Below are 72,089 nucleotides of genomic sequence, written 5' to 3' on the forward strand. Positions count from 1 at the left end.
AAGCAGTTAAAATCTTTGATCACTTTGATTTCCCATAGAAAATGAATCTGTTGGGTGAGAACATAAAAGTCCATTTATCTTGGAAACTATAAGAGATAGAGCCAAAACAGCTAAAGTCTATGATCACTTTGATTTCCCATAGAGAATCAATCTGTTGGTTGAGAACATAAAAGTCCATTTATCTTGGAAACTATAAGAGATAGAGCCAAAACAGTTAAAATCTGTGATCACTTTGATTTCCCATAGAAAACCGATTTTTTGAGTGAAAACATAAAAGTCCATTTATCTTGGAAAATATAAGCAGTTAAAATCTTTGATCACTTTGATTTCCCATAGAAAATGAATCTGTTGGGTGAGAACATAAAAGTCCATTTGTCTTGGAAACTATAAGAGATAGAGCCAAAACAGTTAAAATCTGTGATCACTTTGATTTCCTATAGAAAACAGTTTTTTTTAGTGAAAACATAAAAGTTCATTTATCTTGGAAACTATAAGAGATAGAGCCAAAACAGCTAAAGTCTATGATCACTTTGATTTTCCTTAGAGAATCAATCTGTTGGGTGAGAACATAAAAGTCCATTTATCTTGGAAACTATAAGAGATAGAGCCAAAACAGTTAAAATCTGTGATCACTTTGATTTCCCATAGAGAATCAATCTGTTGGGTGAGAACATAAAAGTCCATTTATCTTGGAAACTATAAGAGATAGAGCCAAAACAGTTAAAATCTATGATCACTTTGATTTCCCATAGAAAACCGATTTTTTGAGTGAAAACATAAAAGTCCATTTATCTTGGAAACTATAAGAGATAGAGCCAAAACAGTTAAAATCTGTGATCACTTTGATTTCCCATAGAAAACCGATTTTTTGAGTGAAAACATAAAAGTCCATTTATCTTCGAAACTATAAGAGATAGAGCCAAAACAGTTAAAATCTGTGATCACTTTGATTTCCCATAGAAACCCGATTTTTTGAGTGAATACATAAAAGTCCATTTATCTTGGAAACTATTAGAGATAGAGCCAAAACAGTTAAAATCTTTGATCACTTTGATTTCCCATAGAAAACCGATTTTTTGAGTGAAAACATAAAAGTCCATTTATCTTGGAAACTATAAGAGATAGAGCCAAAACAGTTAAAATCTGTGATCACTTTGATTTCCCATAGAAAACCGATTTTTTGAGTGAAAACATAAAAGTCCATTTATCTTGGAAACTATAAGAGATAGAGCCAAAACAGTTAAAATCTGTGATCACTTTGATTTCCCATAGAAAACAGATTTTTTGAGTTTCCAAGATAAATAGTTTCCATTTATCTTGGAAACTATTAGAGATAGAGCCAAAACAGTTAAAATCTGTGATCACTTTGATTTCCCATAGAAAACCGATTCTTTGAGTGAAAACATAAAAGTCCATTTATCTTGGAAACTATAAGAGATAGAGCAAAAACAGTTAAAATCTGTGATCACTTTGATTTCCCATAGAGAATCAATATGTTGGGTGAGAACATAAAAGTCCATTTATCTTGGAAACTATAAGAGATAGAGCCAAAACAGTTAAAATCTGTGATCACTTTGATTTCCCATAGAAAACAGATTTTTTGAGTGAAAACATAAAAGTCCATTTATCTTGGAAACTATTAAAGATAGAGCCAAAACAGTTAAAATCTGTGATCACTTTGATTTCCCATAGAAAACCGATTTTTTGAGTGAAAATATAAAAGTCCATTTATCTTGGAAACTATAAGAGATAGAGCCAAAACAGTTAAAATCTGTGATCACTTTGATTTCCCATAGAAAACAGTTTTTTTGAGTGAAAACATAAAAGTCCATTTATCTTGGAAACTATAAGAGATAGAGCCAAAACAGTTAAAATCTGTGATCACTTTGATTTCCCATAGAACACAGATTTTTTGAGTGAAAACATAAAAGTCCATTTATCTTGGAAACTATTAGAGATAGAGCCAAAACAGTTAAAATCTGTGATCACTTTGATATCCCATAGAAAACCGATTTTTTGAGTGAAAACATAAAAGTCCATTTATCTTGGAAACTATAAGAGATAGAGCCAAAACAGGTAAAATCTGTGATCACTTTGATTTCCCATAGAAAACCGATTTTTTGAGTGAAAACATAAAAGTCCATTTATCTTGGAAACTATAAGAGATAGAGCCAAAACAGTTAAAATCTGTGATCACTTTGATTTCCCACAGAAAACAGATTTTTTGAGTGAAAACATAAAAGTCCATTTATCTTGGAAACTATTAGAGATAGAGCCAAAACAGTTAAAATCTGCGATCACTTTGATTTCCCATAGAAAACCGATTTTTTGAGTGAAAACATAAAAGTCCATTTATCTTGGAAACTATAAGAGATAGAGCCAAAACAGTTAAAATCTGTGATCACTTTGATTTCCCATAGAGAATCAATATGTTGGGTGAGAACATAAAAGTCCATTTATCTTGGAAACTATAAGAAATAGAGCCAAAACAGTTAAAATCTGTGATCACTTTGATTTCCCATAGAAACCCGATTTTTTGAGTGAAAACATAAAAGTCCATTTATCTTGGAAACTATAAGAGATAGAGTCAAAACAGTTAAAATCAGATAAAATCTGTGATCACTTTGATTTCCCATAGAAAACCGATTTTTTGAGTGAAAACATAAAAGTCCATTTATCTTGGAAACTATAAGAGATAGAGCCAAAACAGTTAAAATCTTTGATCACTTTGATTTCCCATAGAAAACAGATTTTTTGAGTGAAAACATAAAAGTCCATTTATCTTGGAAACTATAAGAGATAGAGCAAAAACAGTTAAAATCTGTGATCACTTTGATTTCCCATAGAAAACCGATTTTTAGAGTGAAAACATAAAAGTCCATTTATCTTGGAAACTATAAGAGATAGAACCAAAACAGCTAAAGTCTGTGATCACTTTGATTTCCCATAGAAAACCGATTTTTTGAGTGAAAACACAAAAGTCCATTTATCTTGGAAACTATAAGAGATAGAGCCAAAACAGTTAGGTGCTGTTTCTACATAGCATGCGAGCACTTTGAGTTAAAATTTTATTTGTATTTTGTTATTGTAACAAAAACAAAATACATTTAAAATTTTTACTCAAAGTGCTCACACGTTATCTGGAAACTACACATTAAAAAATGTGATCACTTTGATTTCCCATAGAAAACCGATTTTTTGAGTGAAAACATAAAAGTCCATTTATCTTGGAAACTATAAGAGATAGAGCCAAAACAGTTAAAATCTGTGATCACTTTGATTTCCCATAGAAAACCGATTTTTTGAGTGAAAACACAAAAGTCCATTTATCTTGGAAACTATAAGAGATAGAGCCAAAACAGTTAAAATCTGTGATCACTTTGATTTCCCATAGAAAACCGATTTTTTGAGTGAAAACACAAAAGTCCATTTATCTTGGAAACTATAAGAGATAGAGCCAAAACAGCTAAAGTCTGTGATCACTTTGATTTCCCATAGAAAACCGATTTTTTGAGTGAAAACACAAAAGTCCATTTATCTTGGAAACTATAAGAGAGCCAAAACAGTTAAAATCTGTGATCACTTTGATTTCCCATAGAAAACCAATTTTTGGAGTGAAAACATAAAAGTCCATTTATCTTGGAAACTATAAGAGATAGAGCCAAAACAGTTAAAATCTGTGATCACTTTGATTTCCCATAGAAAACCGATTTTTTGAGTGAAAACATAAAAGTCCATTTATCTTGGAAACTATAAGCAGTTAAAATCTTTGATCACTTTGATTTCCCATAGAAAATCAATCTTTTGAGTGAAAACACAAAAGTCCATTTATCTTAGAAACTATAAGAAAACCGATTTTTTGAGTGAAAACACAAAAGTCCATTTATCTTGGAAACTATAAGAGAGCCAAAACAGTTAAAATCTGTGATCACTTTGATTTCCCATAGAAAACCAATTTTTGGAGTGAAAACATAAAAGTCCATTTATCTTGGAAACTATAAGAGATAGAGCCAAAACAGTTAAAATCTGTGATCACTTTGATTTCCCATAGAAAACCGATTTTTTGAGTGAAAACACAAAAGTCCATTTATCTTGGAAACTATAAGAGATAGAGCCAAAACAGTTAAAATCTGTGATCACTTTGATTTCCCATAGAAAACCGATTTTTTGAGTGAAAACACAAAAGTCCATTTATCTTGGAAACTATAAGAGATAGAGCCAAAACAGCTAAAGTCTGTGATCACTTTGATTTCCCATAGAAAACCGATTTTTTGAGTGAAAACACAAAAGTCCATTTATCTTGGAAACTATAAGAGAGCCAAAACAGTTAAAATCTGTGATCACTTTGATTTCCCATAGAAAACCAATTTTTGGAGTGAAAACATAAAAGTCCATTTATCTTGGAAACTATAAGAGATAGAGCCAAAACAGTTAAAATCTGTGATCACTTTGATTTCCCATAGAAAACCGATTTTTTGAGTGAAAACATAAAAGTCCATTTATCTTGGAAACTATAAGCAGTTAAAATCTTTGATCACTTTGATTTCCAATAGAAAATGAATCTGTTGGGTGAGAACATAAAAGTCCATTTATCTTGGAAACTATAAGAGATAGAGCCAAAACAGTTAAAATCTGTGATCACTTTGATTTCCTATAGAAAACAGATTTTTTTAGTGAAAACATAAAAGTCCATTTATCTTGGAAACTATAAGAGATAGAGCCAAAACAGTTAAAATCTGTGATCACATAGAAAACCGATTTTTTGAGTGAAAACATAAAAGTCCATTTATTTTGGAAACTATAAGCAGTTAAAATCTTTGATCACTTTGATTTCCCATAGAAAATGAATCTGTTGGGTGAGAACATAAAAGTCCATTTATCTTGGAAACTATAAGAGATAGAGCCAAAACAGTTAAAATCTGTGATCACTTTGATTTCCTATAGAAAACAGATTTTTTTAGTGAAAACATAAAAGTCCATTTATATTGGAAACTATAAGAGATAGAGCCAAAACAGCTAAAGTCTATGATATCTTTGATTTCCCATAGAGAATCAATCTGTTGGGTGAGAACATAAAAGTCCATTTATCTTGGAAACTATAAGAGATAGAGCCAAAACAGTTAAAATCTGTGATCACTTTGATTTCCCATAGAAAACCGATTTTTTGAGTGAAAACATAAAAGTCCATTTATCTTGGAAACTATAAGCAGTTAAAATCTTTGATCACTTTGATTTCCCATAGAAAATGAATCTGTTGGGTGAGAACATAAAAGTCCATTTATCTTGGAAACTATAAGAGATAGAGCCAAAACAGTTAAAATCTGTGATCACTTTGATTTCCTATAGAAAACAGATTTTTTTAGTGAAAACATAAAAGTCCATTTATCTTGGAAACTATAAGAGATAGCGCCAAAACAGCTAAAGTCTATGATCACTTTGATTTCCCATCGAGAATCAATCTGTTGGGTGAGAACATACAAGTCCATTTATCTTGGAAACTATAAGAGATAGAGCCAAAACAGTTAAAATCTGTGATCACTTTGATTTCCCATAGAAAACCGATTTTTGAAGTGAAAACATAAAAGTCCATTTATCTTGGAAACTATAAGAGATAGAGCCAAAACAGTTAAAATCTGTGATCACTTTGATTTCCCATAGAAAACCGATTTTTTTAGTGAAAACATAAAAGTTCATTTATCTTGGAAACTATAAGCAGTTAAAATCTGTGATCACTTTGATTTCCCATAGATTTTTTGAGTTAAAACATACAAGTCCATTTATCTTGGAAACTATAAGAGATAGAGCCAAAACAGTTAAAATCTGTGATCACTTTGATTTCCCATAGAAAACCGATTTTTGAAGTGAAAACATAAAAGTCCATTTATCTTGGAAACTATAAGAGATAGAGCCAAAACAGTTAAAATCTGTGATCACTTTGATTTCCCATAGAAAACCGATTTTTTGAGTGAAAACATAAAAGTCCATTTATCTTGGAAACTATAAGCAGTTAAAATCTTTGATCACTTTGATTTCCCATAGAAAATGAGTCTGTTGGGTGAGAACATAAAAGTCCATTTATCTTGGAAACTATAAGAGATAGAGCCAAAACAGTTAAAATCTGTGATCACTTTGATTTCCTATAGAAAACAGATTTTTTTAGTGAAAACATAAAAGTCCATTTATCTTGGAAACTATAAGAGATAGAGCCAAAACAGCTAAAGTCTATGATCACTTTGATTTCCCATCGAGAATCAATCTGTTGGGTGAGAACATACAAGTCCATTTATCTTGGAAACTATAAGAGATAGAGCCAAAACAGTTAAAATCTGTGATCACTTTGATTTCCCATAGAAAACAGATTTTTTAGTGAAAACATAAAAGTCCATTTATCTTGAAAACTATAAGAGATAGAGCCAAAATAGTTAAAATCTGTGATCACTTTGATTTCCCATAGAAAACCGATTTTTTGAGTGAAAACATAAAAGTCCATTTATCTTGGAAACTGTAAGAGATAGAGCCAAAACAGTTAAAATCTGTGATCACTTTGATTTCCCAAAGAAAACCGATTTTTTGAGTTAAAAAATAAAAGTCCATTTATCTTGGAAACTATAAGAGATAGAGCCAAAACAGTTAAAATCTGTGATCACTTTGATTTCACAGTGCAACACGAAAAAAAATAACCATATACGGACACCACTATATGATAAAAGACCAATAATAAGAAGACCCGTGACTTCCAGTTTTGCCTAAAGTCATTTTTGAAAAAAGTGAGCATTTTCTCAGGCTCATATCTTGCAAACCGTTCGGAATTTTGATTTACTCTCTGAGGGAATGTTGTTGCTCTTATCACAAAGAACCAAAATTGTGAACATATAAAGTAAAAAAACGTTATCTTCATGATCAGAATCTTCAAAAATTAAATTTGTTTTACATTATTTTCCTTTTTCAGACCTATAAGTAGCAAACCGTTTAAAATTTAAGAAAACAGTTAACTACAAAAATGTACCTAAGATCTCAATAAACAACTTTCTAGAACATATGAACTTCTTAGGAATGATATTTAAGTCGAAAAAGTGAAAAGTTTCCTGAATTTGATTGAAAATCCTGACCTCAGTTTAATTTTTGAAAATAAAACATTTTCGATTTTTTTGAAATGGGTCTCGAAAAATCCGTAATTTTGAGCTTATTACGGGAAAAATAATTTTAAAAAATTATAGAATATTTCTGGTCCACAAAATGATTTTTAGTAGGTTAGAGAGGCATTTTGTTTTTGCTTTTTATCGAAATGGGTGTCAAAATTGTCGTAATTTTTAGCTCATACAGAAAAATATTCCAAAAATTATTTGGCATTTGCCCCTTATAATGCAATAAATGTCATTTTGTGGACCAGATATACACTAACAACAATTTTATTTATTTTTCCCATGACAAGCTTAAAATTGCGTAATTTTTGACACCCAATTCCAAAAGATTGCAGAAAAAATGTTTGAATATATTGCACTGAGATCAAGATTTTCAATCGCAGGTAGGGAACTGAGGACCTTTTCAAAAAAATTTTTTTTATTTTTCCCGTATTTAGTTCATTGAAACGCATCGTTATAGAGGTATTCCTCCTAAAAAGTGGCCCACGGGACACCCTAATGTTGAAGTAAAAAAAACAAATGAAATTAAAAAATTTTCAGGAAACTTTTATGACTTACCAATTATTCCTAGGAAGTTCATATGTTCTAGAAAGTTGTTAATTGAGATCTTAGGTACATTTTTGTAGTTAACTGTTTTCTTAAATTTTAAACGGTTTGCTACTTATAAGCCTGAACAAGGAAAAAAATGTAAAAAAAAATTAATTTTTGCGATTTTGATCATGAAGATAATTTTTTGACTTTATATATTCACAATTTTGGTTCTTTGTGATAAGAGCAACAACATTCCCTCAGAGAGTAAATCAAAATTCCGAACGGTTTGCAAGATGTGAGCCTGAGAAAATTATCACTTTTTTCAAAAATGACACCGAGGCCCCAAATCTTTGGGGGCCTATAACTAAAAAAGTGCATGACTTTGTTCAAAACTGGAAGACACGGGTCTTCTTATTTTTGGTATTTTATCATATAGGGGTGTCCGTATATGGTTATTCAATAATAACTTAAAAAATTACACACAGTGTTTCCCATAGAAAATCAATCTGTTGGGTGAGAACATAAAAGTCCATTTATCTTGGAAACTATAAGAGATAGAGCCAAAACAGTTAAAATCTGTGATCAATTTGATTTCCCATAGAAAACAGATTTTTTGAGTGAAAACATAAAAGTCCATTTATCTTGGAAACTATAAGAGATAGAGCCAAAACAGTTAAGATCTGTGATCACTTTGATTTCCCAAAGAAGATCAATCTTTCGAGTGAAAACACAAAAGTCCATTTATCTTGAAAACTATAAGAGATAGAGCAAAAAATGTTAAAATCTGTGATCGGTTTGATTTCCCTTAGAAAACCGATTTTTTGAGTAAAAACATAAAAGTCCATTTATCTTGGAAACTATAAGAGATAGTGACCAAAATGTTAAGATCTGTGATCACTTTGATTTCCCATAGAAAATCAATCTTTTGAGTGAAAACACAAAAGTCCATTTATCTTGGAAACTATAAGAGATAGAGCCAAAACAGTTAAAATCTGTGATCAGTTTGATTTCCCATAGAAAATCAATCTGTTGGGTGGGAACATAAAAGTCCATTTATCTTGGAAACTATAAGAGATAGAGCCAACACTGTTAAAATCTGTGATCACTTTGATTTCTCATAGAAAAGTCCATTTATCTTGGAAACTATAAGAGATAGAGCCAAAACAGTTAAAATCTGTGATCACTTTGATTTCCCATAGAAATCCGATTTTTTGAGTGAAAACATAAAAGTCCATTTATCTTGGAAACTATAAAAGATAGAGCCAAAACAGTTAAAATCTGTGATCACTTTGATTTCTCATAGAAAACCGATTTTTTTAGTTAAAACATAAAAGTCCATTTATCTTGGAAACTATAAGAGATAGAGCCAAAACAGTTAAAATCTGTGATCACTTTGATTTTCCAAAGAAAACCGATTTTTTGAGTGAAAACACAAAAGTCCATTTATCTTGGAAACTATAACAGATAGAGCCAAAACAGTTAAAATCTGTGATCAATTTGATTTCCCATAGAAAATCAATCTGTTGGGTGAGAACATAAAAGTCCATTTATCTTGGAAACTATAAGAGATAGAGCCAAAACAGTTAAAATCTGTGATCACTTTGATTTCCAATAGAAAATCAATCTGTTGGGTGAGAACATAAAGTCCTCTTATCTTTTAAACTATAAGAGATAGAGCCAAAACAGTTAAAATCTGTGATCACTTTGATTTTTCATAGAAAACCGATTTTTTTAGTGAAAACATAAAAGTCCATTTATCTTGAAAACTATAACAGATAGAGCCAAAACAGTTAAAATCTGTGATCACTTTTATTTCCCAAAGAAAACCGATTTTTTGAGTGAAAACATAAAAGTCCATTTATCCTGGAAACTATAAGAGATAGAGCCAAAACAGTTAAAATCTGTGATCACTTTGATTTCCCATAGAAAATCAATCTGTTGGGTGAGAACATAAAAGTCCATTTATCTTGGAAGCTATAAGAGATAGAGCCAAAAATGTTAAGATCTGTGATCACTTTGATTTCCCATAGAAAATCAATCTTTTGAGTGAAAACACAAAAGTCCATTTATCTTAGAAACTATAAGAGATAGAGCCAAAAATGTAAAAATCTGTGATAGAAAACCGATTTTTTTGAGTGAAAACATAAAAGTCCATTTATCTTGGAAAGTATAAAAGATAGAGCCAAAACAGTTCAAATCTGTGATCACTTTGATTTCTCATAGAAAACCGATTTTTTTTAGTGAAAACATAAAAGTCCATTTATCTTGGAAACTATAAGATATAGAGCCAAAACAGTTAAGATCTGTGATCACTTCGATTTCCCATAGAAAATCAATCTTTTGAGTGAAAACACAAAAGTCCATTTATCTTGGAAACTATAAGAGATAGAGCCAAAACAGTTAAAATCCGAAAACAGAAAACCGATTTTTTAAGTGAAAACATAAAAGTCCATTTATCTTGGAAACTATAAGAGATAGAGCCAAACAGTTAAAATCTATGATCACTTTGATTTCCAATAGAAAACCGATTTTTTGAGTGAAAACATAAAAGTCCATTTATCTTGGAAACTATAAGAGATAGAGCTAAAGCAGGTAATATCTGTGATCACTTTGATTTCCCATAGAAAACAGATTTTTGAGTTAAAAAATAAAAGTCCATTTATCTTGGAAACTATAAGAGATAGAGCCAAAACAGTTAAAATCTGTGATCACTTTGATTTCCAATAGAAAATCAATCTGTTGGGTGAGAACATAAAAGTCCTCTTATCTTTTAAACTATAAGAGATAGAGCCAAAACAGTTAAAATCTGTGATCAGTTTGATTTCCCATAGAAAACCGATTTCTTTAGTGAAAACATAAAAGTCCATTTATCTTGGAAACCATAAAAGATAGAGCCAAAACAGTTAAAATCTGTGATCACCTTGATTTCCCATAGAAAACCAATCTGTTGGGTGAGAACATAAAAGTCCACTTATCTTGGAAACTATAAGAGATAGAGCCAAAACAGTTAAAATCTGTGATCAGTTTGATTTTTCATAGAAAACCGATTTTTTTTAGTGAAAACATTTATTTCCATTTATCTTGGAAACTATAAGAGATAGAGCCAAAACAGTTAAAATCTGTGATCACTTTGATTTCCCATAGAAAACCGATTTTTTGAGTGAAAACATAAAAGTCCATTTATCTTGGAAACTATAAGAGACAGAGCCAAAAATGTTAAGATCTGTGATCACTTTGATTTCCCATAGAAAATCAATCTTTTGAGTGAAATCACAAAAGTCCATTTATCTTGGAAACTATAAGAGATAGAGACAAACAGTTAAAATCTATGATCACTTTGATTTCCCATAGAGCCAAACTATAAGAGATGAGAACATGAAAGTTCATTTATCTTAGAAACTATAAGAGATAGAGCCAAAAATTTTAAAATCTGTGATAGAAAACCGATTTTTTGAGGAAAAACATTAAAGTCCATTTATCTTGGAAACTATAAGAGATAGAGCCAAAACAGTTAAAATCTGTGATCACTTTGATTTCCCATAGAAAACCGATTTTTTGAGTGAAAACATAAAAGTCCATTTATCTTGGAAACTATAAGAGATAGAGCCAACAGTTAAAATCTGTGATCACTTTGATTTTCCATAGAAAACCGATTTTTTGAGTGAATACATAAAAGTCCATTTATCTTGGAAACTATAAGAGATAGATCACTTTGATTTCCAATAGAAAACCGATTTTTTGAGTGAAAACATTAAAGTCGATTTATCTTGGAAACTATAAGAGATCGAGCCAAACAGTTATAATATATGATCACTTTGATTTCCCATGGAAAACCGATTTTTTGAGTGAAAACATAAGAGTCCATTTATCTTGGAAACTATAAGAGATAGAGCCAAAACAGTTAAAATCTGTGATCACTTTGATTTCCCATAGAAAATCGATTTTTTGAGTGAATACATAAAAGTCCATTTATCTTGGAAACTATAAGAGATAGAGCCAAAACAGTTAAAATCTGTGATCACTTTGATTTCCCATAGAAAATCGATTTTTTGAGTGAATACATAAAAGTCCATTTATCTTGGAAACTATAAGAGATAGAGCCAAAACAGTTAAAATCTGTGATCACTTTGATTTCCATTTATCTTTTAAACTATAAGAGATAGAGCCAAAACAGTTAAAATCTATGATCACTTTGATTTCCCATAGAAAACCGATTTTTTGAGTGAAAACATAAAAGTCCATTTATCTTGGAAACTATAAGAGATAGAGGCAAAACAGTTAAAATCTGTGATCACTTTGATTTCCCATAGAAAATCAATCTGTTGGGTGAAAACATAAAAGTCCATTTATCTTGGAAACTATAAGAGATAGAGCCAAAACAGTTAAAATCTGTGATCACTTTGATTTCCCATAGAAATCCGATTTTTTTAGTGAAAACATAAAAGTCCATTTATCTTGGAAACTATAAGAGATAGAGCCAAAAATGTTAAGATCTGTGATCACTTTGATTTCCCATAGAAAATCAATCTTTTGAGTGAAAACACAAAAGTCCATTTATCTTGGAAACTATAAGAGATAGAGCCAAACAGTTAAAATCTATGATCACTTTGATTTCCCATAGAGCCAAACTATGAGAGATGAGAACATAAAAGTTCATTTATCTTAGAAACTATAAGAGATAGAGCAAAAATGTTAAAATCTGTAATAGAAAACCGATTTTTTGAGGAAAAACATTAAAGTCCATTTATCTTGGAAACTATAAGAGATAGAGCCAAAACAGTTAAAATCTGTGATCAGTTTGATTTCCCATAGAAAACCGATTTTTTGAGTGAAAACATAAAAGTCCATTTATCTTGGAAACTATAAGAGAAAGAGCCAAAAATGTTAAGATCTGTGATCACTTTGATTTCCCATAGAAAATCAATCTTTTGAGTGAAAACATAAAAGTCCATTTATCTTGGAAACTATAAGAGATAGAGCCAAACAATTAAAATCTATGATCACTTTGATTTCCCATAGAAAACCGATTTTTTGAGTGAAAACATAAAAGTCCATTTATCTTGGAAACTATAAGAGATAGAGCCAAAACAGTTAAAATCTGTGATCACTTTGATTTCCCATAGAAAACCGATTTTTTGAGTGAAAACATAAAAGTCCATTTATCTTGGAAACTATAAGAGATAGAGCCAACAGTTAAAATCTGTGATCACTTTGATTTTCCATAGAAAACCGATTTTTTGAGTGAATACATAAAAGTCCATTTATCTTGGAAACTATAAGAGATAGATCACTTTGATTTCCAATAGAAAACCGATTTTTTGAGTGAAAACATAAAAGTCCATTTATCTTGGAAACTATAAGAGATCGAGCCAAACAGTTATAATCTATGATCACTTTGATTTCCCATGGAAAACCGATTTTTTGAGTGAAAACATAAAAGTCCATTTATCTTGGAAACTATAAAAGATAGAGCCAAAACAGTTAAAATCTGTGATCACTTTGATTTCCCATAGAAAATCAATCTTTTGAGTGAATACATAAAAGTCCATTTCTCTTGGAAACTATAAGAGATAGGGCCAAAACAGTTAAAATCTGTGATCACTTTGATTTCCCATAGAAATTCGATTTTTTGAGTGAAAACATAAAAGTCCATTTATCTTGGAAACTATAAGAGATAGAGCCAAAACAGTTAAAATCTGTGATCAGTTTGATTTTCTATAGAAAACCGATTTTTTGAGTGAAAACATAAAAGTCCATTTATCTTGGAAACTACAAGAGATAGAGCCAAAACAGATAAAATCTGTGATCACTTTGATTTCCATTTATCTTTTAAACTATAAGAGATAGAGCCAAAGCAGTTAAAATCTATGATCACTTTGATTTCCCATAGAAAACCGAATTTTTGAGTGAAAACATAAAAGTCCATTTATCTTGGAAACTATAAGAGATAGAGGCAAAACAGTTAAAATCTGTGATCACTTTGATTTCCCATAGAAAATCAATCTTTTGAGTGAAAACACAAAACCCCATTTATCTTGGAAACTATAAGAGATAGAGCCAAAACTGTTAAAATCTGTAATCACTTTGATTTCTCATAGAAAATAGATTTTTTGAGTGAAAACATAAAAGTCCATTTACCTTGGAAACTAATAGAGATAGAGCCAAAACAGTTAAAATCTGTGATCACTTTGATTTCCCATAGAAAATCAATCTTTTGAGTGAAAACACAAAAGTCCATTTATCTTTTAAACTATAAGAGATAGAGCCAAAAATGTTAAAATCTGTGATCAGTTTGATTTCTCATAGAAAATAGATTTTTTGAGTGAAAACATAAAAGTCCATTTACCTTGGAAGCTATAAGAGATAGAGCCAAAACAGTTAAAATCTGTGATCACTTTGATTTCCCATAGAAAATCAATCTTTTGAGTGAAAACACAAAAGTCCATTTATCTTTTAAACTATAAGAGATAGAGCCAAAACAGATAAAATCTGTGATCACTTTGATTTCCATTTATCTTTTAAACTATAAGAGATAGAGCCAAAGCAGTTAAAATCTATGATCACTTTGATTTCCCATAGAAAACCGAATTTTTGAGTGAAAACATAAAAGTCCATTTATCTTGGAAACTATAAGAGATAGAGCCAAAAATGTTAAAATCTGTGATCAGTTTGATTTCCCATAGAAAATAGATTTTTTGAGTGAAAACATAAAAGTCCATTTATCTTGGAAACTATAAGAGATAGAGCCAAAACAGTTAAAATCTGTGATCACCTTGATTTCCCATAGAAAACCGATTTTTTGAGTGAAAACATAAAAGTCCATTTATCTTGGAAACTATAAGAGATAGAGACAAAACAGTTAAAATCTGAGATCACTTTGATTTCCCATAGAAAACTGATTTTTTGAGTGAAAACATAAAAGTCCATTTATCTTGGAAACTATAAGAGATAGAGCCAAAACAGTTAAAATCTGTGATCACTTTGATTTCCCATAGAAAACCGATTTTTTGAGTGAAAACATAAAAGTCCATTTATCTTGGAAACTATAAGAGATAGAGCCAAAACGGTTAAGATCTGTGATCACTTTGATTTCCCATAGAAAACAGATTTTTTGAGTGAAAACATAAAAGTCCATTTATCTTGGAAACTATAAGAGATAGAGCCAAACAGTTAAAATCTATGATCACTTCGATTTCCCATAGAAAACCAATCTGTTGGGTGAGAACATAAAAGTCCATTTATCTTGGAAACTATAAGAGATAGAGCCAAAACTGTTAAAATCTGTAATCACTTTGATTTCTCATAGAAAATAGATTTTTTGAGTGAAAACATAAAAGTCCATTTACCTTGGAAACTAATAGAGATAGAGCCAAAACAGTTAAAATCTGTGATCACTTTGATTTCCCATAGAAAATCAATCTTTTGAGTGAAAACACAAAAGTCCATTTATCTTTTAAACTATAAGAGATAGAGCCAAAAATGTTAAAATCTGTGATCAGTTTGATTTCCCATAGAAAATAGATTTTTTGAGTGAAAACATAAAAGTCGATTTATCTTGGAAACTATAAGAGAAAGTGCCAAAGCAGTTAAAATCTGTGATCACTTTGATTTCCCATAGAAAATCAATCTGTTGGGTGAGAACATAAAAGTCCATTTATCTTGGAAACTATAAGAGATAGAGCCAAAACAGTTAAAATCTGTGATCACTTTGATTTCCCATAGAAAACCGATTTTTTGAGTGAAAACATAAAAGTCCATTTATCTTGGAAACTATAAGAGATAGAGCCAAAACGGTTAAGATCTGTGATCACTTTGATTTCCCATAGAAAACAGATTTTTTGAGTGAAAACATAAAAGTCCATTTATCTTGGAAACTATAAGAGATAGAGCCAAACAGTTAAAATCTATGATCACTTCGATTTCCCATAGAAAACCGATTTTTTGAGTGAAAACATAAAAGTACAGTTATCTTGGAAACTATAAGAGATAGAGCCAAAACAGTTAAAATCTGTGATCACTTTGAGTTCCAATAGAAAACCGATTTTTTGAGTGAAAACATAAAAGTCGATTTATCTTGGAAACTATAAGAGAAAGTGCCAACGCAGTTAAAATCTGTGATCAGTTTGATTTCCCATAGAAAACCAATCTGTTGGGTGAGAACATAAAAGTCCATTTATCTTGGAAACTATAAGAGATAGAGCCAAAACAGTTAAAATCTGTGATCACTTTGATTTCCCATAGAAACCGATTTTTTGAGTGAAAACGTAAAAGTCCATTTATCTTGGAAACTATAAGAGATAGAGCCAAAACAGCTAAAATCTGTGATCACTTTGATTTCCCATAGAAAACCGATTTTTTGAGGAAAAACATTAAAGTCCATTTATCTTGGAAACTATAAGAGATAGAGCCAAAACGGTTAAAATCTGTGATCAGTTTGATTTCCCATAGAAAATCAATCTGTTGGGTGAGAACATAAAGGTCCATTTATCTTGGAAACTATAAGAGAAGTGCCAAAGCAGTTAAAATCTGTGATCACTTTGATTTCCCATAGAAAATCAATCTGTTGGGTGAGAACATAAAAGTCCATTTATCTTGGAAACTATAAGAGATAGAGCCAAAACAGTTAAAATCTGTGATCACTTTGATTTCCCATAGAAAACCGATTTTTTGAGTGAAAACATAAAAGTCCATTTATCTTGGAAACTATAAGAGATAGAGCCAAAACAGTTAAGATCTGTGATCACTTTGATTTCCCATAGAAAACAGATTTTTTGAGTGAAAACATAAAAGTCCATTTATCTTGGAAACTATAAGAGATAGAGCCAAACAGTTAAAATCTATGATCACTTCGATTTCCCATAGAAAACCGATTTTTTGAGTGAAAACATAAAAGTACATTTATCTTGGAAACTATAAGAGATAGAGCCAAAACAGTTAAAATCTGTGATCACTTTGAGTTCCAATAGAAAACCGATTTTTTGAGTGAAAACATAAAAGTCGATTTATCTTGGAAACTATAAGAGAAAGTGCCAACGCAGTTAAAATCTGTGATCAGTTTGATTTCCCATAGAAAACCAATCTGTTGGGTGAGAACATAAAAGTCCATTTATCTTGGAAACTATAAGAGATAGAGCCAAAACAGTTAAAATCTGTGATCACTTTGATTTCCCATAGAAACCGATTTTTTGAGTGAAAACGTAAAAGTCCATTTATCTTGGAAACTATAAGAGATAGAGCCAAAACAGCTAAAATCTGTGATCACTTTGATTTCCCATAGAAAACCGATTTTTTGAGGAAAAACATTAAAGTCCATTTATCTTGGAAACTATAAGAGATAGAGCCAAAACAGTTAAAATCTGTGATCAGTTTGATTTCCCATAGAAAATCAATCTGTTGGGTGAGAACATAAAGGTCCATTTATCTTGGAAACTATAAGAGATAGAGCCAAAACAGTTAAAATCTGTGATCACTTTGATTTCCCATAGTAAATCGATTTTTTGAGTGAATACATAAAAGTCCATTTATCTTGGAAACTATAAGAGATAGAGCCAAAGCAAATAAGATCTGTGATCACTTTGATTTCCCATAGAAAATCAATATTTTGAGTGAAAACACAAAAGACCATTTATCTTGGAAACTATAAGAGATAGAGCCAAAACAGTTAAAATCTATAATCAGTTTGATTTCCCATGTAAAACCGATTTTTTGAGTGAAAACATAAAAGTCCATTTATCTTGGAAACTATAAGAGATAGAGCCTAAACAGTTGAAATCTATGATCACTTTGATTTCCCATAGAAAACCGATTTTTTTAATGAAAACATAAAAGTCCATTTATCTTGGAAACTATAAGAGATAGAGCCAAAACAGGTAAATCTGTGATCACTTTGATTTCCCATAGAAAACCGATTTTTTGAGTGAAAACATAAAAGTCCATTTATCTTGGAAACTATAAGAGATAGAGCCAAAACAGTTAAAATCTGTGATCACTTTGATTTCCCATAGAAAACCGATTTTTTGAGTGAAAACATAAAAGTCCATTTATCTTGGAAACTATAAGAGATAGAGCCAAAACAGTTAAAATCTGTGATCACTTTGATTACCCATAGAAAACCGATTTTTTGAGTGAAAATATAAAAGTCCATTTATTTTGGAAACTATAAGAGATAGAGCCAAAACAGTTAAAATCTGTGATCACTTTGATTTCCCATAGAAAATCAATCTTTTGAGTGAAAACACAAAAGTCCATTTATCTTGGAAACTATAAGAGATAGAGCCAAAACTGTTAAAATCTGTGATCAGTTTGATTTCCCATAGAAAATAGATTTTTTGAGTGAAAACATAAAAGTCCATTTTTATTGGAAACTATAAGAGTTAGAGCCAAAACAGTTAAAATCTGTGATCACTTTGATTTCCTATAGAAAGTCAATCTGTTGGGTGAGAACACAAAAGTCCATTTATCTTGGAAACTATAAGAGATAGAGCCAAAAATGTTAAAATCTGTGATCGGTTTGATTTCCCATAGAAAACCGATTTTTTGAGTGAAAACATAAAAGTCCATTTATCTTGGAAACTATAAGAGATAGAGCCAAACAGTTAAAATCTGTGATCACTTTGATTTCCCATAGAAAACCGATTTTTTGAGTGAAAACATAAAAGTCCATTTATCTTGGAAACTATAAGAGATAGAGCCAAAACAGTTAAAATCTGTGATCACTTTGATTTCCCATAGAAAACTGATTTTTTGAGTGAAAACATAAAAGTCCATTTATCTTGGAAACTATAAGAGATAGAGCCAAAACAGTTAAAATCTGTGATCACTTTGATTTCCCATAGAAAACCGATTTTTTGAGTGAAAACATAAAAGTCCATTTATCTTGGAAACTATAAGAGATAGAGCCAAAACAGTTAAAATCTGTGATCACTTTGATTTCCCATAGAAAACCGATTTTTTGAGTGAAAACATAAAAGTCCATTTATCTTGGAAACTATAAGAGATAGAGCCAAAACAGTTAAAATCTGTGATCACTTTGATTTCCCATAGAAAACCCGATTTTTTGAGTGAAAACATAAAAGTCGATTTATCTTGGAAACTATAAGAGAAAGTGCCAAAGCAGTTAAAATCTGTGATCACTTTGATTTCCCATAGAAAATCAATCTGTTGGGTGAGAACATAAAAGTCCATTTATCTTGGAAACTATAAGAGATAGAGCCAAAACAGTTAAAATCTGTGATCACTTTGATTTCCCATAGAAAACCGATTTTTTGAGTGAAAACATAAAAGTCCATTTATCTTGGAAACTATAAGAGATAGAGCCAAAACAGTTAAGATCTGTGATCACTTTGATTTCCCATAGAAAACTGATTTTTTGAGTGAAAACATAAAAGTCCATTTATCTTGGAAACTATAAGAGATAGAACCAAACAGTTAAAATCTATGATCACTTCGATTTCCCATAGAAAACCGATTTTTTGAGTGAAAACATAAAAGTCCATTTATCTTGGAAACTATAAGAGATAGAGCCAAAACAGTTAAAATCTGTGATCACTTTGAGTTCCAATAGAAAACCGATTTTTTGAGTGAAAACATAAAAGTCGATTTATCTTGGAAACTATAAGAGAAAGTGCCAAAGCAGTTAAAATCTGTGATCAGTTTGATTTCCCATAGAAAACCAATCTGTTGGGTGAGAACATAAAAGTCCATTTATCTTGGAAACTATAAGAGATAGAGCCAAAACAGTTAAAATCTGTGATCACTTTGATTTCCCATAGAAACCGATTTTTTGAGTGAAAACGTAAAAGTCCATTTATCTTGGAAACTATAAGAGATAGAGCCAAAACAGCTAAAATCTGTGATCACTTTGATTTCCCATAGAAATCCGATTTTTTGAGGAAAAACATTAAAGTCCATTTATCTTGGAAACTATAAGAGATAGAGCCAAAACAGTTAAAATCTGTGATCAGTTTGATTTCCCATAGAAAATCAATCTGTTGGGTGAGAACATAAAAGTCCATTTATCTTGGAAACTATAAGAGATAGAGCCAAAACAGTTAAAATCTGTGATCACTTTGATTTCCCATAGAAAATCGATTTTTTGAGTGAATACATAAAAGTCCATTTATCTTGGAAACTATAAGAGATAGAGCCAAAGCAAATAAGATCTGTGATCACTTTGATTTCCCATAGAAAATCAATATTTTGAGTGAAAACAAAAGACCATTTATCTTGGAAACTATAAGAGATAGAGCCAAAACAGTTAAAATCTATAATCAGTTTGATTTCCCATAGTAAAACCGATTTTTTGAGTGAAAACATAAAAGTCCATTTATCTTGGAAACTATAAGAGATAGAGCTAAACAGTTGAAATCTATGATCACTTTGATTTCCCATAGAAAACCGATTTTTTAATGAAAACATAAAAGTCCATTTATCTTGGAAACTATAAGAGATAGAGCCAAAACAGGTAAATCTGTGATCACTTTGATTTCCCATAGAAAACCGATTTTTTGAGTGAAAACATAAAAGTCCATTTATCTTGGAAACTATAAGAGATAGAGCCAAAACAGTTAAAATCTGTGATCACTTTGATTTCCCATAGAAAACCGATTTTTTGAGTGAAAACATAAAAGTCCATTTATCTTGGAAACTATAAGAGATAGAGCCAAAACAGTTAAAATCTGTGATCAGTTTGATTTTCCATAGAAAACCGATTTTTTGAGTGAAAACATAAAAGTCCATTTATCTTGGAAACTATAAGAGATAGAGCCAAAACAGTTAAAATCTGTGATCACTTTGATTTCCCATAGAAAACCGATTTTTTGAGTGAAAACATAAAAGTCCATTTATCTTGGAAACTATAAGAGATAGAGCCAAAACAGTTAAAATCTGTGATCACTTTGATTTCCCATAGAAAATCGATTTTTTGAGTGAATACATAAAAGTCCATTTATCTTGGAAACTATAAGAGATAGAGCCAAAGCAAATAAGATCTGTGATCACTTTGATTTCCCATAGAAAATCAATATTTTGAGTGAAAACACAAAAGACCATTTATCTTGGAAACTATAAGAGATAGAGCCAAAACAGTTAAAATCTATAATCAGTTTGATTTCCCATGTAAAACCGATTTTTTTGAGTGAAAACATAAAAGTCCATTTATCTTGGAAACTATAAGAGATAGAGCTAAACAGTTGAAATCTATGATCACTTTGATTTCCCATAGAAAACCGATTTTTTTAATGAAAACATAAAAGTCCATTTATCTTGGAAACTATAAGAGATAGAGCCAAAACAGGTAAATCTGTGATCACTTTGATTTCCCATAGAAAACCGATTTTTTGAGTGAAAACATAAAAGTCCATTTATCTTGGAAACTATAAGAGATAGAGCCAAAACAGTTAAAATCTGTGATCACTTTGATTTCCCATAGAAAACCGATTTTTTGAGTGAAAACATAAAAGTCCATTTATCTTGGAAACTATAAGAGATAGAGCCAAAACAGTTAAAATCTGTGATCAGTTTGATTTCCATAGAAAACCGATTTTTTGAGTGAAAACATAAAAGTCCATTTATCTTGGAAACTATAAGAGATAGAGCCAAAACAGTTAAAATCTGTGATCACTTTGATTTCCCATAGAAAACCGATTTTTTGAGTGAAAACATAAAAGTCCATTTATCTTGGAAACTATAAGAGATAGAGCCAAAACAGTTAAAATCTGTGATCACTTTGATTTCCCATAGAAAACCGATTTTTTGAATGAAAATATAAAAGTCCATTTATCTTGGAAACTATAAGAGATAGAGCCAAAGCAAATAAGATCTGTGATCACTTTGATTTCCCATAGAAAATCAATATTTTGAGTGAAAACACAAAAGACCATTTATCTTGGAAACTATAAGAGATAGAGCCAAAACAGTTAAAATCTATAATCAGTTTGATTTCCTATGTAAAACCGATTTTTTGAGTGAAAACATAAAAGTCCATTTATCTTGGAAACTATAAGAGATAGAGCTAAACAGTTGAAATCTATGATCACTTTGATTTCCCATAGAAAACCGATTTTTTTAATGAAAACATAAAAGTCCATTTATCTTGGAAACTATAAGAGATAGAGCCAAAACAGGTAAATCTGTGATCACTTTGATTTCCCATAGAAAACCGATTTTTTGAGTGAAAACATAAAAGTCCATTTATCTTGGAAACTATAAGAGATAGAGCCAAAACAGTTAAAATCTGTGATAAGTTTGATTTTCCATAGAAAACCGATTTTTTGAGTGAAAACATAAAAGTCCATTTATCTTGGAAACTATAAGAGATAGAGCCAAAACAGTTAAAATCTGTGATCAGTTTGATTTCCATAGAAAACCGATTTTTTGTGTGAAAACACAAAAGTCCATTTATCTTGGAAACTATAAGAGATAGAGCCAAAACAGTTAAAATCTGTGATCACTTTGATTTCCCATAGAAAACCGATTTTTTGAGTGAAAACATAAAAGTCCATTTATCTTGGAAACTATAAGAGATAGAGCCAAAACAGTTAAAATCTGTGATCACTTTGATTTCCCATAGAAAACCGATTTTTTGAGTGAAAACATAAAAGTCCATTTATCTTGGAAACTATAAGAGATAGAGCCAAAACAGTTAAAATCTGTGATCACTTTGATTTCCCATAGAAAATCGATTTTTTGAGTGAAACATAAAAGTCCATTATCTTGGAAACTATAAGAGATAGAGCCAAAACAGTTTAAAATCTGTGATCACTTTGATTTCCCATAGAAACCGATTTTTTTGAGTGAAAACATAAAGTCATTTATCTTGGAAACTATAAGAGATAGAGGCCAAAGCAGTAAAATCTGTGATCACTTTGATTTCCCATAGAAAATCAGATTTTTGAGTGGAAAACATAAAAGTCATTTATCTTGGAAACTATAAGAGATAGAGCCAAAACAGTTAAAATCTGTGATCACTTTGATTTCCCATAGAAAACCGATTTTTTGAGTGAAAACATAAAAGTCCATTTATCTTGGAAACTATAAGAGATAGAGCCAAAACAGTTAAGATCTGTGATCACCTTGATTTCCCATAGAAAACCGATTTTTTGAGTGAAAACATAAAAGTCCATTTATCTTGGAAACTATAAGAGATAGAGACAAAACAGTTAAAATCTGTGATCACTTTGATTTCCCATAGAAAACTGATTTTTTGAGTGAAAACATAAAAGTCCATTTATCTTGGAAACTATAAGAGATAGAGCCAAAACAGTTAAAATCTGTGATCACTTTGATTTCCAATAGAAACCCGATTTTTTGAGTGAAAACATAAAAGTCGATTATCTTGGAAACTATAAGAGAAAGTGCCAAAGCAGTTAAAATCTGTGATCACTTTGATTTCCCATAGAAAATCAATCTGTTGGGTGAGAACATAAAAGTCCATTTATCTTGGAAACTATAAGAGATAGAGCCAAAACAGTTAAAATCTGTGATCACTTTGATTTCCCATAGAAAACCGATTTTTTGAGTGAAAACATAAAAGTCCATTTATCTTGGAAACTATAAGAGATAGAGCCAAAACAGTTAAGATCTGTGATCACTTTGATTTCCCATAGAAAACTGATTTTTTGAGTGAAAACATAAAAGTCCATTTATCTTGGAAACTATAAGAGATAGAACCAAACAGTTAAAATCTATGATCACTTCGATTTCCCATAGAAAACCGATTTTTTGAGTGAAAACATAAAAGTCCATTTATCTTGGAAACTATAAGAGATAGAGCCAAAACAGTTAAAATCTGTGATCACTTTGAGTTCCAATAGAAAACCGATTTTTTGAGTGAAAACATAAAAGTCGATTTATCTTGGAAACTATAAGAGAAAGTGCCAAAGCAGTTAAAATCTGTGATCAGTTTGATTTCCCATAGAAAACCAATCTGTTGGGTGAGAACATAAAAGTCCATTTATCTTGGAAACTATAAGAGATAGAGCCAAAACAGTTAAAATCTGTGATCACTTTGATTTCCCATAGAAACCGATTTTTTGAGTGAAAACGTAAAAGTCCATTTATCTTGGAAACTATAAGAGATAGAGCCAAAACAGCTAAAATCTGTGATCACTTTGATTTCCCATAGAAAACCGATTTTTTGAGGAAAAACATTAAAGTCCATTTATCTTGGAAACTATAAGAGATAGAGCCAAAACAGTTAAAATCTGTGATCAGTTTGATTTCCCATAGAAAATCAATCTGTTGGGTGAGAACATAAAAGTCCATTTATCTTGGAAACTATAAGAGATAGAGCCAAAACAGTTAAAATCTGTGATCACTTTGATTTCCCATAGAAAATCGATTTTTTGAGTGAATACATAAAAGTCCATTTATCTTGGAAACTATAAGAGATAGAGCCAAAGCAAATAAGATCTGTGATCACTTTGATTTCCCATAGAAAATCAATATTTTGAGTGAAAACACAAAAGACCATTTATCTTGGAAACTATAAGAGATAGAGCCAAAACAGTTAAAATCTATAATCAGTTTGATTTCCCATGTAAAACCGATTTTTTGAGTGAAAACATAAAAGTCCATTTATCTTGGAAACTATAAGAGATAGAGCTAAACAGTTGAAATCTATGATCACTTTGATTTCCCATAGAAAACCGATTTTTTTAATGAAAACATAAAAGTCCATTTATCTTGGAAACTATAAGAGATAGAGCCAAAACAGGTAAATCTGTGATCACTTTGATTTCCCATAGAAAACCGATTTTTTGAGTGAAAACATAAAAGTCCATTTATCTTGGAAACTATAAGAGATAGAGCCAAAACAGTTAAAATCTGTGATCACTTTGATTTCCCATAGAAAACCGATTTTTTGAGTGAAAACATAAAAGTCCATTTATCTTGGAAACTATAAGAGATAGAGCCAAAACAGTTAAAATCTGTGATCAGTTTGATTTTCCATAGAAAACCGATTTTTTGAGTGAAAACATAAAAGTCCATTTATCTTGGAAACTATAAGAGATAGAGCCAAAACAGTTAAAATCTGTGATCACTTTGATTTCCCATAGAAAACCGATTTTTTGAGTGAAAACATAAAAGTCCATTTATCTTGGAAACTATAAGAGATAGAGCCAAAACAGTTAAAATCTGTGATCACTTTGATTTCCCATAGAAAACCGATTTTTTGAATGAAAATATAAAAGTCCATTTATCTTGGAATCTATAAGAGATAGAGCCAAAGCAAATAAGATCTGTGATCACTTTGATTTCCCATAGAAAATCAATATTTTGAGTGAAAACACAAAAGACCATTTATCTTGGAAACTATAAGAGATAGAGCCAAAACAGTTAAAATCTATAATCAGTTTGATTTCCCATGTAAAACCGATTTTTTGAAAGAAAACATAAAAGTCCATTTATCTTGGAAACTATAAGAGATAGAGCTAAACAGTTGAAATCTATGATCACTTTGATTTCCCATAGAAAACCGATTTTTTAGTGAAAACATAAAAGTCCATTTATCATGGAAACTACAAGAAATAGAGCCAAAACAGTTAAAATCTGTGATCACTTTGATTTCCATTTATCTTTTAAACTATAAGAGATAGAGCCAAAACAGTTAAAATCTATGATCACTTTGATTTCCCATAGAAAACCGATTTTTTGAGTGAAAACATAAAAGTACATTTATCTTGGAAACTATAAGAGATAGAGGCAAAACAATTAAAATCTGTGATCACTTTGATTTCCCATAGAAAATCAATCTTTTGAGTGAAAACACAAAACCCCATTTATCTTGGAAACTATAAGAGATAGAGCCAAAACTGTTAAAATCTGTAATCACTTTGATTTCCCATAGAAAATAGATTTTTTGAGTGAAAACATAAAAGTCCATTTACCTTGGAAACTATAAGAGATATAGACAACACAGTTAAAATCTGTGATCACTTTGATTTCCTATAGAAAGTCAATCTGTTGGGTGAGAACACAAAAGTCCATTTATCTTGGAAACTATAAGAGATAGAGCCAAAAATGTTAAAATCTGTGATCGGTTTGATTTCCCATAGAAAATAGATTTTTTGAGTGAAAACATAAAAGTCCATTTATCTTGGAAACTATAAGAGATAGATCCAAAACAGAGAAAATCTGTGATCACTTTGATTTCCTATAGAAAGTCAATCTGTTAGGTGAGAACATAAAAATCCAAGCCAAAAATGTTAAAATCTGTGATCAGTTTGATTTCCCATAGAAAATAGATTTTTTGAGTGAAAACATAAAAGTCCATTTTTCTTGGAAACTATAAGAGTTAGAGCCAAAACAGTTAAAATCTGTGATCACTTTGATTTCCATTTATCTTTTAAACTATAAGAGATAGAGCCAAAACAGTTAAAATCTATGATCACTTTGATTTCCCATAGAAAACCGATTTTTTGAGTGAAAACATAAAAGTACATTTATCTTGGAAACTATAAGAGATAGAGGTAAAACATTTAAAATCTGTGATCACTTTGATTTCCCATAGAAAATCAATCTTTTGAGTGAAAACACAAAACCCCATTTATCTTGGAAACTATAAGAGATAGAGCCAAAACTGTTAAAATCTGTAATCACTTTGATTTCTCATAGAAAATAGATTTTTTGAGTGAAAACATAAAAGTCCTTGGAAACTATAAGAGATATAGACAACACAGTTAAAATCTGTGATCACTTTGATTTCCTCTAGAAAGTCAATCTGTTGGGTGAGAACACAAAAGTCCATTTATCTTGGAAACTATAAGAGATAGAGCCAAAAATGTTAAAATCTGTGATCGGTTTGATTTCCCATAGAAAATAGATTTTTTGAGTGAAAACATAAAAGTCCATTTATCTTGGAAACTATAAGAGATAGATCCAAAACAGAGAAAATCAAAAAGTCAATCTGTTAGGTGAGAACATAAAAATCCAAGCCAAAAATGTTAAAATCTGTGATCAGTTTGATTTCCCATAGAAAATAGATTTTTTGAGTGAAAACATAAAAGTCCATTTTTCTTGGAAACTATAAGAGTTAGAGCCAAAACAGTTAAAATCTGTGATCACTTTGATTTCCCATAGAAAACCGATTTTTTGAGTGAAAACATAAAAGTCCATTTATCTTGGAAACTATAAGAGATATAGACAACACAGTTAAAATCTGTGATCACTTTGATTTCCTATAGAAAGTCAATCTGTTGGGTGAGAACACAAAAGTCCATTTATCTTGGAAACTATAAGGGATAGAGCCAAAAATGTTAAAATCTGTGATCGGTTTGATTTCCCATAGAAAATTGATTTTTTGAGTGAAAACATAAAAGTCCATTTATCTTGGAAACTATAAGAGATAAATCCAAAACAGAGAAAATCTGTGATCACTTTGATTTCCCTTTGATTTGGAAACAGTTAAAATCTGTGATCACTTTGATTTCCCATAGAAAACCGATTTTTTGAGTGAAAACTTAAAAGTCCATTTATCTTGGAAACTATAAGAGATAGAGACAAAACAGTTGAAATCTGTGATCACTTTGATTTCTCATAGAAAACCGATTTTTTGAGTGAAAACATAAAAGTACATTTTTCTTGGAAACTATAAGAGATAGAGCCAAAACAGTTAAAATCTGTGATCGCTTTGTTTTACCATAGAAAACCGATTTTTTGAGTGAAAACATAAAAGTCCATTTATCTTGCAAACTACAATAGATAGAGCCAAAACAGTTAAAATCTGTGATCAGTTTCATTTCCCATAGAAAACCGATTTTTTGAGTGAAAACATAAAAGTCCATTTATCTTGGAAACTATAAGAGATAGAACCAAAACCGATTTTTTGAGTGAAAACATAAAAGTCCATTTATCTTGCAAACTACAATAGATAGAGCCAAAACAGTTAAAATCTGTGATCACTATGATTTCCCATAGAAAACGATTTTTTGAGTGAAAACATAAAAGTCCATTTATCTTGGAAACTATAAGAGATAGAGCCAAAACAGCGAAAATCTGTGATCACTTTGATTTTCCATGGAAAATCAATTTTTTGGGTGAAAACATAAAAGTCCATTTATCTTGGAAACTATAAGGGATAGAGCCAAAACAGATAAAATCTGTGATCACTTTGATTTCCCATAGAAAATGAATCTTTTGAATGAAAACATAAAAGTCCATTTATCTTGGAAACTATAAGAGTTAGAGCCAAAACAGTGAAGATCTGTGATCACTTTGTTTTTCCATAAAAAGTCGATTTTTTACGTGAGAACATAAAAGTCCATTTATCTTGGAAACTATAAGAGATAGAGCCAAAACAGTTAAAATCTGTGATCACTATGATTTCCCATAGAAAATCAATCTTTTGCGTGAAGACATAAAAGTCCATTTATCTTGGAAACTATAAGAGATAGAGCCAAAACGGTAAAATCTGTGATCACTTTGATTTCCCATAGAAAACCGAGTTTTTGAGTGAAAATATAAAAGTCCATCTATCTTGCAAACTATAAGAGCTATCTCCACACGTTAAAATCTGTGATCACTTTTATTTCCCATAGAAAATGGAACTGTTGAGTGAAAACATAAATGTCCATTTATCTTGGAAACTATAAGAGATATCGAACTATTGAGTGAAAACATAAAAGTCCATTTATCTTGGAAACTATAAGAGATAGAACCAAAACAGTTAAAATCTATTATGACTTTTATTACCCATAGAAGATCCAATTTTTGAGTGAAAACATAGAAGTCCATTCCTGGAAACTATAAGGAATAGACCCAAAACAGTTAAAATCTGTGATTACTTTGATTTTCCATAGAAAATCAATCTTTTGAGTGAAGACATAAAGGTCCATTTATCTTGGAAACTATAAGAGATAAAGCCAACACAGTTAAAATCTGTGATCACTATGATTTCCCATAGAAAATCAATCTCTTGAGTAAAAACATAGAGGTCCATTTATCTTGGAAACTATAAGAGATAGAGCCAAAACAGCGAAAATCTGTGATCACTTTGATTTCCCGTAGAAGTCCGATTTTTTAAGTGATAATATAAAAGTCCATCTATCTTGGAAACTATAAGAGATAGAGCCAAAACAGTTAAAATCTGTGATCACATTGATTTCCCATAGAAAATTAATCTCTTGAGTGAAAACATGAAAGTCCATTTATCTTGGAAACTATAAGAGATAGAGCCAAAACAGCGAAAATCTGTGATCACTTTGTTTCCCATAGAAAACCGATTTTTTGAATGAAAATATAAAAGTCCATCTATCTTGGAAACTATAGGAGATAGAGCCAACGTAGCACAGTGGTATAGGGAAAAGAAAAGAGGGAAATAATTCGGTAACTTCTAAACGGTTAATCCGATTTTGATGAAATTTGGTATGCACGAAGAGGAGGTGTTGTCGAGTTTAGGTTTTGAATTTGGACCTTTTAGGCCAACCAGGGGCCCGGCGGGGGTCCTCAAATTAGGACACCTCGGCTATGTTAAATTTTTAAAACGATCCTATTTCTTCATTTGAGTTCCGATTTAAAAAAAATTTCGTATGTAGAATCTCCTAATCGAGCACTATAAAAAATGTAGCAGTAGATTATCTCTTATAGTTTAGGAGATATTCGCATTTGGAAATTAAAATTTTAAAATTTTTACCGTCCTTACTTTAGTTTTTTGAGAATAGTGGGTCCAAATATTCCCGATTTTCGCCATTTTCATGACTGAGTCCAAAGTTATAGGCATTTTAATTTAAAAAATTAAAAAAAGCCGATTTTTTGTCATTTTTTTGGGAAAAAAAGTATATTTTTCTTTTTAAGTTATCTAAAAAGTTTCTAAGAAGATGTATATAGAATTTATACTTTTTGGAAAGCTGACTTTACATAAAATACGATAAATGAAACAACACCTAAAAATTTTTGATACCGAGGGGAGCATTCCATCCAAAAAAACCCTATTTTTTATGGAAAATTCAATTTTGAGCAAAAATTCTCAAATCGCATAGTCGATATCAAATTATAGTGACCTGTTTTATATGACCCAATATGTTCTTAATCATTTTGTAACGGGTTTCGATAACCCCGTTCCTGGTATGGATATAATAGGCAAAAAAACAAAAAATCCCATTTTTGGGATTTTTTAAAACTTTTTTGGGAATTCCGGGATTTCTAATAAGAAAATTCGAAATTTTTATTTAATTTTGGATTTTGAGTAAAAAAATCTACCTAACTGTAAAATTTCATCAAAAAATATTCATAAATCAAATTTTTATTGCAATTTGAAAAATTTGTATCTTCGCAAAAACTGAATAAAAAACATTTTTTAATTTTTTTCAAAAAAAGTATTCCGCGAATTTTTTAATTTTCAAAAATTATATACATAAAAATAGACAAAATTACCTTTCCATTGATATATAACATGCCTACCTAATGTTTTTTAAGTGACAAATTAATTAGGGAAAACTCAACTTCTTTTAGAAAATTTATGTAGCACTATTATTTTCATCCATAAGGTTAACTCTTAAATTTGTTACATATATGGATGAAAATAATAGTGCTAGGTAAACACTGTAAACAACATTTTTTATAGTGCTCGATGAGGAGATTCTATATACGAAATTTTTAAATCGGAACTCAAATGAAGAAATAGGATCGTTTTAAAAATTTAACATAGCCGAGGTGTCCTAATTTGAGGACCCCCGCCGGGCCCCTGGTTGGCCTATAAGGTCCAAATTCAAAACCTAAACTCGACAACACCTCCTCTTCGTGCATACCAAATTTCATCAAAATCGGATTAACCGTTTAGAAGTTACCGAATTATTTCCCTCTTTTTTTTCCTATACCACTGTGCGCAGTTAAAATCTGTGATCACTATGATTTCCCATAGAAACCCGATTTTTTGAGTGAAAACATAAAAGTCCATTTATCTTGGAAACTATAAGAGATATAGCCAAAACAGCTAAAATCTGTGATCACTTTGATTTCCCATAGAAAATCAATCTCTTGAGTAAAAACATACAGGTCCATTTATCTTGGAAACTATAAGAGATAGAGCCAAAACAGTTAAAATCTGTGATCACTTTGATTTCCCACAGAAAACCTATTTTTCAAGTGAAAACATAAAAGTACATTTATATTCGAAACTATAAGAGATAGAGCCAAAACAGAGAAAATCTGTGATCACTTTGATTTCCCATAGAAAACCGACTTTTTGAGTGAAAACATAAAAGTCTATTTATCTTGGAAACTATAAGAGATAGAGCCAAAACAGTTCAAATCTGTGATCACTATGATTTCCCATAGAAAACCGATTTTTTTAGTGACACCATAAAAGTCCATTTATCTTCGAAACTATAAGAGATATGCCAAAACAGTTAAAATCTGTGATCACTTTGATTTCCCATAGAAAATCGGTTTTTTGAGTGAAAACATAAAAGTCCATTTATCTTGGAAACTATAAGAGATAGAGCCAAAACAGTTAAAATCTGTGATCACTTTGATTTCCCATAGAAAATCAATCTCTTGAATGAAAACATAAAAGTCTATTTATCTTGGAAGCTATAAGAGATATAGCCAAAACAGCGAAAATCTTTGATCACTTTGATTTCCCATAGAAAACCGATTTTTTTAGTGAAAACATAAAAGTCCATTTATCTTGAAAACTAAAAGAGATAGAGCCAAAACAGTTAAAATCTGTGATCACTTTGAGTGAAAACATAAAAGTCCATCTATCATGCAAAATATAAGAGCTATCTCCACACGTTAAAATCTGTGATCATTTTATTTCCCACTATAAGAGATATCGAACTATTGAGTGAAAACATAAAAGTCCATTTATATTGGAAACTATAAGAGATAGAACCAAAACAGTTAAAATCTATTATGACTTTTATTACCCATAGAAAATCCCATTTTTGAGTGAAAACATAGAAGTTCATTTATCTTGGAAACTATAAGGAATAGAGCCAAAACAGTTAAAATCTGTGATTACTTTGATTTCCCATAGAAAATCAATCTTTTGAGTGAAGACATAAAGGTCCATTTATCTTGGAAACTATAAGAGATAGAGCCAAAACGGTAAAAATCTGTGATCACTTTGATTTCCCATAGAAAACCGAGTTTTTTAGTGAAAACATAAAAGTCCATTTATCTTGGAAACTATAAGAGTTAGGGCTATAGAAAATCGAACTATTGAGTGAAAACATAAAAGTCCATTTTGAAAACTATAAGAGATATCGAGCTATTGAATGAAAACATAAAAGTCCATTTATATTGGAAACTATAAGAGACAGAACCAAAACAGTTAAAATTTATTATCGCTTTTATTTCCCAAAGAAAGTCTAATTTTTAAGTGAGAACATAGAAGTCCATTTATGTTGAAAGCTATAAGCGAAATCTATAAGAGATAGGGCCAAAAGAGCGAAAATCTGTGATCAATTTGAATTGCCCTGGAAAATCAACCTTTTGATAGAAAACAGAAAAGTCCATTTATCTTGGTAACTATAAGAGTAAAAATGTGTGATCACTTTGGTTTCCCATAGAAAACCGATTTTTTGAGTGAAAAAGCAAAAGTCCATTTATTTTGGAAACTATAAGATATAGAGGCAAAACCGCGAAAATCTGTGATCACTTTGATTTCCCATACAAAATCAATCTTTTGAGTTAAAACAAAGTCCATTTATCTTGGAAACTATAAGAGCGGGTTTTTGAGATGGTAATCAAATGCCAATTAATAATCAGATTAGTTAATCTAAAAATAAAAATATTAAACTTCGCAGTGTTGCCATACAAAACAACAGAAAACTTCACTGTTTGTTATCAAAACAATGCATATTTTATAAAAAGAAGAAGACAATTGTAAATTTAATATGAAAATGAATGAAAACTTAAATTAAAAACAAAAAAATGTATTTTGAAGTGTCCATAATTTATACTAATCAATAAATAGAACATTTTAATGTTTATATTTATAAAAATTTTATTAATTTTTTTGCATCAGCTGTTTACACTTTTGTGTTTCGTGCTTAAGATTAAACCACCTCCATTGGGCGCTTAAACTTGCAAACAAAATTAACTAATTGAGTACCCAAAAACATCTTTCGAGGATTAATTTTAATTTAATCGCTAATCCTTCACCTAAAGATTGGCCCTAAGAGAAGCGCAAAAAAAATTCTAGAGTGAAATCATAAAAACTCATTTATTTTGGAAACTATAAGAGGTTGAACTGAAATAGCAAAAATCTTTTACCGCATTGATATTCGAATTTAAATTTTTAATTTAAAAATTTTATTTTTTTTAAAGTAAATGTGTTAATTTTATATGATTTTTTTCATAAAATAATATTGAAATAAATTATAAAGATGTTCTAAAGTAATAACTTCAATGTGTAGTTTCCAGATAACTTGTGATTACTTTGAGTAAAAATTTTAAATGTATTTTATTGTTGTTACAATAACAAAATACAAATACATTAAATTTTACCTCAAAGTGCTCGCGTGCTATCTAGAAACAGCACTTAAATATGTATGTATGTTAATCACACTTACCTTGTTTATGAAATGTTTAGTATTAATTGTGATTATCCAAGCTAAAAGTCAAACCGGAAAACATTACACTTATTTCAAATTACTTCCGTCAACCGTTAGTTTAAATTTTCAAATTATTTCAACTAGTGTCTCGACTATTCTCAGCACCCTGTTACAACTGTCAACAATTCCTGTTTCCTTCATTAACACCTTTATCATCTGCCTTCTACTTCGTCCTTCATTCGCAACGACCCACAATAAAAGGATTTCTTTACACGCATATTTTTCGCTTTTACACAACATTTCTCAGATAGATTTCATATTATTTTCATGCACAACACTTTATTTAATATTTTCAACCACTTTTTGTTAAATACATTTCATTATTTACCCGATTTTTTGTAAAATTAAAAATAACCAATTGGAACTCTTAACACAATGCTGAAAAAACCGCTAAAACTGAATTTTATACACAGGGTGCCACGAATATATGTTGACATTTCATATTATTTGACACATAACAGAGTTGTCTTCGAAACAATGGAAAATGTCATGTGCAAAGAAAACAACAAACAACACAGAGTGTGTGTGTAAATGTTGTTGGTGTACTAGTATTTAATGTTGCTGCGGGAGGAAGAGCAAATGAAAAAGAGACAAAAAAACACATAATTTCGTACAAATAATTACAAAGCAATCGCAAGTGACGCCATTTTTTACATAAATCATATAATTTTATTCAGTTTTTACAAAGAACAATAGACTCGGAAAGAAAAATCCATATTCTGGCAGCCCATAAAAAGTGTGTGTATGCTAAATAGTGTGTTGGATTCTTTTATTTTTAAATTGTCGACGCATTTACGAACTTTGAATTCCTTCGTTTTTTAATGAGTTTAATCAATTTCCTCAATCCCAAATTAAAACCCACGGTTGAGTGTGATGCCGTCTGTGAAGATGGCTATGGGGTCTCCAACCTAATAGCCGACGATGCTGAACAGCTACAGCGTGGCTTTATGGCCTTCTCTGTGAGCAAGCCACCGATTGAGATTGTCTTTGAATTCCCCAAGGCCATCGACTTGAAGGTGATTAAACTCTGGAACAGTCATGGTGCTTTAAGGTCAACAGCATTCGAGCTGCACGGCAAATACGAGGGCATTTGGGAGCGTGTAGCGTATGTGCGTGACTTGGCCAAAGATGTTGATTCGCTGACATTTTGCTATCAAAGTGATTACAGTTCAAAGAGTTCTGAACAGCAATCGAGTGAAAAAGTGTTTTTCTTTAAGACAGCCCATAAAATGCTCTCCAATACCAACAGTATTAAATTGATTATACGTGCCACACAAAAATGTCCCCCGGTCTTGCGTAAGGTGCAGGTTTGGGGCCTGCCAGCACGTTCACTAGACAAAGCCGACCGGGAGTTGGTCAAAAGTATATGGAATGAAATAACTAATCCCTATGATTATGGTGGCATGCGTCAGCGTGATGATGATGCCGGGCAAAGATCACCTTCAAGGTCAATACCAGAATTGAATAAATATTCAACACTTAAAATACCGGAAGAGTTCCTAGATGCTATAACATGGGAACTGATGGTGAGTTAAGAAAATGTTTGTTGAAAATTATTTTTTTTTTTTTTTTTATATATTTGCCTGGGATTTTATGCTGGGATGAAAATTCCAGGAAATTCTTGTTGCATTCCAAATCTTATTAATAAATATTGCTTCGATTAAAATAGTTTTAATTGTTTGCAAGGAGACGGGCTTATTCCAATAATATACAATTTGGTTTAGGATAAGAAAATTATATATAAATTTGTCATTCCGTTTGTAATTCCGAGTCCTGATAGATAGAGGAGTCGATATAGACGTGCTTCTTATGAAGAGCTCAGATATCTGCAAGATCCAAATCGTTAATAATTCTATCAGACATACTTTCGTATAGATTCCTGTTTAAATTCAGTAAAATCGGTGCACAACTAAAGGAGATATGAGCAAAATTCCTAACAACCCATGGAAATATTAATTTTTTTTCTCAACATTTCAACAAATTTTGTCTAATAATTATATCCGGATAAAATTCGAATCAATTTTATTTATATACAAACCATTCTGTGAAATTTTTTTTCCGACAGCACATATCATATCAAACCCTGCCAAATTTGTGACTACTAAAGAGTACTCTTCGATGGACTAAAACTATTCCACATATAGGTATTGAAAATTGAAATATGTTGCAAACAAACTTCATTAAATATACTCCATAGAACATCCTATGTGAGGGCCATGTTATCCGCAAATGCATTACATCGGACTAATCCCAAAACTACTCTCTTGCTAAATAATGTTTACAGGGGAGTAGTTTTGGGATTGCCCAAATGGATCAAGTACTCCAATAACTTTTGAAGGGAATATATTCTTTCATAAAAAGCCCATTAAAAAAATGCGAATGTTTTATATGTAATTTATTTTAAGAGGCATAATATTTACAAAGGTACTTATTCAAACATTACCCTTTTCATGTACCAAAATTCTCTTTTTCAAATCACCACCCCAACGATATTTGAGCTTATCACCATTTTTAGCCTTAACACGATGACATGGTATAAAAATGGCAATATTATTACTACCAACAGCATTTGCCACAGCTCTAACAGCTTTAGGGTTTCCAATAGCTACTGCTAAATCACTATAGGTACATTCCTCGCCAAATGGTATTTCCAATAAGGCTGACCACACTTTTCTCTGAAACTCAGTGCCTTTTAAAAGCACATAAATTTCTTCAGCACCGTTTGGTTCTGTCATATACTTGTCCCATATTTCTTTCGTTGTTTTGTCATCATTTACAATTTCCGTTTTTGGCCAAAGTATTTGTAAATCATTTTTAAACTTTTCCATAGTTGTTTCATTAGCAGCAAAGTGGGCATAACAAAGATATAGATTTTTCTCTAGATAAAAAGCCAGAAATAAACGACCATATTTGGGAGTTTCAACAAATCCATAGTATATTTTACTAGGGGAATTTATTGATATAAATGGTTTTACAATAGTATTTTTGTACATTTCTCTGAATTTTTTACGCGCTTTTAGGAATATTTTGTTATGATTACTATTGTGAAATAATGTTTGTTTTTGTGTAGGGATGACAATAAGTTTTTCGATAATTAGGGGTGAGAATTATTAATATTAGGACTGTGTAAAACTTTATAAATCTTTCAAATGTCTCATACTGGAATCCTGTAACTAATTGTCCAGAAAAAGACCAAATTTCATTGCAATCAATTTTTATAATGTTATTTTTGAACTATTTATTATTTTATTAAAAAATCATTTTCTTTTTTGTTCATTTAACAATATTTTCTTTTTCAAATCACTGCCCGAACCATATTTATACATATCATTAACTCTAGCTTTAACACGGTGACATGGTATAAATATAGCAATATCGTTACTGCCAACTGCATTACCCACAGCTCTAGCAGCGTTTGGTTTACCAATCATTGCTGCCACCTCTCCATAAGTACGTTCCTCTCCGAAAGGTATACTCAGCAAAGCTGTCCAAACTTTCTTCTGAAACTCGCTGCCATTTAGAACAACATAAACTTTACGAGTTTCTCTTCTTTCCTGAACGTAATTGCCAAATACTTTTTTTGTCAAGTTATTGTCCTGAACGCACTGCGTGTGCGGCCAACTTTTTTGTAAATCATTTGCAAACTCTTCGATTGTATGTTTTAAAGCAAATTTAAAACGGCGAATGTGTAGTTTTTCTTCTAAATAATATGCCGTCAATATTTTACCATAATCAGGTGTTTCAATTAGGCCATAATTAATTGTATTAGGTACATTTTTAGGGATTATAGGTTTGACTATAATATTTTTGTACATATTGTTGAACGGAGTTTTTACTACGCGGTTAAATAAAGAAATGTTTGTTTATCGTAGCACGCAAATTCTTTCTTATTATTGGGATGGAATTTTGTCGATAATAAACTGTACTGTATAAACTTAATAATACAGTTTTTAAACGTTTTTGCATAGTCAAACATACGACTTTTTTATTTGTCAAGCCTTAATTAATATTTTCGATAATTTGCCGATTTTTATTAAAATATTTATGCATAAATGTCCAATGTTTTTAATTTTTAAAGAAAAAATAACTAATTTTTGATAATTTTCCCAACATTATATAAAATATGCGAAAATTTATCCATTTATTAAAATTAAGTTTTGATTAAAAGATTAAAAAAATGTAAAAAAATTATCGATTTTGTTTAGAAAAGACTCTAATTTTTGAAAAATATGTACATATGTTAATTCTTAAACTTTCGCTTTTGAGGGTTTAATTGTGATGGAATTCGACCGATTTGAAGAGGTGTGATGAATTTTGATCGAGGAATGATTTATTATTTTCTTGCAAAATACCAAACAGACAACAAAACACTTTCCATTTAAGAGAATCAATAAATAAATATGATAAATTGTATGAAAAAAGCACAGATATTTAATGTTAAATAATACAAAAAAATCTTAAATATGTAACTACTGAACACCCATGTAACCTTAAAATTCCATTTCCCTTTACTTACAGATCTTTCCAACCGTTTTACCATCCGGTAAAGTCGTCGATCAATCCACAATCGATAAACACTCCGAGGAAGAAGCCAAATGGGGGCGTTTACCTTCGGATCCCTTTACTGGACTTGAATTCACGCCACACCGCAAGGCTATTTTGAATTTAGCCCTTAAAGCACGTATTGAAAAGTTCCTAATGGAGAATTCTGAACATTTTAAAACTGTACCACGTTCCTTGGGCAGTTCTCGAGTACGTCGCAGCAAAAATAGACATGCCTCGCAATTTGCTAGTCTCTGTCATCAGCATACACCCGGTGTTTATTCATCCCTATCGAAATCTTATAAAACTACAGCCACAGCAACCCTGTCATCCACAGATGGTAATAATACTGATCTTATTGGAACTGTAGGTTCAGCTTCCTCATCGTTTGATCTACCAGCTAAAAGGGCTAGATTAATGGATTCAACTGCACTAGCATCCTACACCACAACAACAGCCAGTAAATCACGTTTAAATAAGAAATACACTACCTCGGTCACATCCTCCACAACCCTAACTTCCTGCTCTACTCCCCTGCTGTTGGCCTCAACAGCTACCCAGACATCTGCCACAGCTACTGCATCATTCTCCAAATGTTCCACTTTAACTAGAGAAGCCAATGCTGCCAAAACCACAACCACCAGCACTTCTGCCACAGCAACTTCCACCTCCTCTGGCATAGATCAGGCCATACAACAAGCTTTACAGAAAATTACACGATTTTCACAATTACCCCTAAAGCCTACACCACAGCCCGTGTCTTGTATTAAATGTCAGACCACAGAATTTTCTTACGAAATACAAACTTGTGGTCATTTGGTGTGTCGCGAATGTTTGGTCACGCTTACACGTGATGAGCAATGCATTTGTAGTGTAACATTTCGTTCTGCGGATGTGGAACGTTATCATAGATTGTAAATTAATAACAAGATGGAAGAGAATTCAATTTTTAATATTTTGTTAAAGGGTTCAAATAGCCAGCACTACACGAGGGAGAGAAGGCGGTAATCTTGGAAAGTCTTTTAAGCAATAAAACAATATACATATTGATTTGTTTGTTTTTGTATTAACTGCAATCCTAAACGTAAAATCCATATATCTGCCAAAGTAGTGCCGTGTTTTTTTGAACCCAGACAAACATTTTATTAAATTTATTTGCTTTTATTATTAGTCGTCAATTTGTTTAATCTAGTTTATTTACAAAAGCAGGTTACTTTTTTTTTCAAATAATTTGTTTTAAGTTTTAGTAATTAGATTTTTATTAAGATTGGGATACATGATTCATGGTCACATTAAACTAAATTTGAAAGCTTAAAAGTTTTAATACTCATTTTGTTTGTCCAAAACAATGTTACAGTTTAAAATTTAACGATTGACCAAGATGGAATATTGAATTATAGTTGAGTTTCTTTTTTTTTTTAGTAAAATATGCTGTTACTGAGTTTTTAGTTGGTTTATTAAGTTTAAATTGTTTTTCAAATAAAGTTAATATTAATAGTTTATTATTTTAGAAAAATAATAAAAAAATATTAAAAAATCAAAATAAATTAAAGTTGCAAAATTGTTCTTATTTATTTGGCATTATCTCCAAAAAATTTTGTTGGTAAATACTCAGTTTAACAGTGTATTTTGTATACGTTTTTAATTTTATTTTTAAACAATTTATCTCATATTCTACCACCGTGCATTAAAGCATAAATATTAAATATTAATTTTTTAAAATAAATTTCATTTATAGCTTTATTAAATTATTTTTTAAATAACTATTTGTTTTTTTTTTTTTTACACAATACACTACAATCAAGAGTGCAAATTATCAATATACAAAATATAATTTTATTGCTAATTTTATTATGTATTTCATTTCAAACTTTTTATTAATAAGCCGAAGAGTAAATAAACCAACAAGAAAACCCTCAAATAAATGAAACGTATGTTTCCTTAAATCAACCACAATTTAATTAATAAGTCAACAAAAATAATTTAATAAATTGCTTAAAAAATAACATTTAAACAAAGCAATTTATAAAATATATCATATATATTTTTTCATAAACATATTTTAGATATACAAATAAATAATGAAAGAAAAAAATCATTAGCTGTTTAGAAATTTAACATACTTAACAGATAATTCATCCATATTTAAAATACGCAACATATATAGATATACTTATGTGTAATCTTATATATAAAAAATCCAATATATTTAGATTTATCATTATCATCCATACCAACATAAATATTTGAAAAGTAAATAAATTATCTATGAGTAATATCATATAGAAAACTTTAAAATATTCGCATTTTTAATTTAAAATTTTTCAATACAAGAACGATAATAACAAACAGCTTCTTTTGACTGCGATATCTGGGACCTCGATTTCTGGAGGACATCTCAGAGCTATCTGGAATTAAACTAGATAATCTAAACACCTTTATTAGGCATTGTGGTTGGTTGAACCAAACTCTAATGGCACTGAACAGTAGCTCTTCGAGTCTAAGACGTTTTCGCTCTAAATTAAATCACTCTCTATCTCAATCTCCATCCACATATTTTTACTCTTAATCTCTTGAATTTTTACTACTGTATCTTACCACAACTTCATCTTTCCTATTTTTCTCTCTTAATCTACTTACAGGTATCACAAAGGGACCAAAACGGCTTTCGCAGCCTGCAAAACTAACCAACCAGCAGCTCTTGTCCTATTCTAATCTTGCATTGCTCTCGCCAATATGTCAGCAATGTTATTACAGTTTATATCTCCCTATCCATTGACCCACATTAGGGTTATAACTTTTATACAATTTTTGAAATTTCAAATCGTTGAAAAAGTATATTACTTTTTCCCGAGCGTTAAAAAAGTTTCCGCGGCAAATGCGTTAATGTTTTCGATATTTGCTCTAAACTAAATTTTAAATTTTGTAATACAAATCTGGAAATTTTCGGTACAAACTAGTGTCATTGTTGGACCAAGACATTTATACGGAGAAAAGTCAAGGATAGGGGCGGCAGTTTACCCCCTTTTCAAATTTTGCTCCCAAACATGTATATTATTAAAAATTCATGTAAATTTGCTTGTGAATGGTTTTAGGAAATCAATTTTCCGCGAAAGGTTTTTACACCAAAACGACCCGAGAAAAATATTTTTGTTACTACTGGGAACCACGTAGTGATTGGGCCTAATTTTGGTTAAAACCCTAATGTACATATCGTCACCTGAAACGCAAACGACCTGATAGGTTTCACTATTGTTTATATTTTACAAATAAATCGCGTTGATAGAAACAAACATTTCAATTTAAATAGTTTTTTGCTTCTCCTGCAAAATTTTAAAAAAGTTAGATAGGGCCGTTGCGTTTTAGGTGATGATATACATATAGTATAAGGGCTTTAATATGGAATATACACCGATCGACGATTTTAAGCAGCTTGAATATCAGTTTAGATCCTGATATCACTAAGCCAATTCGCTCCAAAGCATTTTCATTCAGAATATTAAATCTTCATAAATAGTATGATATTGTACGTGACTGGAACGTTTTTGTTGAATTTTCCATAATTCGTAATTTTTTAGATAATACATTTTCATATACTAACGATTTTTAAAGATAAACTACATAAATATCGTGTGCACTAAGCAAGATATTGGTGGTCAAAGCTCACAAAAATCTCTTAGTTAAATATACGTAATTAATTTCTATTATATCCTTTATGATAGCGCCACCCTCAGGACAGCGCAATTTCCGTCTATCCAATTAAAAAAAATAATAATAATAATAATGAACATATTTTACAAAGTCAGGGGACTATTTCCACAAAATTTCATTGAAATCGACTACTGCTTCAACCAGTACCTCGTTTCTGTAATTTTCTCGAATCGAGAAAAAACTTAACAGTTTTTAACAGTGTGACTCTGATTATTTTTGAACTGTACTCATTAAAATTTAATAAGAAATTTTTAAATTTCTTGTATTCACCCTGTTTTACACAAGATGATCATGAATTTTTCTACAGATTTTCTCGATGCGAGAATTACAGAAACGGGGCACAGATCTAATATAGACAACCGTGTTTAACTCTAGATTGTGGAGTCTAGATTCTAGACCGTAGTGTCACAAAGTATACATTGTGGTAGTGTTTTTAAAAATTTGCCAAAAACTGATTTTTGTAACATTTGACCCCCAAATAGCGCACATGAGATTAATGGAGACTTTTAGCCCCTTTATTAAGACGAAGTCCTGTGTCAACTATCAATACTCCAGTATTCTCATTTTTACGACTAATTTTCTTGGGCTAATATGTATGTATTTTTAATACAAACATTGAAAAATAAGTCAAAAATTAAATAAAGTCAAAAAAATTTAGTATAACTCAAGATTCATGAGCCAATTTATACGTTGCTGTAATGTTTGTTCTTACATTTAGATTTTCTTTGCAAAAACTATAAACTCAAAACAATTATTTACTAACATTATTCTTTGAGTGCTTTTAGAGATGACAACATAAAAATCTTTATTTATACAGTACTTTTAATGTTAATCAGAATTTCTTTACAGAAAATCATTCAAAAGCATCAGAGACTTGCGCAGATTCGGCTTAAGCCGACTAAGCCAAGCCGCTGAACAAAATGTCAAAGCCGCCGAAAATTTTTCAGCTTAATACGGTTTAAAAATTTCGCCATATTTTGTACAATTTACAGAACACTTTCGCTAAATTTAAGGAATTTTACAATATAAAATTAATTTGTTTTCATTTAAGCAAGTTTTCTTTTATCTAATAATAAGCCGCTCATTGAAATTTGGCCGGTGTAGAACTTTGCTCAACGTTCGATGTATATGCTTCGCCTCAGATATTTTCGTAACGCGCCAAATTCGAGTCGCTGCTTTTACTTCAAACCAGCTTCGTTGATGTCAACGGAGCTACACCTTTTTACATTGCTGGTATGTCATACCGTAAAGGGCTAGGGTAACAAACATGTGTATTTTAAATGGGAAGTGCAGTTGATGTCAATTCTGCCGACTGCGAAAAGAAATTCTGCTAGAATTTTTCGCGCCAAACTGTTTTCTGCATTTTTTATTTGCAAAAAAAAACTGTTGTTGTGTGTGTGCAAAAATCTAAAATGACAGTAATGATATTCTTTAAATAAAAAAATTATTTTTACTAACAATTGAAATTAATAAGATTGTATGCTATACTACTATACCGAGGGTCATTGTGCAAAGAAACAGCAAGTGTTGGGTTTAATTTGTTAATAACTATGATGAAAATGTTTTTCCAGGCGAGGTTTGTTTTCGTTTAATACCCAAAAGTGTTTATTGAAATCTACATTTGGTATATTTGTGAGATCTAGAAGATTAAAAAATGTAAGTAATTGTGTTAATTAATTATTTATTTGTCTATAAAGAACGTCTTTCTTTTCAAGAAAGAGGAGGCATCATGGTGGTCTCCTGGAAGAATGCCCACAAGAGGGTGACAATTGTATACCTCCCTAGTCACCTACACTGAAAAAAATCCATGCCTAATATAGGTATACGAAATTTAAAAAAAAAATTAAGATAAAAAATATTACGAAAGGTTTTCGTACTTTCGTAAAAAAGTAAATATTACGAAAATATAAGTTACGAAAGTTGAGCATGGATTATTTTCAGTGTAGGCGGGTGGTGGTCGGTCGGCTAGTGGTGACATGGTAATATTATCACCTAGAGGCAATGGACGGAAGCTGATTGCCGTATTCAGGGGGTATCCTTGGGATATGTACTTATTATTATACCATTGTTCTCAGCAGAATCACTACCATACACCCATAATAGAGCTCGATGTCAGTCTGGTGTGCCTTTCCATATAAAGTGAAGCTCTTGTTGTCTCCAAACACTATGGTGGCCGAATATTTACAAGAAACAATTGTTAAGCCGCCTTTTATACAAATTTATAGCTTTGTAGAGAATGTTTTCACGGACCTAGAGGATATAACCTGGCTGATGATGTTTGGGCAAACTATTGGTACAAACCATTGTGGGCTTTACGTCGACTTTAGATCCCTTATAGTTGTCACACTATACCAAATAAGCATTCTTGCTGGAATTAAAGTTTAAAACAAGTTTAATTTCACTTAAACATTCAAATTTCAAGTGTTGAAATACACTTTCATTACACTTTAATTCAATAGCACTCTCCAGTGAAAACGAAACTTGAATTCAAGTCGAACATTTAGTACTTTTTGGATATTCGGCCGTTTAAGGGATGAAAATTGTACCTATTTTTGGTACTTTTTTATCAAACATTGTTTTTGGTTTATTAACTTATATATATGAATACATAATAACTGGCTCCCAATACGATGTTGCAACTTTTTGGAACAGAATTTTTATTTCGTTAATGGGGAGAAAAAAAGTACCGAAAGGGGTAAAAACGGGAAATTTGATTTTATTCAAGAAACACTAAATATGCTAATGGGGTGTTATTTGGAACACCGGTACCAAGTGATATTTTTTGGTACTTTTTCATTCTCCAACTGGTACTTTTTGAGTTTTCTATGATATCGAAATCGAAACATGAAATTAATAATTAAGGGACTTTTCGGAACTTTTTCGTTCTACAAATGTACTTTTTGAGTTTTCTATAAAATTTAACCTAGAAACATGAAATTAAACAAGTAGAGTCCGGAGTAAATGAGAATCTCTAAAATAGGACTTATTGGTACTTTATCGTACTTCGACAGGTACTTTTTTGACTTAGAACTTAGAAACATGTAATTAAGCACTTGAGAATCTATAAAATTGGACTTTTTGGTACTTTTTCGTTCTTCAAAAGGAACTTTTTGAATTTTCTATAATATTAAACCTAGAAACATGAAAGCATGTAGAGTCCCGATTAAGTGAGAACCTGTAAAAGGGGACTTTTTGGTTCTTCAAAAGATACACTTTAAGTTTTTGTATAATATTGAACCTAGAAACATGAAATTAACCATGTAGAGCCCGGATTAAGTGATAACATATAAAAGGGGACTTTTTGGTACTTTTTCGTTCTTCAAAAGGTATTTTTTGAATTTTCTATAATATTGAACCTATAGATATGAAATTAAACCTGTAGGACATGGAGTAAGTGAGAACATATAAAACGGGACTTTTTGGAACCTTTTCGTCTTCAACTGGTACTATTTCAATTTTCTAAAATATTGAATATATAAACATAAAATTAAACATGCAGTATCCTAATTGAACGAAAATTTATCTCGCTTACGTCCATTTTGCAAAAAGGGCTCGATATCAATCGAAATCTCTATAGGCCATAATTGACCCTGCCCCCTTCAATAATTGATTTTAACGTTTTCTACGTACTTAATAATAATTGATTTTAACGTTTTCTACGTACTTAATAATACCATAATAAAAGAATTTTTGTTGGAACGAAAATATGTAATGTAAATATGTATATGAAATCTTCTTTAGAAAATGACTTAAACGCAAATACATAAATGGCTTTCAAATGTCGATGTCGACGAAAAAAACATTTTTAGGAACCGAAACCTACATTTATGAAAAATAAAATTATGAGGATCGGTCCGCCAATATAACCCTCTTACAGAAAATCAGTTTATAGCTAATACATCATCCCAAAAGTTATCATTATGATAGAATTATGGTAGAATTAAAAAAAATACTTTAAATTATAGAGAACTTTGTCCATAATTGACCCAATTCCCTAATCCGAAAATCACGGTGACGTTCTTATTAATCTAATGATCAAAGTCCATATATATATGTGTATGACCACTTCAGAAATTTGCTTTTTTACGACATATGGTTTGCCGAATATAACTCTTACTTCTTACTTATTTTAATCATAGGGAAATTACCGCTAAAATAGGAATAGTCTGCCTTTAGAGTTGCGAGTTTTCATACATTCTAATAATGTTTTCAAAGTGAAACTTTTGGAATATTTTTCATCTCTTTGTGATACCTTCAAAAGATGTTGTTCTGGAAGAACTTTAACATCCATGTAAACATTTTGGGTAATAAATTGGGGGACTACCAATGAGGGGAGCGGAACCTCCCATATGAATTAAATATAAAAATTCGTTTATCTGGGAAACTAATATCAAATTTTGCACGAAGAACTTTAATATTTATCTGAACATTTTGGAGAAAAAAGGGCGGACTTTCATCTGGGGGCTTGGAGCTCCCATATGAATTAAATAGAAAAATTCGTATATCTGAGAAACTATTAGAGCTAGAATCTTCAAATTTTACTGAAGAACATTTAGAGAACGGGCGGACTTTCAATGGGGGGCTTGGCACTTCCCATAGGAATTAAATACAAAATTTTGTATATCTGGGAAACTATTAGATTATTCCAATTTATCATAGATTAAATTAAAATCTTAATAAATGTTCGGAATAACTGCCGAAATTGCAATAATTTGCATGGAATCTTCCATATGTAACAAATTGTATATCTGGAAAACCATTGTAGTTAGAATCATCAATCATTTTTACGTTATTGATCATTTTCTTAATGCAAAATTTTTTACAAACTGATTTTCTGCAAGATGTTTTATATGGAGGATAGGGTTAAATATCGGCAGATCCTCGTAAAACTTGGAGAAAGGATTTGTTTTTAATTTTTAAGAATTTTTTATTCATCCCTGCATAATTTCTCACACAACTTTTGAGCTTGAGCTTTTGACCTTCTATAACTCACTAGGGAAAACTCAAATTCAAAAAATATTATTTTTCCCGGATTCATCATACTCAAATTATCTTAAATATAAGTTTTCAAGTTTTTTTCTAGACATAAATTATTTTTGACCCTGAAAGGGTTAAAAACTAAACGTAGTTGAAAACTTAGCCGGCCTACAGTCGATTTTAAGCCGCCGCCGACATATTTAGTGTCAGTCGCCGCAGCGCGTAATTTTAAACTTGCAAATATTTTTTAGTGTTTTTTTCTTATTAATTGTAGTGAATTATTAAATTTAATAAAAAATTGTGTGTAATTAAATGAATATGAGTGGAAATAACGATAGTTTTAGCACGCCCAAACAAACAAAAAGACTGGGTCTTAGACGCACTAGTAGCATATTAAGAGACAAAAAAGCAACGGGATCTATACCAAAACCAAAAATTTTAGAAGTAGCAACGCCAGTCTCCACATCTAGTCAGTCTACGCCAGTCTCCACATCTAGAAGGAGTAGATTGCCACAAAGTGATGTGAAAATAAACTATAAAAATTTAGAACATAAATGTAAAAGCAACAATACCCCCACGGCTGCTGTTAAAACACCAGGAACTCCTAAGAATACCAGCTCCAGCACTGTGGTGCAACGTTTGGCTGTAAGTACAAATTGTCGTCCCTATAGATTAGCATTGAGTAAAAAGGTCCGAGAAAAAATGACCAAAAAAAGATTAGAATTCTATTTGGCTAATGAAATGGATAAAAATGAGGCTACGGGAAATGAAAAGAAGGAGGAAGAACCAAATGTTGAACAAATGTCCAAAGAAGATTTATTGCAACAAATTGAAATAGCCCGCAAGGAGCTTAAAGCCCGCCAAGATCATAAAAAGAAAGTACAAGATCTCCAACAAGCCATTAATGTATGGAAAACGGGATTTTCCTCTGCTCTGCTAGATTTGCAGCATAAAATTGAACCCCGTTTAGAAACAGCAACCCTCTTAGAACGTTTGCATATACCACAAGAAATGCTTAAATATATTAATGATGAATAATACAAAACTCGCAGTATGTTTAATTGAATATTAAACAAACAGATACCATTTATTTAAATAAAAAAATTCAAATTAATATTTATGAGGCCTGATGGGCTTCTCGGGATCAAATAATTTGGGATCTTTCATAAAATCTAAATCCTTATGGTATGTAGGCATCATGGCGCAATTTTGTGCCCTTATTATGGCCTTCTCCACCTCTGTTTGCTTTTGTTTACATAATCCGGTAATGTGGCGACCATAAATGCGGCCGGTGTATGGAGATTGGAATTGTGACAAAAGTTTGACATTCTTGTAGTCGGGCGTTATGTCATGTTTACACAAAATGCACACCTTACGTTCCTTTTCGAAGGGATTCTTAATGTCAACAGGTTCATCGGGATTGCTAGATGTTGTGGCCCTCAAAGCTGAAACCGCCAGTCTCCGTGTTCCCGTTAAATTGCTGACACTCACTGCCAATAGAATAAATGTAAATAATTATTAAAAATGAAAAGAACTAAAGTTTATTTAATAATTTACCATTTCGTGCTATAAATTTGGTTAATTTTAACATTTTTCTGCCAAAAAACTTAAAACAAAAACTCAAATATGGGGCCAGAGAAAAACCTGCTGTAAAAATGTTTTTCTCAAACAGCTGTTTCAAAAAAACTACATATTGACAGTTAAGGAAGTGTTTGGAGTAAAATAATATTTAAAGACAAAGTAGCAACACTGTTAAAAGGGTTTTTGTCTCGACTTAAAACGGTAAAAGAAAAACTACTGTATAAATTATGAACTACAGTGTATGTGAAAAAAATTATTTTTGTTGAAATAAAAAACACTTTTAAAATAAAATTGTGTTTAATAAAAAATAACTGTTTTTAAAGTGAAATAGGAATAAATTGAAAAAAAATCGTATTAAATAATAAATATAGAAAATTGATCAACAATCAACATTTTTCTACAATCAAGTTTAATAATATAAGGTAAGAGTTTATGTTTAATTATAATAACAACTTTAATCAAGATTTCCTATCCAGTTTAATTATTTTCATTAATATTTTGAAAACCTATTCTGAGTAAGAATATAGGTATGTAAACAAATTTTCTGCTGCCTTTTAGTTTGGTTCTCCAAAATTCGATTTTTTACATATAAATCGATAACCTTAAAAATTCTGATAAGACATATGAGAAAGTCTGCCGGCTACCAAAAAAATGGAAGCTAGTGTTGTGATTATATAGTGTAGTTGTATTTCTGCTTCTAGCTTTTAGAGCTATTCATTCTCTACGGTGATCAGCGTTTCTAAGTTCCTTACATATTCTGGGTCTAGTATGTGATCGGACTCGATCGACGTTTGTACGTAGCCTTCCATTATATCCAGTATACATTGATGACGTGTTCCTTAACTGATTTTGGTCATTTCGCTTAAAGCTTAGAAACGTACGGCTGCCAATGCCGCTTCACATCTGTATATATTTCAAAAGGAGAAATGTCTAATAACGTCTCCAAAGCCTTAGTTAACCTAGTGCTCATGGCCCCACATATACTCAAGCAGCGGGTACGCTGAACTCCTTGTAGTTTTTTTATATTACACTTGTTGTCCAAAGAAGTCCAGCAGATTGTTGGCTCCATTTCGTGCCATTGGTTCACTTACACAGCGCGCAGTACCGAAGTGCCTTTTTAATACTACCCTCTGTGTCTCCATTTTAATTTAGGTGAAGGACTACTCCTAAGCATTCAAGCCTTTCAGCCACCGTTATCTTCCTGCCCAGGATACAGGCTTCTTTTAGTCTTAGATAGTTTAGAACATACAGATTTTAGTCTTTGCTGGGCATTCAGCATTCAGACCTCCCGGTTGAGCCGTGTTAAGTCCTTCTACGCAAGTAGTTTGAATCATCTCCCTTAAAAGGATTGCGATATCGTCTGTATTGCAGACAGGTCTAAGTGCGTTCTCGATTAGGATCCTTATCAATCGTGGTAATTCATAGTAATGCTCGCAGCATTTCTATCGGTTCCTTAGTTTTCGTGAAACTGATCTAAGGATTGGATAAGAGTATTAGAGTGAGTGGTGACTACGGTGTCAATGCATACCACCAGTGTAAACAGTTTGCTATCAAATTCAAAAAAAAAAAAAAAACAAAATTTTCTATGATATATCAATAAAGTATATCAATCGATAAGGCATCCCATTTGCCACAACTTAAGAAATATGTACTTTCTTTTGCATTGCATTACTTGAAACTTTTCTTCATATTTTTTTAAATTTTCAAGGTAAATATTGAAAAGTATTATAATTTGAGCCGCAAATCAAAACCATATTCTGTAAAAGCTTTACATGCAACGTAATTGAATTTCAAACTTTTTTCCAAAAGTCTGTTATGCACAATCAAACTTATCAGTTTTACAACTTATTAACTTCCTTTATAAAATGTTCAACAAAAGATAGCTGAAATAACATGTAATAAATTTTAATATGCTGCTTCCTATCTTTTATATATATTTTTTTGTCATTATTTAAGGAAGTTTTCATTTCGCGTAAAAAGTAACATTATTAACATAATTTTCAATTTAAAGTGTAACATACAAGAAGTGGTATGCAAATTACGAATTACAAGCCCATAATAAACCCTTTATTCATATTGACACCCTTTACTCAGTTTCCTTTTTTTGGGAGTTTGTTGGCAAAAATAAAAAACTTAAGCAAATATAACCCAATTTAAACTGCTGTTGAATTAAAGGAATAAAAACGTAGAAATTGTTATCAATAAGGCTGTGATGATGTTTCATTATCATGTAAATCCCGCGAGAGTTTTTTTTTTCAATTTTGCAACAATGTAATTTGTTTGCAAACAAAATTTATTTCACATTTTTGTCGCTGCTGATAAACACTGACACGGTTTATTATATTAAACAACACATGAACGTACGTATTTTTAAGAAAATAAAATTTGTTTTCTATTTCTAAAAAAAAAAAACATAAACAGTGTAAAGGAACTAAATAAAGTTTTATGCATACGATTATGAAGCGTTAAGCAAAGAAACATGGAAAAAAGAACTAAAATTTTACTTTTGCTTATATCCGTTTCCGCATTTTGTATAGAGGAAATGTTTATTCATGTGTCAGTAGGAGGTACAAAACCCTTTTATTTCAGTTTTCCAAAATATTTTCTATTGTTGAACAAAAAATTTTTTGTTCAATGTTTATTGGGAAAAAAGAGACACATTTATTCAAGTGTGTATGTTTCTCAATATATTTTAGCGTTTGTTGTGGGTTTATGGTTTGAAATGGGTTAAATGAGTGTCTACTCGGTTGTATTGTTGTTGGCAATGCATTGTAAACTGACTGGGTAATAAATCTTTCAAAGTCTATTGTTGCACTGTTGAACAATTGACATTCGATTGCCTCTGATGACATTCATTGTAAAGTCAAATATTCTATTTAATTTAGAGGATAAGGGAATGGGTTGTATAGGTCTTTTCTTTTCTGAGAATAAGGGTTTAAATTTCTACTAAAGGTAATTCGAAATTAGGGTAGAGTACTTGGTAATTAAAATAGTTAATTAGAAGATTTTACATTGTTTGCTGTCTTCATCATCAGCTCTTTGCGAAATATCGTTATAGGCCAGCAAAACAGTTATAAATTCCAAACACTTCATCAAATGAACATATTTTGTCTAAATCGGTACATATAGAGACATTTTTGGTTGGCTAAAGTCTAGTATATATTCTAGACTATAGTCTAGTTCGTAGTCTAGTCTATAGTCTAGTTCGTAGTCTATAGTCTAGTCTATAGTCTAGTCTATTGTCTAGTCTATAGTCTAGTCTATTGTCTAGTCTATAGTCTAGTCTATAGTCTAGTCTATAGTCTAGTCTATAGTCTAGTCTATAGTCTAGTCTATAGTCTAGTCTATAGTCTAGTCTATAGTCTAGTCTATAGTCTAGTCTATAGTCTAGTCTATAGTCTAGTCTATAGTCTAGTCTATAGTCTAGTCTATAGTCTAGTCTATAGTCTAGTCTATAGTCTAGTCTATAGTCTAGTCTATAGTCTAGTCTATAGTCTAGTCTATAGTCTAGTCTATAGTCTAGTCTATAGTCTAGTCTATAGTCTAGTCTATAGTCTAGTCTATAGTCTAGTCTATAGTCTAGTCTATAGTCTAGTCTATAGTCTAGTCTATAGTCTAGTCTATAGTCTAGTCTATAGTCTAGTCTATAGTCTAGTCTATAGTCTAGTCTATAGTCTAGTCTATAGTCTAGTCTATAGTCTAGTCTATAGTCTAGTCTATAGTCTAGTCTATAGTCTAGTCTATAGTCTAGTCTATAGTCTAGTCTATAGTCTAGTCTATAGTCTAGTCTATAGTCTAGTCTATAGTCTAGTCTATAGTCTAGTCTATAGTCTAGTCTATAGTCTAGTCTATAGTCTAGTCTATAGTCTAGTCCAGTGATGCCAGGAGATTTTTTTCAGAAATCCCTACGCTTATGAGAAAAAATACCTTTTTTCCCTACACCCACTTTTTATTTTCCCTACATTTTTCCCTACACTACTTTTTTCCAAGTTTATCTTAAAAAAATACAAAAATAACATAAAAAACTAAAATATTAGCTCCGTTTTATAATATACATATATACATATATATGTATTTTTTTTAATTTTTAGGAATGAAATTTCTAGAATTTAAATTTTTTTTCTTTTAATTTTACATAATACAAATCTTCCAAGCCTGACTTCAGTTCAGTTAAGATTAAAAAAACAAGACAATTGATAGATTTATGGCAGTATCACGATTCGATGTTAAAAATTTATTTTATGTTTTTTAAGGTTTACTTTCGCGTTTACTTTTGCGTTTTCTTTTTGTGGTTTACTTTTATAAATTTTCAGAACATTAAATCTATATGAAAGATTTTAGTATGTCGCATGTTTTGTAGACCTCAGTTCAAGAAACCCGAATTTTGGATTATGCCAGTCTTGTAGCGATATGTAGGTACATATATTGTAGAAATTACAAGCGGAATTTTTACTAACGATACACTTAAAACTGATTTCATTTTTAATTTTAAAGTTTAATACATGAAAGGGTATATTTTTAGTTGTTAAAAACTATGAAATTGAAAAATCCCTACAATTTGACAATAGTAAGAAATCTTTCCCTTTTTCCCTACACGTGACATTTTTGAAAAAAATCCCTACAAAAAGGGAAAAATCCCTACACTTGGCATCACTGGTCTAGTCTATAGTCTAGTCTATAGTCTAGTCTATAGTCTAGTCTATAGTCTAGTCTATAGTCTAGTCTATAGTCGTCTATAGTCTAGTCTATAGTCTAGTCTATAGTCTAGTCTATAGTCTAGTCTATAGTCTAGTCTATAGTCTAGTCTATAGTCTAGTCTATAGTCTAGTCTATAGTCTAGTCTATAGTCTAGTCTATAGTCTAGTCTATAGTCTAGTCTATAGTCTAGTCTATAGTCTAGTCCAGCGGTTCCCACCGATTTTTACTTCGCGGACCCCTTGAAGAACTTATTTAATTTCGCGGACCCCCATACATATTTCTATATTCTATTGTTCTAAATAATTGTTCATCCGAAAATTGACCTAGTCCATTAATCCCTAGGTCTAATAAATGTAGAGATGTCATATCTATAAAATATTCCCGTACATTGAGAATATATAATATTTCAGATAGGTTTTCAATTGCATGTTTTGAAGATAGAATGACTTCTTTGTTGATATGTTAACATGATGTTTCATTTTATGATCGTGAGATCTTTCATGTTCATTTTTCTTCAAGGTAGCGAAAATATCAATATCAAATATTGTCACATGTGCTTAAGGAGTCACGTTTCAAAAATTTGTTGCGATTGCAAAGGGTGAACTGAGTAAGTGAGCTAAGTTTTCGGGAAAATAATATAAGAAAGTTGGACTTGTTCTATGTTGTTGCGGAATGCGTTATCCGCATAATATATGATTTGAGCTCTTTGTTAAAGTACTGTGAATTTGGAACTTAAATTTGAATTTTAAAATACCAACGAATTATTTTACTTCATGGTTTTTGGCTACATATTTACGCGAAACGCTATGGATTTTCTGATGTTAATTTAATAATATGTATTGGTCGACAAAATCAAGTTAAAATCTGTGTATCACGTCGGATTGGAATATTTATAAAGAGATGCAAAAAGAGTCACCTCTGTTTTGAAAATATATAATTTTAGTCCTTTCAAACAAGAACACTTTTGCTTACAATTTGATAAACTTAAATCTATAATAAGCTTGTCTTTGAATTGAACTTCATACTCCGGAATACCAGTATCAAAATCACGCAATACTTTATTTTATAAAAGTTATACAATAAATTTGTACGGCCTAGCTTCTTCCTGATAAACAACCGAAAAAATAAAATTCAAAAAAACACCAAAAAATTTAGGATTATTGCACAAAAATTGGAGATATTTGTACATACATATAAATGAATATTGTTTATTCATGTTTTTTCGTTCGTCTTCGCGGACCCCCTAGGATTTTACTACGGACCACTAGGGGTCCGCGGACCCCCATTTGGGAACCGTTGGTCTAGTCTATAGTCAAGTCTATAGTCTAGTCTATAGTCTAGTCTATTAGTCTAGTAGTCTATAGTCTAGTCTATAGTCTAGTCTATAGTCTAGTCTATAGTCTAGTCTATAGTCTAGTCTATAGTCTAGTCTATAGTCTAGTCTATAGTCCTAGTCTATAGTCTAGTCTATAGTCTAGTCTATAGTCTAGTCTATAGTCTAGTCTATAGTCTAGTCTATAGTCTAGTCTATAGTCTAGTCTATAGTCTAGTCTATAGTCTAGGTCTATAGTCTAGTCTATAGTCTAGTCTATAGTCTAGTCTATAGTCTAGTCTATAGTCTAGTCTATAGTCTAGTCTATAGTCTAGTCTATAGTAGTCTATAGTCTAGTCTATAGTCTAGTCTATAGTCTAGTCTATAGTCTAGTCTATAGTCAAGTCTATAGTCTAGTCTATAGTCAGTCCTATAGTCTAGTCTATAGTTAGTCTATAGTCTAGTCCTATAGTCTAGTCTATAGTCTAGTCTATAGTCTAGTCTATAGTCTAGTCTATAGTCTAGTCTATAGTCTAGTCTATAGTCTAGTCTATAGTCTAGTCTATAGTCTAGTCTATAGTCTAGTCTATAGTCTAGTCTATAGTCTAGTCTATAGTCTAGTCTATAGTCTAGTCTATAGTCTAGTCTATAGTCTAGTCTATAGTCTAGTCTATAGTCTAGTCTATAGTCTAGTCTATAGTCTAGTCTATGTCTGTCTATAGTCTAGTCTATAGTCTAGTCTATAGTCTAGTCTATAGTCTAGTCTATAGTCTAGTCTATAGTCTAGTCTATAGTCTAGTCTATAGTCTAGTCTATAGTCTAGTCTATAGTCTAGTCTATAGTCTAGTCTATAGTCTAGTCTATAGTCTAGTCTAGTCTATAGTCTAGTCTATAGTCTAGTCTATAGTCTAGTCTATAGTCTAGTCTATAGTCTAGTCTATAGTCTAGTCTATAGTCTAGTCTATAGTCTAGTCTATATTCTAGGCTATAGTATAGTCTATAGGCTAGTCTCACCTCTCAACCACACAAATTATGTTTAATATTAAACAACTATGAATTCAACAAATATTCATATGGGTGTGCTAAATTTTAAATAGCAATCTATAATTTTTTAGGTCAACTAACATTTACAACCCCTTTAAAGAAAAAAATTGTGATTGCATATTCCATAAATTCCTAATTTTTATTAAATTATACATTACGGCCACTAAACAAGAACAATTTTTACACAATTATGAATGTTTGTTCTATATTTAACATAAACATAAATTTATTAATATTAAAAGCAAACAAAACAACATATAAACCCAATACTAAAAATGTCATATTTTCAAAAAAAAAAGAGAAAGATGATGACATGTAATTGAAATGGTACGAGTATGTCAATATTGTACAAATGTACCGAACAAAATCACGCATTATCCTTTTTTTATTTAATAACCCAACAACCCCTACCAGTATGAATGAAAAAAACGAAAGTAAAATTCTGAAATCAAATATGAATGAAACAATAAGGGACAATATACTTATTTAACAACTACGACATACTTGTACAAACATGACTATAGTCATAACTATTCATTATAATATAAACTATGCATGAATTGCTGAAAGTCCTGATACAATACAAAAGGGCGAACAGGAACAAAATTGCAGTCAATGGAAAAAATGAAAGTGTATGTTATTCATATAAAAGAATGAATGAATTTATGACACTCCCCTCGTTTAAAGAAATTTCAAAAGGACGAAAAGGAACCATGCTGGGACCGAATAACATACAAACGTATGTACGCACACTTTAATACATAATTTCTAATAATAATATGTGTATGTTGATGCGAATAACAAATATCCTGCATTCATAACCCTTTTTTGGCTTTTTATGGAAAATGTAACTGCGTTATTTCATAATACCATCATCATAATTTAATATCAGAAAACTATTATACATAAATAACGATTTAAAATTATATTTATGGTCATGGTTTTATTAATATTTTCATCCTTTTGTGTCACTTTCCCGTTAGGGACACGCGTTTGTGTTTTTCTTTAATTTTTGTTGAAAAAGTGAAACATTCTAAGTATTGCTATTTGACTTCTCAAGGCATTATTATTAAATAAATATAAAAAATTTAATTTTTGATTTAGTGTATGTCACCCAAAACCATACCAGCGCAACCCTTTTACTACACATCACATCCTCCTCCTTCCTCCTCTTAAATAGTTCATTTGATTTTTAGCAATAATCATCTGATGATAGTTGTTGATAGTTTATTTATTGGGATTTCAAGTGTCTTCATGGGTACTTGAATAAATGTTTGTTTTTGCAGTTACAGGATATTGATAAAATATTCAAATTGAATGGGAAATAGTAACCACATGCTGTTTGTTATTTTTCGTAAAACACATCATAAATGCAAGTATGATGTGTGTTTTATTTGAATTTTGAGAGGACATTGTCTCATGTTGTGATTCCAGTACTATTGATTGAAGTTTATTGGGAAAAAAGGATTGATAATGAACATTTTTATTTTAATATAAATGTATGTATTTCAATGGTTTGTTTGAGATACATATTGTAAATATTTGTTTTTGCGGCATAACTATTTGGATATCTGGTTCACTATCTATTGTTTTCTCTTGAAATTTTTAATAAGACATTGTAGGTCATACCATATGAGTACATTTAATATGTATGTAGTTTATTTTTAATAATAATGCATATAGATATGTTGATTTTTTCCATAATTCCAAAATATTTGAGCAATTTATTAATAAACAGTCTAGTGGGTAATGATTACATTTGCAATTACAATTATATTTAAATTAATTCTAATTAAATTGAAGATTTAGCAATTACAATTGCTAGTAATTGTAACTGAAATTTTGCCAATTACTTATAATGTATAATTGAAGTTTTGCCAATTACATTTATTTGTAACTGGAGAACTTCCAATTACAATTACTTACAATTGTGATTTTTCCCTTATAATTGCATGTTATCTAAAATTAGTAATGCCTAAATTACAATTAATTGTAATTGATAAACTTCAGTTACAAGTATTTTTAATTGTCAAAACATCAATTACAGTTACAAGTAATTGTAATTGATTATTGGTCAATTACATATTGCAAGTAATTGTAATTAGTGATTGCTCAATTATACATTACAAGTAATTGTAATTGACCATGTATTGAATTACTTTACGTAATCATTAACACACCCCCCCCCCCAAGCCGTTTTATAAAGAACGAATTTTCTGAAAAAGACTTTAAAAGGTGTCAAATATGGATCGATCATTTTAAAATTTGGTTTAATATACATTTGTTCAAAGTATTACCCATACTTAGCTATGAACTTTTTCCATCCTTTTGGCAACTCATAGATTTAGTGCCAAAAGAACGGCTTAATTTTTGAGACCAGGAGCAAATTAGGCCGATTTTGTATGCCTTATTCTGAAGTTAAGTGTATCTCAGAGAGCAATCTGCAATTATCAAGAGAATTAGAAGGAGCAATGTCTGGACTATAAGACGGGCGAGGCAAAACTTCCCAAAAACTTCTTTCTAAATAGTTCTGAATGTCATGTCTAGCCAAATATTCTGGAGGTTTTTCGGTCAATGCTTCAAACGGATCAATTGCAATTTTTACATGTTTTCTGTGATGGTTTGGTTAGATTTTAGCTCATAGGATCTAAATGATCCCACTATATACAGAGCTTTACCATACCGCCATACATTTGGTTTCGATTTGGCTGGTTGGCTGGTATTTATATACAATCTTGGGTTATCGCAATGAATTTTTTTCGCAAATATTTTCTTTTATAGCAGCAGTATTATAGACATGCAAAATGGACTTTCAAGTTCTCTCGGCTTCAATTTGCATTGTCGTAAATTTTTGGATGAATCCTGCTGCTCGCAAACGTTTAGCAATAGTTAGTTGCTTAAGTTGCTCCAAATGACTGCAAATCTTTGTCTTCAATCGTCTTTGGCTGACCTGGACGTTATTTGTTTTCCACATAAATCATCTCTTGCACGTTGAAACCGACGGATCGCATTCACCATTAGCTTTCGTACGTAATCAGTATGCTTCAGCGCTTCTATTTTTAGAACGAGGATAAGGAATATTTGCTATGTACTTATCTGAGCTTGTCATTACCTCTGAGTCTGTTACGAATTAGTGTTTCTTTGTACACAGACCCAATTAAGCCTTATTTACCTAGCGGCCGCATCTTTGCGTTCCCATATGAAGGTCTGATAAAGAAACGATTTATATTCAACGGAATACTTTACTCTAAATCTTACTATCTATAAATCTTATTATCATCAGCATATCTGTACGAAAATCGATAACAAAGGAATTTTTGTGATGTTCAATCAAGAAAGAGGAATATTGTTCGTTCTGTTACATCTTCTTTCCTTCGGCATTTCATATAGGAGCGAAAATCATAGGAATCATTTTTATACTTTCGGAGATGTATTAAACGTAACGGGCGATTTGGATTCTTTTGTAGAGTTTATCCTATCAGATCGTTTATACCAAAATCGATACCCAAACTAACAAACATATTCCCGGGTTTGCTTCCTCTCGTACTCCTTTCGTTTGAGATGAGATTTTTGTGGTTCTTGTTTTGGGATTCTCATGCTCATGCTGAACGGATTTGTATCAAGTACATATGATGTTTGTGTATAACTATCCCATATGTCAGGTATATACTGATGGCTTGACCCAAATCCGATATTGTGCTGCCATATACATATCTTACATAAATTTAGATTAGGAAATATCCAGCGATGTTTCTAAAGCTTTTATCAATGTAGCCCCTCTTAAATCCATCAACATGTACGCTGAACTGCGTGTAGTGGTCTTATGTAAATCTTTTTATCCAAAAAAGTCCTCCAGATTATTGAAGCGTAAGTTAGAATTGCACTTTTATAAAGCCAGTGTGTCAAAGTTGTGCGAATACACCACTTTGCGACAATGGTTCTCCTACATATCTATAGGTCTATCATAGGTCTATTGTCCCTATCAGTCATTAATATCGTCCTGTATACTATCGTTCAGTATAGTATGCAGTATTCGTATTTCTTGTGAATATACAAATTTGTATAGTGGCCTCCGGTAGGTTAGTGTTCTAGTCTGGTAAACCGGGGGTGGTGGGTTCGATTCCCACCTGAGCCACTGGTTAAGGAGCGCACAACAGGCCCGATAGAGGCCTAGGTGTATTTCTTCGGATTTGATGTATATACATCCTCCTTTCAAACTAACTAACAAATTTGTATATAACATTCCAAACTTTTGGTTAAGGCTTGAACATTCTACATAAATAACTTGGATCCTTGTCTTTTAGAAGTATTACGACATTGTTCGCGCGCAACATAGTGATTTCTTTGGAGGATATTAAAAATTGTTGTTTAGAGCCAAACAGAAAATTTAATTTCCTTTTTAAGTTACAACATTTTATTTTGCAAGAAATAATTATTATCATTGAAATTCGTTTTTCTAAAGTCTTTCAATCTATCAAGATTTATTAGCACTAACAGTCCCTTTAATAGTTGTAAATCTCAACTTCTAATTGAAATGTTAACAGTTGTAAAACTTTTAAACGATATAAATCAAAATTATGTCTATTTAATAAATTAAACATAAAGCGTTATAAGTATATGATAGTGATAATTTATTATAAAAAAATTTTTTAAATATTTTTGAACAATGATAACAGTTTTAAGAACTTTGCTAAATATTGAAATATTTATAAATAATGTTTAAATCCATATATAATTTTCTCTTTCAATTTTTACACACGATTAAATAATTTTAATGACAAAGTTAGAGACACACATAAAGTAGGGTGAAGAGTTTGAGAGGGCGCCAAATAACACCCCATTTAATCACCATAAAATTGAAAGATTTCTACTCGGTAACATAGAAATATATTTTCACAGCATAGATTTAAGCAAATAAAAGTTTTAAGTAAATGTATTTATAAGAATAAAACATATACATAAATTAAAATGATATATGGTTAAATGTATATGAACTGAAATTTGTTCATAGATACTTTTGGAAACAAATATTTTCAAATATCCCAGTAAAAATTGGAGCAGGTTTGTAAGGGAACGAAGCTATTTTCTCCCTTACAAACCTGCTTCGATAAGGCATGATTTTTATATAGCGAATTCTCACTTGGAAGCATTCCCACTAGTAAGCTTAAATATTATTTAAATACTTCACTTACAATCTGCTTCTCTGTAAGCAGATTTTCAGCTTACATTATAAAATTACTCCTATCATTGGTATTCCCTTATTTCCTGCTTCTCAGTAAGGCTTAATAGTAAGCGAATACAGATGCAGTTACTTCCCTTTTTAGCTTCCTAAAGTCTAAAAATTTTTTACTGGGATGTCTCTATTAAGTACACGTTTCTGTATCTTTTTGGAAAAATTCATATGATTAATCAGGGTTAAAAGAATATAAAAAGCAAAAAAAAGAGGTTAATAAAAATTATTGCTGTTTGCATACAACTTAATGACATGTAATTTATAAAGATTTTTACTTCAATTCAAAATATCGAGACATTTATTAATATTATTTAGGGGTTTATTTTGCTAATATCGGGCTTACATTTAAAGGATGCATGTGTAAAAATTATACGTTTCATTTGATGTTTGCCAAAAAATAAAACATTATTGTTTGCTAAGTAAATATTTTTTCACACTAACGCAGATATTTTGGTCAAAGAACGTTTTTTTTTTTTGTTTGTTTTACTTTCAACATCACTAGGGAAATATTGCCCTCAATTTGTCAATATAGAACCGTGACGAAAATCCAATCAACTCGATGTACAACATTTGTTTTTTATATAGTTTTGCTTTAGTATAGTAAATAAAAGTTATATTTAGTTTATTAAGTGGTTTGCTACAACTTTTACTCAAGCAATGTGAACGCTGATCTCACATTTTACTTTCTCCCCCAAAAAGTTCAGTAGATTACACAGATCGACTAAATTTGAATAAAGTCAAAACCCTGAGAGCAAGTTATACTTTTCTAAAACCAAGATTTTCTCCATCACATCTAGAATTCGAGATGTCACATCCTGAAGTTTAAAAAAACACAATTTTTGATATCTAAAGTCCCAGATGTGAGGGAGTAAATCCAAGATCAGATTTGGATTCAGCACGGCTCAAGTATAAAATGGTTTCAGGGTTTCGACTTTTTTAAAAATTTTTCGGTCTGTGTAATCTACATGTTGCTTAAGTAAAAGTGGTGCCATTAACACTACGTCGCCAAAGCTCTGAAAAGATTATATTCCTCCAATTGAAACATGATATGAGATTATAATGACAGGCGAATTGACCAAAAATTGTATAATTATACACAAACTTTAGTCTTTACTTATTTCCCGACAGTCTAAAGGCAATTAACTAGGGCGATATTATAAAGTTAAATATAAGACCCTTTTGGGCTGTAGGAGAGCCATAACCGAGTATTTTCTAGTAGTAAATTCAGCATCATTTGGGCACGAGGGCCCGCGGGGATAATCGCCAATGAAGGAACAAATGGAACAGTGGTTGGGTCCATAAAGATGGGTTAAACCAAAGGAAAGGAGTACGACAGAATGAGCAAGTTCGACGTAAGTAAGACACACAGGATTGCTATCACAACTATACAAAATTGGACAAACGAATTCATACGAATGTAGATCATTCAGATATGACAATAAAATCCTTTAAATTAGATGCCATTAACCCTCAGAAAACTGAGTTTATAAACATCTTACACAGATCACAGGAACAATAGTGTTGCAGGTGTATTTCTTTGGATCTAATGTAGTATGCATCCTTCATTCAATCTAACCCAAGATCACTTTCAATCCACAATAAAATTTTGTGATCACTATCAATTCGCGTTAGATACATTAACTTTTAGAGAAAACACTTTTCAAACCTGTGAAGTGAACTGTCGAAGCTATTCGATAAAATATTCCTAAAAAAAAGCCCATGCCATTTTTGAATCAAAGATCAAAACATCACCCAGTACAGCCGATTGGTTTCCGTGGATGTCATAGAACGATCCTTGTGCATTTATTGTTTCTAAAGATTTACCAGATCACTCTTTATTAATAATGTTTCTGGTTAAAAAGGTTTAAGACTACTTTGAAATATCTTTGAATATCAGAATAAAAATGGCTCTTGGCTTTGACACGAGTCTCTATACCAAAGTGACACAACTAGTTTTATGTCAGTTCTTTTCATTCTATGGTACAGATTGGTCACCATTATTCAAATTAATAGTAAGTCTTAACTCTTATAAATGATTAAAAATTCAAAAATTTAATTTATTTTATAGGGTTCTTGAAATTCTGCCTATAGCTATACTTATTATTCAGATTAATGCACAAACTACATTTTTATTGCAAAATTCTTTTGTTTAATATCATCAACATTTATTAAAGAAAATGTTTTCTCCCTTCATGGTGTAAAAAAGACAAATATGTTTTTTATTTTACTTTTTGCTACGCATTCTGTATTTTATTGCAATTTATTTTTGTTTTTCTTTTTGTTTAAGGGTCACAGGAATTCAAAATGTAGATGAATATATTGCAAATTGTTTATGTTTTTTTCTTGTCCTGTGATTACATTGTTATTAGTTTGTTATAATGTGCTGATTATGCCATAAATATTTGGAATTTTTTGTTCGTTGTTGTTTTAACAGTAGAACACATATTTTTTCCAATGAAAATGTGTTTGTTTTTCGTGAAATATTATTGGGACTGGGGTTTGTAGATTAGTATCAAAGACTGAATTTGATTACTACGTAAAATAGTTGTACAAATATAGAATTAGACGTAGAAACATTGAAGTACTTCAATTAGTTGTCCGTCATGAAAAAGGTGTGCACTCACAAATCTTTGTACAGGTTGCAACGATTCTTCTCTTTTTTCACCTTAACAGCTTATAAAGTGGTTAATCAAGAGTACTAGATAATTTGTGTATTGTACATTTGTCAGCAATTTTTTATTCCCTGATGCTTTCATACCCTATTATTTCGATAAAGTGTTGCCTGTGTTGCAACAGGACGTGAAAACATGTTTACCTTAGCACAATGGAGTACTTTACGTGAGTGCCTGCCTTGATTGCTAAAGATCAAGCTGTTCTTTTCAACCACAGGGTGATCTTGAGACGACTTACCATCGTCTCCTGTGACTAGCAAAGAACATTTGGGTGGCAATTTTTGTTCACGGCTGACCATTGACGTCCTGCTGCGACCCTATCTGAAGCCATCCTCGACAACATACAAATAAATCATCAGATGGAATGACCCTTTGCATTTGGCAACAATACCTAAAGACGTACATGCGAGCTCCATCAATAAGCCAAGATATAGCTTTGTAACGGTAGACTGAAACATGTGTGAACATAGTAAACACCGTGTGAATGGCAAGGCACGTACACTTTCGACTTATTTTTCATTCTGTTCTTGAGATACCGATGCATTCCCAACATATAATACTTGCAGTCCTCTATCTGGTTCGGTTGAATTGGCAACATCATAACGGCAACTTATATCGAAATAATAATTTCATCATGCATCAGTTCTTTAACCCTTTCACGCACAAAACTTAACATCCGGACTTTTTATTTTGACACATATCGATAATTTTTGATGAAAAATGGAAAAAGTGTTTTTCAAGGATATCGCAGGATATCCTTTTAAGCATGTAGTGACATCAAATTCTAAAAAATTAAGTATTTTTCTTTGTAAATAACCAATTACTGTAGTTTTGAACTCAAAATTACGCTCTAAATCGAGAAAAATGTAAAAAAAATCTTGGGACACCGGTGTCCCGTATACGTGAAAGAGTTAACTAACATCCCGAGGGTAACAGACTACCGTGGGATGGGATACTATCAAAAAATATTTTCTTCAATAAATAATAAGTATATGAAATTCTATAAAATGGGTCTTTTTGGTACTTTTTCATTGTTCAAAAGGTACTTCTTGAATTTACTATAATATTGAACCTAAAAACATAAAATTAAATTTGCCCAGAGTAACTGAGAATCTATAAACATTGACTTTTTCGTTCTTTGAAAGGTACTTTTTAAATTTTTGTAGTGCCCGGAGTAAATAGCAACCTATAAAAGCGGTTTTTAGGTAAATTTTCGTTCTTTAGCTGGTACTTTTTGAATTTTCTATAAATATTGAATCTGGAAACATAAAATTAAGTATGTAGAGCCCAGAGTAAATGAAAGGGGACGTTCTTCAAAAGGTTAGGTTAGGTTGATAGGTGGATGTATACTACAACAAATCCGAAGAAATACACCTAGGCTACTATTGGGTCTGTTGTGCGCTCCTTTCTTCAAAAGAAAGGAGCGCAAAATTAGACACGCAGTATACTGATTAAATTAAAATTTATAAAAGGGAAGTTTCTCGTACTTTTTTGTCAGTTTGATTTTTCTGAATTATTGAACCTAGAATCACACAATCATACATATGGGATCCTGATGAAATGAAAATTTATAATAGAAAACTTTTTGATACTTTTTGGTTTTTTTAATTGGTACGTTTTTAATATTATGCCTATTTAGAAACATGGTATTAAACACGCAGCATCCTGTTTGTATAAAAATCTAAAAAAGGGGACTTTTTGGTACTTTTTCGTTCTTTAATAGAAGAATAGATTAGAAATCATGTTATAATCATTGAAAGAGTTGTAATTTTAATCAAATGTTTTTTAAAGCGTATTGAAGGGAATAGATTTTTATTATTCTTATAGTCGAAAAAGAGCGTAAAAATATGCGAATTAGCGAAAACATGCATAACGGCTCCACTACGCTATAAAAATTTAAATTTCATGACTTATCCCGAAGGACCATTTGCTTTCTGCTTTAGTATTTAGCATATTTCTGCCTAATGGCAAATTGACATTCAACAAATGTGTGCGAGATGGTGTGTCATGTTTGAGGTTAACCATACAACATAATGCCATTAAAATACATACATAAGTGAATAATAGAACATAACGTATGGGGTCATAATTAATAAAAACGTAATTTTAAAATTCAACTTTGGCATATGTAAATGTTAAGAAATTAGAAGGACTTTAACATTACTACGCACTTTATGTAGACAGAGATAATATGAACATTTAACCCGTTACGTTAAAATAGAACAGGAAACACAGATACGAGTACTTTGAATGCCGGATGTTATGGAACACACCAATACCAGCGAATAAACCAAAATACAATTGCCGCCAAGTTGGAAAATTTACAACCATGACAACTTGAAAAGTTGTTAAGTTGTTTTACTATTAGAAACCAGAAAAACAATAAATAAATTCCCTCCTGGAAATTCATTAAAAATTCAGCTTCTCTATACGACTGACGCTGGTTGGTTGGGTGGCTGGCTGGCTGAGTGAGTTAAAGCATGAAATATGTATGCCCAACATAACTTGCAATAAGCAAAATTTTGTGCCGAACTTTCTATTCCATGTTACAAACAATTGGTGGCTGGGGCGAAAAATTTAGAAATTATTATCATGTTGGTGTCTATTACTTTATGTAAATGTGCGATATCATCAGTTTTTTTTTTGCTTCTCAACTTTTCATTTTGATAAAGTTAAATAAGTTAACAATATTAACATAACATGGCTTTAATTTTAATCACTTGCCAAATATTTGAACAACAGGAGTAGAAATAAGCCAACAAACATATAAATGAATTGTATTTTCAAATTAAAAAGTGGGTGTGAATTTAAATATCTGTATCACATCATTATAATGTAGCCATCCTTTAACCATCTCAACATAAAATAAAATCCTTTAGCAACACTTTTAGCTGAAGGGGTTGTGTATTGTCGTTTCTATAAAAAGCTGCTTAATTTCTAAATGTTCCTAATATCTTCTTATTTTTTTTTCCTATTACAGTGAATATTTAATTATTTATTTTATGACTTGGTAATTTTATTACGTTTCTATGAAACCGTTAATTTTATTAATAAATATTTATGGTTTTTAATATTTACGCTTAAGTCATGGCGAAAAGTACAAGGATTTATTAGCTAAAAAGTTTACGTTAATTTCATTGAGTCTTTTCCCTATCAGTTTTTGTTAAGTTTTATCGTTGTTAATTTCAAAATTGTTTTATTATGGAAATTAACTTGATTAAAATTTGCTATAAATTTTTATTTAAAATCATTCAACTATGAGTTGGAAGATTATGTTGAAATAGTTTATTTAAAGAGATTTTTGCATTGTCATCTTTGTGGAAGATGGTTCAGACGTGCCTTATGAAACAAATTCTAACAAAGAATTGGACGTATCGTGAAAATTTTAAGAACTTTAAGAAAGTCACTGACAGCAAAGAAACTCAAAGTTTCTACGATTTTAATAAATAGTTAACTCAACAATTAAGACAGCTGAATCGCCGTAAGATTTTCAGGGCTGTAAGGAGCAACACCTTACGAGTGTTTTCCGGGCCGATACACCTACCTGCTGCTCCCTACTTTGTTTTATTAAATTCAAAATAAATTTTTAATCTCACGAGTATGCTGGTAAACGGAATTAGCTCAGGCTTAGCAATGTATAACAACAGTACATGGACATAGAGCGGGGCTGTTAGAGTTTAGTTTATTTAGACACAAACTAACCATCCAGGTCCTTAAACCCCAATGAAGTCCTCTTAAACCCTAATGAAGTCGAAAGTGTTATCTCTTTACTACTACAGCTCAGGAAGCGACACGAGGCTTACACATAGACATATATTCCGATAGGAGAACAGACATCACCCGATTAGACTCTCGCTGAATATTTTACAAGATGGGCAATATTCAGTTATACACTCTTTCAAATTCCATATCCCATTTAGGAAACTAATTTATTCCCCCGCATCGCGATAGCATCAATTGGTTTTTAATTAATAAAATTAAATTTATCTTCGATATTTCTGATTCGAACATCGATATGAAACCCATAGAAAACGATATTTGTTTCTTGAATGTTCTACGATAACTTAAATTTGGCCTTTAGAGACAATTTGCATTAATAACTACGTTTGGATAAGATCCTAAACACATCGTTCTTGTTGTGCATTCCATTTTCATTGAAAATTTTAATGAAAAAATCTTATAAAGCGCTCTGTAAAAGGAATTATTGCCCAAATTTTCAGAAACTCAATTTCCTTAGAATTTTCCAGTTAGTGTTCCTGAGAGATGTAATATCTGAACAAATTTCGACTGGTTCAATAAGAATACGTATTATCACAGTGATCCTATGTTCCATTCCATTACTCCAAGGGCCTGTTTGGGAATCTATCGTACATTTTAATTCATATTTTGTTGCGTTGACGAACATTCGTCAGGCTAACTTCCTCAAGTTTATTTTACTTTATTGGAAGTACATTCGCTCTTTTATTGTTGATTACCGCGAGGGTCTGTTACCACTAGAAGAGTATTCTATTATGACTCTCTTAGAGTTCAGTACGGTCTTACATTGAACCTTGTCATTTGATGTCACTCGGACTTCCGCCCTGGAGAACTAATAAGTCGAAGTGCTTTACGTGAACACCTGCCTTGTTGGCCTTATTTCACCACCGCCCCTTTGTGCTTCTTACACTCTGGTGGAAATTTTTTGTATATGGTTCTGTCGGTTCATGTACAAGAACTTTGCTGAAACACTGGAGCTATCTAATCTCTGACCATTGCTGCATCGTTGCGTAACTTCCGGGATGCAAAAACATCCCACACACTTACTCCAGGTGTACGGATGGGTAAGGCCCGCATTACTTCCATCCTCTATATACACTAATTTCCAACAATCTCTTCAGGGGATGTATGTCGAAGTGCTCTACGTGAGTACCTGCCCTGTTGGCCTACCTCACGGTGGTCTTTTTCAACCACTGGGTGAGCTTTGTGACGATCACCACCGCCCCGAAGTACGAATCCATCAAATATACCAGGACTTTGTTCTTACTCATAGTGATACACTGTGGTAATTCTGATATGAACAGAGTAAACTCTGAACATATCTGGACAAGGAAGGGAAAATTCAATGGTATCATTTGTATATGATACCTTTCATCCATCATCATTCAACCCAGCACACTTCTCATTCATTCGACACATTCATAAGGGAAAAACATACTACACTCTTATTCCAGGTAAACGGGTGGGTGAGGCCAACGCTTCATCCCACAGTCACTCCTCTGTGGGGTATCTGTTGTTTCGGCAACAGCACCGATCTTATACCGAAATATTGCTTTTCCTTACATCAGTCCTTTAAACCGCCACTTTACTCTCCCCGCGAATTTGGGTTTAAACCATAGCCACTACGTGGATCCCGAACCTCAACCAACTGACCAGCCAGGACATAGTCCTGCGGGCAACTGCGGGTCACCCGTAGTACCAGATTATGTGGTTCTCTGGTTAGACCCCATATCAAATCATACCAAGGACTAGCCGAGGAGTGAAAGTGACATCACCAGTTTATAATCCCGGAAGACTAGAGGGTACTGGTAGCAACTCTTTACCACGGGATTGCAATACACCATGATTGGACATTTAATCATGGAAACATGCCCCGATGGGAATCTCTTCGGGGTATCTGTTACCTAGGCAAAGCACCGAACTTATCCAGAATTTTTTACTTTACCGTGCATCAGTCTTTTAACCAACATTCTCTCCCCGCAGTTTGGGTTTAAACCACAACCACCACGTACACCTCGAAGGGACCTCTCTAATAATAAGGGCAAAACTAATTCGAAACTCTGCGAGCTTTCGGTTCCCGTGGTACCATATTATAAGTCTCCCTAATTCTGCCCCAGGTCAAATCATTTGAATGAAAGGCCGGGGGATACATTTGACATATTGGGGACCAATGTACAATTTATATTAAATATGTACATATAGTCATATATACATAGGACGAATCCTATCCATACTAGGATAAACTTCTACGGGCAACAGAGACGAAATAAGCTTTATTAAGACTCTAGTTTTCATCAGCGTTATTTTCAATTTATTTTGCATAAATTATACAATTCAAACAAAAAATTATTCTAAAATGACAAATGAAAATAAGTAATTGTTAAACGAAATGAATAAAATTTTAAATATCCGCTACAGTTTTTGTACGAAATTATGATTATGTTTTTTAAATGTTAAAAACCGAAATACTTTCTCTCTAGGGAAACTAACAACAAGCAGCCAGCGAATAAAAGTCATAAATCTCTTACAGATGTCAGTGAGTATTTTTTTTAAAGCAGTTGTTGAAAAAATATTCACATAGAAATTAAAAATATTAGTAAAATGAAATCAACAAAATACATATTTATGCATATTAACAAAATTTGTAAAGAAATCGAATCAAATATTAAAAAAAAAAAACATAAAAGCAAACAGTTTTTAGTTAAGGATAAAGCCACCACACAAAAATACATTTATATCCTGTATTCGAAAATGTTAAAGGAAGAAAAAAAAAAGTAATTTTCAATTTCAAATATAAACGTATCAACAAGCACATTAGAGAAACCAACCCTAAAGTGTTGGGGGAACAAAACTTTAAAGTCTGTACTTTTTGTTTGATTTTTGGTAGGACCAACGTTTTAAGTTAATGTAAGTGGGTGTTACTCTTATTGGTTGGCTGTTGTCATTTGTACGAGTGTTTTTAAATTATGACTTTTTAATTCTCAAAATAACTATCTAGAGGATCTCGTTTTTATATTTTTGTTAAGCTGTAATAGCTATTAGCCGATATAATAATATATTTCTCTGACAGGATACGCACTTTTTTCTCCTTAGTTTTTATTTAAAATGCAATTCAAAAGCAATAAAATTTTCGGCATTAAAAACAGGAAAAACGTTGTAATTTAAAAGTGCATGGCATGGTGTCTGTTATCACACCAATCAACACCAACCGTTGCCACGTTTTGTTGGATTTATTTTTTATTTCCTAGATTTCGTTGGTTAATAAAGCGTGTCCAAAATAACATATTTTACATACATTTAATTTGTCTATTCTTATTTACGCAATTTATTTGTTATTTTTCTGTTGTAAATGGGGTGGATAAATAAAGGGTCGTCCGGTCAATTTGTAAGGTAATAAACACCCTTTTCTTTATGTTACGATTTTGCTAGGGTGTAAACTGTTATCGTGATCTGATTTTGAGAGATTTTGGAATTTTTCTTTCTTAGAATTTATTGGTTAATATTTCTCTATGAGCAAGACGCAGATTGGTAAAAACTGAAGTTCAAATTGTTACATTGTTGTTCATTACCACCTGGAAGACTTGAAAAATGTCTTGTAGGACTAGCAACACCAGTGAGATAAATCACCAACACATTTAAAATTTCATTGTGGCGTTCGCTTTGTTGCATTTGGTGTCTTCCTGCTGGAACCATATGTCGCCCCACGTTTTTGTCTAAAATCTTTTCACCTCTTGGTGGGCATCAGTTGATACACTGCCCTTTTAATTTAACGTATTCATACATATTTTCTTCTTCAAGGAACCATATACATATCTACCACGTTCATATTTAAAACCTTTTTACCTCTTGGTTGGCATCGTCTCCATCCAGTCAAACTGCATCATCTAAATCATTGACATTGTCATTCTAGTTCAGCAGGAACTTATGGTATACGCACAATTGGGACGAACGACGAATTTCGTATAGAACTAGTCGACAAAAATTCGTTGCGTAAATTCGTCGAATGGAACACAATCAAATTATTCGTACTGCAAATTCGTTCCAAAATTGTTTGTTCGAAATTGGAAACAGTAAGAAAAAGGATCAAAAATTATATTTTCGTGAATCTCCCGATTTTGAGATAATTTTAACAGCTTTAAAATTTATTCGAACATTATTTCGAAATTAGAAAATGTAAGAAATAGGCCTCGAAAAAAATTAAATTTATATTTTTGTGAATATCCCCAATTTTGAGATTATCTTACTAGCTTCAAAATGTTTTTGAACATTACTTCGAATTTTCGAACTTAATTTTAAATATTCCAACATAGTATTGTAGTGTCATCAAGTGTACTCCAGACTGCCAAATTTCAGACAATTCGGGCAACGAGAACTGGTTTTAATAGCTTTAAAATTTTTCGAACTTAAGTTCGAATTTTCGGAAATTTTATTATTAGTTTTTATGACCCAGAGATTATTTTAAGAGCATAAAAATTTTTCGAACATAACTTCGAATTTTCGAATATTCGAACATAATATTATATTGTCATTAGCCGTACTCACAACCGCCAAATTTCAGCAAATTCGGGCTACCGGAATTGGTTTTTAAAAACAATTTTCCCAATTAATTCGTCGTTCGTCTGCGTAAGAAATAGAAATAAACCTATTGCATAGTTCGTTACGTACGACGAATTTCGTCATACGCAATGATTGTGTACATTTTCATATACCCATGTGTGTTCTATTTCTGACGACGAATATTCGTTCCGAAAAATTCGTTGTTCGTCCCCAATTGTTGGCGTATACTATTATTCCGACTTCGTCCTACAGCAAGGAATATACTCTCTTGCACTTTATATCTTCAAAATTTCACGAAGTTCAGTCTAGAAACAGATCTTTATTATCGTCCATCTTATACAGATTTCGACGCAGAGTTTCTCTTATAAAAAGTGAGTTCTTGAACACGAGAAGAAATAGACTACCTTGCACACTTTCATTGACATTGATGATGGTGTTATTCCACATACGAGTTCTGAATGATTGTTTTCGAACGACCACTTTCAAAAGTTTTGCGGTTCAGCCACTGTTAAGTGGTTCTTAAAAAGAATTGGAATTATCGAACAAGCATTCCTCATCATCAAGACCGTTCTATTGCCTCTGGGAACGCTCCCGGAAGCATTAACCTAGGTGATTCCAACTCACCTTGGTGGTATAAGAAGTTGAACTCTGATCTGCCGAGATATGGAGAATCTTTGACTCGTGTTCTGAGGTTCCTTTTGGGGTGCACAAAGTGGCAGTTTTGATTGAACCCCAAATCGTGAGAAGAGTATGTTTGTTAAATGACAGATATAT

General features: G+C 31.3%; 4 protein-coding genes across 4 annotated transcripts; 2 read left to right on the top strand and 2 right to left on the bottom strand.

The window, feature by feature from the left end:
- The first annotated feature begins 33,755 nt into the window (after positions 1-33,755).
- Positions 33,756-40,055, top strand: LOC119613315 (RING finger protein 37). The gene is made up of 2 exons (XM_037969324.1): positions 33,756-34,758; positions 37,751-40,055. Exons 1-2 carry the CDS (start codon positions 34,054-34,056, stop codon positions 38,690-38,692), a joined length of 1,647 nt encoding a protein of 548 aa, XP_037825252.1. The 5' UTR covers positions 33,756-34,053; the 3' UTR covers positions 38,693-40,055.
- Positions 35,620-36,293, bottom strand: LOC119613316 (methylated-DNA--protein-cysteine methyltransferase). The gene has a single exon (XM_037969325.1). It carries the CDS (start codon positions 36,223-36,225, stop codon positions 35,665-35,667), a length of 561 nt encoding a protein of 186 aa, XP_037825253.1. The 5' UTR covers positions 36,226-36,293; the 3' UTR covers positions 35,620-35,664.
- A 6,612-nt stretch (positions 40,056-46,667) lies between the features above and the next one.
- LOC119613317 lies at positions 46,668-47,526 on the top strand. The gene has a single exon (XM_037969327.1). It carries the CDS (start codon positions 46,775-46,777, stop codon positions 47,498-47,500), a length of 726 nt encoding a protein of 241 aa, XP_037825255.1. The 5' UTR covers positions 46,668-46,774; the 3' UTR covers positions 47,501-47,526.
- On the bottom strand, positions 47,519-48,155 carry LOC119613318 (28S ribosomal protein S18c, mitochondrial). The gene is made up of 2 exons (XM_037969328.1): positions 48,020-48,155; positions 47,519-47,952 (listed from the first exon to the last, which is right to left on the bottom strand). The coding sequence occupies exons 1-2, from the start codon at positions 48,051-48,053 to the stop codon at positions 47,573-47,575; spliced, it is 414 nt and encodes a 137-aa protein (XP_037825256.1). The 5' UTR covers positions 48,054-48,155; the 3' UTR covers positions 47,519-47,572.
- Between the last annotated feature and the right edge of the window lie 23,934 nt (positions 48,156-72,089).

This window comes from Lucilia sericata, unplaced genomic scaffold (genome assembly GCF_015586225.1).
Source record: "Lucilia sericata isolate MDLA Ls3-8-SP2 unplaced genomic scaffold, ASM1558622v1 Contig002059F_arrow, whole genome shotgun sequence".
In the NCBI taxonomy this organism is placed as follows: domain Eukaryota; kingdom Metazoa; phylum Arthropoda; class Insecta; order Diptera; family Calliphoridae; genus Lucilia; species Lucilia sericata.

Bases quoted from the DNA above. Each gene is read 5' to 3' on its own strand.
- LOC119613318 (XM_037969328.1), bottom strand. From the start codon at position 48,053: ATGTTAAAATTAACCAAATTTATAGCACGAAATG. The intron at 47,953-48,019 runs GTAAATTATTAA...TTCTATTGGCAG, and splicing joins CAAATTTATAGCACGAAATG to TGAGTGTCAGCAATTTAACG.
- LOC119613317 (XM_037969327.1), top strand. From the start codon at position 46,775: ATGAATATGAGTGGAAATAACGATAGTTTTAGCACGCCCAAACAAACA.
- LOC119613315 (XM_037969324.1), top strand. From the start codon at position 34,054: ATGAGTTTAATCAATTTCCTCAATCCCAAATTAAAACCCACGGTTGAG. The intron at 34,759-37,750 runs GTGAGTTAAGAA...CTTTACTTACAG, and splicing joins CTATAACATGGGAACTGATG to ATCTTTCCAACCGTTTTACC.
- LOC119613316 (XM_037969325.1), bottom strand. From the start codon at position 36,225: ATGTACAAAAATACTATTGTAAAACCATTTATATCAATAAATTCCCCT.